Source organism: Natrix helvetica, assembly GCF_964273705.1.
Source record: "Natrix helvetica genome assembly, chromosome: 1".
NCBI classification, from domain to species: domain Eukaryota; kingdom Metazoa; phylum Chordata; class Lepidosauria; order Squamata; family Natricidae; genus Natrix; species Natrix helvetica.
In genome coordinates this window covers 366888509-366945023 of record NC_138548.1, presented here as the reverse complement: position 1 = coordinate 366945023, position 56515 = coordinate 366888509, and the positions used below count along the sequence as shown (strand labels likewise).

At 44.3% G+C, this 56515-nt stretch overlaps 3 protein-coding genes across 12 annotated transcripts; all 3 read right to left on the bottom strand.

Annotated features, from left to right (window-relative positions):
- Nucleotides 1-795: 795 nt before the first annotated feature.
- LOC309391935 (uncharacterized protein) lies at nt 796-52635 on the bottom strand. Of its 8 annotated transcripts, XM_081952797.1 has the most exons (8): nt 13609-13736; nt 13211-13322; nt 13033-13100; nt 8008-8580; nt 7414-7513; nt 7249-7292; nt 4138-4267; nt 796-2546 (listed from the first exon to the last, which is right to left on the bottom strand). In XM_081952797.1, the coding sequence occupies exons 4-8, from the start codon at nt 8416-8418 to the stop codon at nt 1348-1350; spliced, it is 1884 nt and encodes a 627-aa protein (XP_081808923.1). In that variant the 5' UTR covers nt 8419-8580; nt 13033-13100; nt 13211-13322; nt 13609-13736; the 3' UTR covers nt 796-1347. The 8 variants fall into 8 exon arrangements, with proteins under 8 accessions (XP_081808923.1, XP_081808921.1, XP_081808925.1 ...); XM_081952795.1 differs by lacking the exons at nt 13033-13100; nt 13211-13322; nt 13609-13736 and adding an exon at nt 52555-52578; XM_081952799.1 differs by lacking the exons at nt 13033-13100; nt 13211-13322; nt 13609-13736 and adding an exon at nt 30062-30104.
- Nucleotides 15385-29797, bottom strand: LOC309391231 (uncharacterized protein). Its single transcript, XM_081951454.1, has 6 exons — nt 29636-29797; nt 26710-27315; nt 24065-24179; nt 23842-23915; nt 22554-22683; nt 15385-19175 (listed from the first exon to the last, which is right to left on the bottom strand). The coding sequence occupies exons 2-6, from the start codon at nt 27121-27123 to the stop codon at nt 17077-17079; spliced, it is 2832 nt and encodes a 943-aa protein (XP_081807580.1). The 5' UTR covers nt 27124-27315; nt 29636-29797; the 3' UTR covers nt 15385-17076.
- On the bottom strand, nt 36148-54243 carry LOC309391783 (uncharacterized protein). Of its 3 annotated transcripts, XM_081952517.1 has the most exons (7): nt 53744-54243; nt 44151-44310; nt 43122-43707; nt 39305-39413; nt 39118-39185; nt 38629-38758; nt 36148-38182 (listed from the first exon to the last, which is right to left on the bottom strand). In XM_081952517.1, the coding sequence occupies exons 3-7, from the start codon at nt 43539-43541 to the stop codon at nt 36498-36500; spliced, it is 2412 nt and encodes an 803-aa protein (XP_081808643.1). In that variant the 5' UTR covers nt 43542-43707; nt 44151-44310; nt 53744-54243; the 3' UTR covers nt 36148-36497. The 3 variants fall into 3 exon arrangements, with proteins under 3 accessions (XP_081808643.1, XP_081808642.1, XP_081808644.1); XM_081952516.1 differs by lacking the exon at nt 53744-54243 and having other exon boundaries at nt 44151-44344; XM_081952518.1 differs by lacking the exon at nt 53744-54243 and having other exon boundaries at nt 44192-44343.
- Nucleotides 54244-56515: the final 2272 nt, after the last annotated feature.

The following is a 56515-nucleotide window of genomic DNA, read 5'->3' as shown; positions in this document are numbered from 1 at the left end:
CAGATGCCTTGGAGAATAGCTTGACTCCCTCTTCTTTGTGGCAACCCCTGAGATATTGGAACACTGCTATCATGTCTCCCCTAGTCCTTCTTTCTATTAAACTAGACATACCCAGTTCCTGCAACCGTTCTTCATATGCTTTAGTCTCCAGTCCCCTAATCATCTTTGTTGCTCTTCTCTGCACTCTTTCTAGAGTCTCCACATCTTTTTTACATCGTGGCGACCAGAACTGAATGCAGTATTCCAAGTGTGGCCTTACCAAGGCATTATAAAGTGGTATTAACACTTCACGTGATCTTGATTCTCTCCCTGTGTTTATGCAGCCTAGAACTGTGTTGGCTTTTTTGGCAGCTGCTGCACACGGCTGGCTCATATTTAAATGGTTGTCCACTAGGACTCCAAGATCCCTTTCACAGTTACTACTATTGAGCACAGTACCACCTACACTGTACCTGTGCATTTTACCTCAAGACTTTGTGATGATTGAGTACTGAGAGGCCTTTGACTGAAAAAGGTTGTATACTTCTACAAGTCTGATTTTATACACACATATACACACTGCATTCAGAAAGTATAATCTACACTGAATGTAGATTAATTTAAAATTGAATAACAAATATAAAATTAGGTTGCAGCACAACAAAATTGGCAAAAGGAGATCTGAATACTTTCTGAATGAACTGTACGTATATATGTATGTGTGTGCATTTACCCACATACACACCTTCCAGAGTCAGCTGTTCTGTGTGTTTGGTCAAAGTCAGCTGTGGTAATTTTCTGAAGTATAGATTCAGCTCAATTTACAACCATTTATTTAACATCTGTTCAAACTAACGGCACTCTCCCCCCCCACCCCCAAATTGGAATTTCAACTGCATCTCAAAATTATGACTTGCGGTGATGTCATCAACATTCCGCTACTTTGGAATTTCTGGATCTTCTTGCGTAAAGCAAGATCGTCATTTGCAGTAAAGCCTTTTCAACATGTCGTGCATTTGTATGGTTTCTCCCCTATGTGGATTCCGTTATGGCAATTAAGTTGATGATTCTAAAGCAAAACTCTTTTCAGACTCTATGCATTTAAATTGTTTCTCGCGTGTGGATCCTGCTATGGAACGTAAGAGTGCTTCTCGGAGCAAAGTTCTTTCCACATTTCATGCATTTAAATAGTTTCTCCCCTGTGTGGATTCAGGTTGATGGTTCCAAGCAAAGCTCTTTTCACACTCCATGCATTTATATGGCTTTCCCCCGTGTGGGTCTTTTTATGTTTTATAAGCAATGCATTTTTCACAGAAATCCATTCTATAGTCTGTGAATTTATATGGTTTCCCTCCTGTGTGGTTCATCTTATGGGAAGTAAGTTGACTGTTCTGAGCAAAAGTCTTCCCACACTCCGTGCATGTATATGGCTTCTCCCGTGTGGATCCTTTTATGTAAAGTAAGAGAGCTGTTCCGAGCAAAGTCCTTTCCACATTCCATGCACGTATACGGCTTCTGCCCTGTATGGATCCAGTTATGTAAAGTACGTTGATGGTTTGATCTAAAGCTCTTTCCGCACTCCATGCACTGATAGGGTTTTTCTCCCGTGTGGATTGTTTTATGGGAAGTAAGATAACTGATTGCCTTGAAGCTCTTACCACACTCTCTGCATTTATATGGCTTCTCCTTTTTGTGAACTATTTCATGTGTAGTAAGTTTACTGGGATAAGCAAAGGTTTTTCCACATTCTCTGCATTTATATGGCTTCTGCCCTGTGTGGATCCAGTTATGTAAAGTAAGTTGTTGCCTCAACCGAAAGTTCTTTCCACACTCCGTGCATTGATAGGGTTTTTCCCCCGTATGGATTCTCTTATGGGAAGCGAAACACCTGCTTGTCTTGAAGCTCTTACCACAGTCTCTACATTTATATGGCTTCTCGTTTTTGTGAACTATTTCATGCGTGATAAGTTTACTGGGATAAGGAAAGGTCTTCCCACACACCATGCACTTATGTGGACTCTGCGCTGTGTGGACCCTTTTGTGAGAACATAGATGACTGTATCTTCTGAAGCACTTGCCACATTCTCTGCATTTATATGGCTTCTCACCTGTGTGGATCCAGCTATGGGAAGCAAGTTGACTGCCTTTTCTAAACGTCTGTCTGTATTCCCAATTTTTAGATTGCTTCTCTTCTGTGTGGGCCCTTTTTTGAGATGTAAGGGACCTATTTCCATGAGAAAGAGTGGATGTCCAGTTGTAATCTTTTCCATCGTCTGTGAATATATTACCTTCTCCATTAGTTTGGTCTGGATAGTGTCCATTTGCATCTAATTGGTCTTGGATCTGCTTCACACTTCCCCCAATATATTCCTTTATTTTCCCTTGTTGGACCACAAAGTCTTGCACTGGAGCATCAACGGAAGATGTGCTTTCCCAATTCCAATTGTCAGACTGGTTTTTCTCATATCTTTCCACTTCTATTCCAACTGCAGATGTCTCCATTCTCTCTTCACCAGTTATCCCTTGTAATGGTTCATAGGAATCTTTATTCTCCTGCCCATCATCGCCTTTAAAAAAAAATGGAAAAATGAAAATGACATCAAAGTTATGGTAAGGATCAAACTATAGGATGTACTATGAATTTCCCTCTGAATTCTGGTCAAATTCCAATATGTTAAATGTTTGCACGCTTACAGTGGCATGGCACAGAAATGATAATTTCTAAATAATATTTAACACAGCAGAGTACTTAAGCAAAATGGTTCAATTGAGATCTGCATATGTGGAAGTGATTGGAGTAAATTGCAGGGGTGACACCAACATATAATTTTATCATATTTTATCTATATCTTAATTATTGTACTCTATTCCAATTTCATTTTAGACTGTATTTTATTCCAATTTCATTTTAAATCATATTTTATTCCAATTTCATTTTAAATTTCATTTTATCCAATTCCATGTTAAATTGCTTTTATCAAATTTTAGTCATATTTTGTTTCTGGAACTTTGCCCTTTGATATGGCCCAAGGGCTAATCAATAAAGACTCACATAAAGCGCATGAGTTATAAAAGCTATTAAAAGTTCTAAAACATCCTATTTTGCCACTAATCACCAATATTGCAAACATCCTTTTTTTATTTAGAATTATTCTGAGTTAGGGAAGAATCAGGGGAAATGAAATGTCCAAGAAGGAATTGGGAGAAAACTGAACATTTATTCGAGGTGCCAATTCCAGGAAAGACCTGTAACAACTACCGTATTTTTCAGAGCATAAGACACACCTTTTTACCTCAAAAGAGGCTGAAAATCTGGGTACGTCTTATTCACTGAATACAGCATTTTTTGCCTACCAAAACTCCGCCCCTTCACCAAAATGGCTGTGCATAGCTTGTAGGAAGCTTTTAGAGAGCTCCTGGGGGCTGGGGAGGGCAGAAATGAGCAAAAAATGGCCCAGGTTTGGCTCAGTTTTACCCCCCAGTCCCCAGGAGCACTCTGCAAGCTCCCTAAAGGCTATTCGTGCCTTTGGGGGGGGGGGGGAAACGGGCTCGTTTTCACGAAAAACAGGCTGTTTTTTGGAAGGATTGCAGAGTGCAAAAACTTTTTTTTTCCTCTTCAAAACCTTGCTGCGTCTTATACTCCGAAAAATACAGTAAGTAAATTTTGAAACGTCTTTTTCTTCCCATACAAATTATCTTCTCTTCATTAATCATTTTCTTCCGCCAAAATTATATATTTGCAGGGGAGGAAACCCTGTTAAGTCTCAAAAGCATGTTTGCAATTGGAAAATGGCACTATTTAGCCCAGAGATAGCAAAAAATTTGGACTCGGCACGTCAAACATTTAAAAGACGCTTAACTTAGCTGGCATCACACACATGCATGAAACAGAAGATAAACAATTCTCTATCTTCCCCCCATCCAGACCACCCTGAACAGTGGCCCTCAGCAGTAGAGCCAAGGCTGGGCTTGTGGTAGGTGCCTGGGAATCAACGAGAGCGCTAAGACCCCCCGCTTCCACTCAAAAAGTCTGCCTTGCACTTTTCTACAAGGTGCACAACCTTAGGGGACAACATGTTTGCCCCGCAGCGCAACTGATGGCATCTGACTACAGAATGACGTCCTAAGCAATCTGACTGCAGGATAGCAAATCCTTACCCAGAGAGGTCACGTTCCTATGATTTTCCAGCATGACTTCCCAATACAGCGCTTTTTGGTCAGGATCCAGCTGAGACCACTCCTCCTCCGAGAAATACACAGCCACCTCCTCATAGGACACAGAACCTTCCTGAATATGAGAAAAAAGGAACAGAACAAAACCAGGACGATTTGCAAGATCTGCTCCATCATTCACAAATTCCCAAGCCAAAGATGTGCGCTAACTTACATGCCTGTGTTTGGGTAGGATTCTGAGGTTTAGCTGAGAAAATGTATGAAGCCAGAAACCTTTGCCTGAAGAAATATTTTAGCCATGTTTATCAACTTTATTTATTCTTCAGGACTTTCATCCAGTGATATTAACCCACTGCATATTGATTGATTCATCGTCTACCTTTTAGCTGTTCCCCTATCATCTCTTCATTTAGAGTTCGCTCATTCGCTCACAGTTGGATTGCAAACATGGTGCAAGTCCTATGGTGCAGACTCACCTAGTTATCTGGGAACAGTTTGATTCTGTTGGACCTGAGGAAGTGGACAGGGTCATGTAGAATGCAAATGCCATTACCTGTGTGTTAGATCCATGCCCTATTACAATACAATACAATAGCAGAGTTGGAAGGGACATTGGACGTCTTTTAGTCCAACCCCCTGCCTAGGCAGGAAACCCTATACCGTTTCAGACAGATGGCTATCCAACATCTTCTTAAAGACTTCCAGTGTTGGGGCATTCACAACTTCTGGAGGCAATTTCTGTTCCACTGATTGTTCTGTCAGGAAGTTTCTCCTCAGTTCTAAGTTGCTTCTCTCCTTGATTAGTTTCCACCCATTGCTTCTTGTTCTACCCTCAGGTGCCTTGGAGAATAGTTTGATTCCCTCTTCTTTGTGGCAACCCCTGAGATATTGGAAGACTGCTATCATGTCTCCCCTAGTCCTTCTTTCTCTTAAGCTAAACATACCCAGTTCCTGCAACCGTTCTTCATGTTTTAGTCTTCAGTCCCCTAATCCTCTTTGTTGCTCTTCTCTGCACTCTTTCTAGAGTCTCCACATCTTTTCTACATTGTGGCGACCAAAACTGAATGCAGTATTCCAAGTGTGGCCTTATCAAGGCCTTATAATATTGGCTGGTAAAGGCCCCACGGGAGGTGATATGTGGGTGGGTCCAAACAATCATAGTGTCATCCTTCTCAGGTGTTCCTGCTCCTTTTAAAGAGGCCCTGCTAGGCCCCTCTCCTCAAGAAGTAATTGCTGGATCCCACCATGAGCACCTTGAAGGATGGATCCTCTATACCTTTTCAGTATTGTTTCAGGCCCAGTTATGAGACTGAAACCGTATTGATTGCACTCATGGATGATCTCCGGCGAGAGCAGGATGAAGGTGGTGAATCCATCCCTGTTTTTCTCACCCTCTCAGCACCTTTCAATACCATTGGGCATGCTTTTGGGACCAACATATGGAACTGAGGGTGGGTAGCACAGTTTTGTGCCGATTCACCTCCTTCCGCCAAGGCCATTCCTAATCGGTGTCATTAGGAAGATTATGGCTCCTACGGTATGGGGTGCCTCAGGGCCTGACACTCTCTCCACTTGTTTTTACATGAAACTGCTGGGAAAATCATCCATCAACACAGGACAAGGTATCACCAATAGACTGACGATACCCAGCTATATATCTCCATCCTGCTGAAGCGAGTGAGGCAGTGGACATCCTCTTGTTATGCCTAGAGGCTGTTGGGGGTTTGGATGGGGAACAACAGACTTCAACAAAACCCGGATAAGATAGAGTGGGCCCCTCTGTATCATCTGTAGTCCTAGATGGGGTTGTACTACCCCAGACAGATCCGGTGTATAACTTTGGTTTGGTCACACGGCTCCTACTTAAAGGGAAAGTGGCAGCTGTGGCCAAGAGGGCTTTTGACCACTACACATTTTATGCCAGTTATGTCCCTTACTGGACAGAAAATGGAGAAAATTCTCTAGGCAATTCTCGGCATTTGCAAATCTACCTAGTTTGGTTTCCAACTCCAAGTACGAATCTCAGGATTATAAATTACTTTGTGGGCCAAAGGTCCCTTGATTGTATACTATTTCAGAACCATTTTAACTTCAAGTCTATTCTATATTGCTCCCTTCATTGGATTTTAGTTATCTGCCTTTTCATGTAATGGGTTGATTTTTCTTATCACTAGTTGTATTTAAAGCTTTATAAAAGTGGTAAAATCCCAATGTGATTATTTCATTTTTTTTTATCAACCTTGTACAATTGAGTCAAAAATTGCAAAAAGAACCGGTCTCTTTTTAGCACTTGCTGCTACTGTTGTTTATTCATATTTATTGAAGGAGTTTTTCAATACCATGTTTCCCCGAAAATACGACAGGGTCTTATTTTCTTTTTACCTACAAAATATGGCTTGGGCTTTATTATGGGAGGAAGGTTTATTGTTTTGGGGTTGCCGGGCGGCTGCTCTCACAGCACAACACAGCCATTTGCCCATGAGGCTGTGCCCGGCTCTTTGGGAGCCCGCTCGCAAGAGAGCAGCCGCCTGGCAACCCCCCTCTTCAGCTGGGCACAGCGCTGCTCACCAACCTAGCAGTATCCCGAAGGTGCCAAGCAACACGATCACCTTTGCCTGCCCCCAGGTTCCTGCAGCTTGGCACCTTTGGGATACTGCTAGTTGGTGAGCAGCGCTCTGGCCGGAGGTGGGGGGTTGTCCAGGGGGCTTATATGCGGGGGGGGGGTGTTATATTTTTGCCCACCAGAAAAATGTGACATGGCTGTATTATGAGGACATGTCGTATTTTCGGGGAAACACAGTAGTTAATTATTATAAACTCATTGTAGCAACAATATTCAGAATGAATGATCATCTTTAAAAAAAACATTTCTTAAACAGAATCTGACAATGGAAATAACAGTCCACTGTGCCCCAACAACAGTTTTCACAGAAAGCTAAGCTAGCTGAGAGCAACTTGATCATGCTATTCCCATTTCCACATTGCTCAAGAACGCAAAAATAACCCACCCCAAACAGAAGGAAAATGGAAGTAGAGAATAGGCTTCCTGAAGGAAAGGGAGAATACGAATCTAATAAACTAATTTCCCCCACTTACTTGATTTGGGTGTCCAACCACTTCTTCATCTCCACTACGAAGACCTGTTGGGAATACAGAAGTTTAAAATGTATAATTAGCAAATTAAGAGGATGTATTCTACAGAAGAGGTGGAGAAGATGAGATAGCTGAGGTTTCTCTGGGGAATGTGAGGACTTTGATTACCTCCTGAGGTGTCCTGACTTGGATCTTCCTGAGAGAACCGCCGGAAAAACAGCTCTGGAGAGAGATTTCTTAGATTCTTCCTTTCCTCAAGATCCATGATCTCCACAATGGATTAAAAATATGAGGCAAGATTAAAAAAAAGAACAATTAATGGGTATCATATAATATCAACTAAATTCTTGTACTCTGAACACATTGTCCGAACCCCAAACATCCATCAGTGACAGAAGGTAAGAAAGGAAACATTGTTTCAAATCTACAATAAATAATGGCACAATGTCCTACAAGAACTGGTGTGACATCTCCACATATTATGAATGTTAGAGAAATCTGGAAAGGAGGGATGAAGAATTCAAAAACATTATTCCTTTCAAATTCCTTCTGGACTTCCAAGAAAAAGTTCCCTCTCCTGAAACTCAACCTGCTCCTTCTCCTCTGCCTGGCTCAGGAGGAAGTCTCAAATCTACAATGCATAATGAATTTAATCTGACATTTCCATATATTATGAGTTCCAAAGAAGTCTGGGAAAGAGGGGTGAAGAATTCAAACACATTTCTTATTCCTTACTGAACTTCCTAGATGAAAATGTCTCACCTGCAACTCGACCTCCTCCTTCTGCTCCTCCACCTGGCTCAGGAGGCCTTCCACCAGGGCCACCGCCTGCGAGCTGGTCTCTGCTCCACACTCCCGCACCCAGCTCTCCATCTCTGGGGGAAGAAGGGCTAAGAACTGCTCCAGAACCACCAGGTCCATCATCTGAGCTTTGGTGTGATTTTCCCTTTTCAGCCATTGCCTAGAAAATTCATGGAGTTGACTAAAAAGTCCCCGGGGACCTTCAGCCTCTTGGATGCTCCTGGAGTTGCAGGGCTGAATTTCTGAATGGATGGTGGTTTCCTCCTCCAGGATCTCCTGCCCAGTTCTTGCCCAGATCTCCCCAAAGCTTCCATCCTGAACAACAGAAGGGTCTTTTTCAGTTGTCTCACTTGCTAAAAGTTGCGTCTCCATCCTGTCTCTGTCTCCAGAGTAACTCCAAGGAATGTTTTAGATCTCGAAACGCCTTTTCATCCAGAGGATGGTTTCTTTTCCCACCGGAGTGACTTCAGTTCACTTTAGCGGACGTACTTTGGCTGTATGTGAAGACGTACAAATGGCTTCCACTTCGTGTATCTGTGATGGAAAAGAACATACATTTCAGGAATTAGAAAATATGGATTTAACCACTGAACAACACCACTCATCCGAGGGAAGGAAGTATTTTTCAGAGCTGGTTGAAGTTGCTTTGCGATGAATCATGTGTGTGTGTGTGTGTGTGTGTGTGTGTTAAACTTTGGAATATTTTATATTTTTACTTACAAGAAAGGCCTTCCTTTTTAAAAACCTAGATCTACATTTACCTCCACGTAGGGTTCACTGCCATAACCAAAACAGGCAAACGCTTCAGTTCGCGTTAAATGAAATGCCAGGAAATCACCACAACTCTGTTAATCTGCTATCTGACCCTGGTTGAGGAAGCCCCCTTTCCCTTCTTCAGGGTGGCCTTTGGAGAGCTGAGTCTCCCTCTGACAGCTGGCAGGTTCACACAATCTTGCCTCGCTGGACTTCCCTCCTGCTGGGCCTCCGCAAGGCCGACCCTCCACCCCCCACTCGGGCTCTTGCCCGGACACGGGGCGGGAAGGGACCCCCCGATCCCCGCGGCCTTCCTGGGGATCCCCGGTTTTTCTCCTGCTCCTCCGGAGCTCCGCTTCCCCCTGCATGGAGCATGGGACCGAGGGTTGAAGCCGAAGGGGGGTCGGGCGCGGGTCTCTCTCTCCCTCCTCCGCCTCCCTTTGCACGGGAACAGCACCCCCCTCACCCGGGGGCACGTCTTGATCTCCCCCCGCCAGAGTCCCCCGCAGCCTCGCCACAAAGGTTAAGGCGAGGGAGTGCGCCGTCCTAGAGCGGCGAGAGTTCGTGATGCCACGCCTCCTCTGGAGAACCAGCTGTGACGTTCGCCCTCCAGTCGACCAATCGGGAAGCGCCTGACGTTTACCTTCCTTTGGCAGAGAGCGCCCCCTGGAGGATTCTGCGCAATGTGACAGGGACCCTGAAAGGGCGGGAAGGAGGAGCGCACCTTGAGGGGAGGCTGAGGGTGGGGATGATGGGCCTCAGAGTAGCAGTAAAGCGACTTCTAATTGGTTGTCTGTCAGAGAAAAGCAGCGGCGCCTCCTGAGGGATGGAAATTTTTTCCTGTCAGGAAAATTCAGATTTCTGTAGGTTTGTATTTCTTTCGTTCAATACAAAGAGCTGCCCTTTTCAAATTCTCAGCTCTGGGTGCCTAAGAAGAGTTAAAAAGACCGGATGGCAGCTTCTGACAAAGGAAATAATGCTGAAGAAAAAGAAATATCGAAGGAAAACCTGTTCCAAATTAAAGAAAAAACTCAAGCTGGTGGATGTTGCAGAAATTTTACCTCACAAAAGACTCCTTGACAGAGAAAAATGAAGAGGGAAAAATAGCTTCTCATCTGTGAAAACTGGAGAAAAAGTGCAATTGCAAAATGAAGAAAGTCAAATAGTAAAAAAGGAATATAAATGTCAAATCCATGAGGAGGGGAAATGAACAAAAATCTTATTAAGGGTTGAGTAGGGAATTTACCTCAAAGGGAAACATGAGTAGGAAACTAAAGGCCTCTATAGAATTTAAGGCAACCGGAACTATCTGATATAGTTATCTATATCTGGGGCATGCATGAGCGGACCAAAGTGTTTATCGATCCTGTCCCTAATGTCCCCATTTATTTGTATCCATTTCATGTATTCATAATCATGTTTATACTTACAGTATATTTGTTAACTTATACATGACAAATAAATAAAATAAATTCCCTTGTCTTGGCCAGGAGCACTGGCCTGGTGGATGCTTGTGAACAATGCAGCTGCCCATGCAGAGATAGGGAGCCTTTTTCAGGAGATCCAGGAAAATGGAGGCTGTTGTGTCCACTAAAAAATGTCTTGTTACCCTCCTATTTTATGGAGTCTTTTTATTGTCTGCCTTTTGCTGTTCGTTGCTTGATGTGTGTTTGTGTAGATGGGTGGTTTTTCTGCTCTTCCCTGCCACCTACCAAAACCTGTGTGATGAGAAACTCTCCTCTCTGCTGCACAGGACTGTTTATCTAATCTCCCAGCTGCATAGGATGAATGGCATATGCCCAGTGGAGTTTGCTTTCTTGATAACCTAGTATTCTATCTTCTTTCTTTCTTCTTTTTTATTGAATATTGTAAATGAAGAAAATCACAGGTAAAGCATGTTGCTGTTTAAATTGAAGGGAATGAATGAATGCAATAGACATTTGTGCAGGGCTTAGAAGTGTGTTAAGGAAAGCATGTGAACTTATCGGTTGCAAATTTGAAAGGTGCAGGAAATTTTGTGTTGTATTAAGATGTGTGATTAAAATAAATAAATAGGAAGACTTGTGAGTAAGCAGCTAGGTGCTTGCTGTCTCTCCTGAAGAGCTTCAGTGCTCAGAAGAAATGCCATAAAGAAGAGAGACTGTTCTCCAAATCACCTGAAGGCAGAACAAGAAACAATGGAAACTAATCAAGGAGTGGACCAACCTAGAACTAAGGGTAAATTTCCTGACAGAACAATTAATCGGTGGAACAAGTTGCCTCCAGAAATTGAGGGTACTCCAACACAGGAGGTTTTAAGAAATAATTGGAAAACCATTTGTCTGAAATGGTATAGGCCAGGCTTTCCTGCTTCAACAGGGAGTTGGACTAAAAGACCTCCAAGGTCCCTTCCAACTCCGTTATTCAGAAGAGATTTGCTGGTGGCATCTGGCTTAGTGCTCCATATTTTTTTTGCCCAAACTCCAAGCTGAGGGTCTTTGTCCTGAGGTCTCCCTTCAGCTTTCTCCGGGTTTTTTTTCCCTCCCCTTTGTGTCAGCTCTGCAAAATGGCCTCCCCCCCCCCCCCCCCCGCCTCTTGCCTGCAAGTAAACTGATTGGAGAACAGGACCAATGGAGGAGAAGATAAAGGTCAGAGAGAATTCAAGGCCTTGACAAACAACCCATGAGTTGCCCCCTCCCCATCACCCTTCAGGATATCTGAATTGCGCTTACAAATTACATTATAAATAATTACCTTTAGTGAAGCATGCAAACCAGCATTTGCATTTCCTGTATCAGATGAGGAAAGCACATCTGTCTCTTTCTGTCCTGGCCACTTTTAACAGAGGCACAGCTGAGAATGTTTTAACAAACTGGATCAGTTTGGTTTGGTGGAAGCAGTGCCTCAGATAGAAGGTTCCAGTGGTGGGTTCCGGATCCCGGTACGGTGCAACGGGGCCAGGCGTCCACCACATGCACGTGTGCAGTGCGCACAAGTGTACTTACCGCCCACGACTCTCCAGCTGCTCGGTGGAGCGTTGCGCAGGCGCCGTATGCTCCACATGCGAAAGCCCTGATTGACTCAAATACCGATAAGGAGGGCGGGCAGGTGGGCCCTACCGTACTGGAACGGTACCTGGTGCTCCCAGCAGGCACTAGTACGCCCGTACCCCACCACTGGAAGGTTCATACATAGAGTTGTAAGAACAGTTGAGAAGATTACAGGAAGCTCACTTTCCATTATTCAGGATGCTGTTTATAAGCGCTTTGTGCTTAGAGCTCGAAGCATTGTTAGAGAGCTATGTGCTTAGAGCTCGATGAATTGTTAGAGACCCCACACCCCCACTTGATGGTCTGTTTCTGTTTCTCCCCTCTGGAAGGAACTTTCAAAGTATCTACATATAGCAGGACCACTAGATTCTGTAACAGCTTTGTTCTTTATGACCTCCATCTTATAAATTCGCAGGATCTTTTTCCCGCCATGTAGATGTGATGTATTCAAATTAGACTGTGATGTTTATGTATGTGTGTGTATGTTGGTATATGCATAATGGTTACCCTTTGAGAGCTGGATGCAACAGAATTTCATTTTAATGTATGCTGATTAGTTTACATTTAAAGGGACAATAAAGTTATTCTGTTTCTCTTCTTTCTTCTATTTCTATTCTATTTCTCTTTTTTTCTGTTTCTATATTTCTAATTCTATCCTATCCCTAAGATTTGTTTCTTGTTTTGGAAGTCTTCCACTCATTGCATCCAATCTCCTGAATTTGTATCAAGATTTCCTGAGTATCTCTACTTGTGCAGATGGCAAAATGATGACATTGAGTCTCTTTGGATGAATGAATTATCTTATGGAAAGTAAGAGTACTTCTCCGAGCAAAGGCCTTTTCACACTCCATACATTTATATGGCTTCGCCCCTAGGTGGATTCTTTCATGGATCCTAAGAGACTTTTGTGACATGAAGCCCCTTCCACAATTCAAGATTGAAGAAAAAAAGGGGAAGGGGATGGCAGAGGATGACATGGTTAGATAATGTCATCAATGCAATAGGCGTGAGTTTGAATGGACTTGAAGACAGTAGAGGATGGGGGATCATCACATCCTGTGGTCCATGGGGTTGTGGGGGAAGACACAAGTTATTGACTGAACAACAAACAAAGAGAGAACATGGAAGAATACTCTACACCAGTGTTACTCCCTAAAGAAAAAGGAAAGTACAAATCTAATGAATTAATCCCCCTCCCACTTACTTAATCTGGAGATTCAACCACTGTTTCAGTTCCACCATAAAGACCAGAAAGCTTCATTTTATGTTCCCCTGTGAGGAGACAGAATTTTAAAATATATAATTAACAAATAAGAAGAAGATATTGTACAGAAGGCACAGGGAAGGGAAAGCAGCTGGGGCATGAGAGGACCTTCGATTACCTCCTGAGATGATCTGGTTGGGATATTCCTGAGAGAGACTCCTGAAAAACATCTGAGAGGAATTTGATGGATTCCTCCTTCTGTCAGTCTCTGCGATATCCGCCACAAAGAACTTGAAACAGAAAGGAGAAAAGAAGCGCAATTAACAGGTATCGCAAAACCTGAAGTGGATTCTTGTTCTCCAAACGTAACTTCAGAACCCCCAATGTCCATCAGTGACGCTGAGTGAGAAAGGAATAGTTGCCACAAATCTAAAATGAATAATGGGACAAGGATTGGTGGGATATCTCCACATATTATGAATGACAGAGAAATCAGGAAGGGAGAGGTGAGGAAATCAAACATATTCTTTATTCTTTTCAAATTCCTTCTGTACTCCACAAATCAAATCCGCTCACCTCCAACTCGACCTGTTCCTTCTGCTCCTCTGCCTGGCTCAGGAGGAAGCCTTCAGCCAGGGCGACCGTCTGGGAGCTGGTCGCTGCTCCACACTCCCACACCCAGCTCTCCATCTCTGGGGGAAGGATAGCCAGGAGCTGCTCCAGAACCACCAGGTCCAGCATCTGGGCTTTGGTGTGCTTTTCTGGTCTCAGCCATCGCCGCCAAAAGTTGTGGAGCTTGCTGCAAAGTCCTTGGGGACCTTCAGACTCCTGGTATTGGAGGCTCCTGAAGTTGCAGGGCTGAACTTGGGGACATATGATAGTTTCCTTCTCCAGGATCTTCTGCCCAGCTCTGCCCACAACTCTGGAGCTCCGCTTCCCCCCTGCATGGAAAGGGCAGCTGCATAGGATCCAGTGCTAAACCGGAGGAATGTTAGCCACGGTTCTCTCCTTCCTCTGCCTCTCATTGCAAATGAAGTGCTGCAAAACTTTCTGCCAGCCTCTTACACTTCCTGCGGAGTTCCAAGATTTAAGGCGAGCTAGTGCGGCGCGCTAGAGAGTCAAGATTCAGTGATGTCATTTCCATAGCAGCTTCCTCTGGAAAGGCAGCAGTGACTTTCACTCTCCAGTGGACCATTGGGGAAGCGCCCAGTTGTTCCCTTTTCTTGACAGAGGGTGTCCCCTGGTGGATTCTGTGCAGAATGCCAGGAGACCTGCAAGAGCGGGAAAGAGGAGCATGTCTTGGGGATGGGAAACAGAATAATATTTAGAATATTTAAAATATTTAGAATAACAGAGTTGGAAGGGACCTTGGAGGTCTTCTAGTTCAACCCACTGCTTAGGCAGGAAAGCCTATACCATTTCAGAGAAATGGTTATCTAATTTCTTAGGGCCTTGCAGTGTTGGAACATTTACAACTTCTGGAGGCAAGTTGTTCCACCGTTAGGAAATTTCTCCTTAGTTCTAAGTTGCTTCTCTCTTTCATTAGTCTCCCCACCACCACCACCAATTGCTTCTTGTTCTGCCGTCAGGTGCTTTGGATCCTTTGGATCCAGATCCTTTAGGCAGTCAATCTGGAAGAGAGTACTTCAGAGTGGCTGGTAGTCCCAGCATGATGAAGATGCCCCAGAGCTGGTTGACCTTGACACATTCATGCAAGCCCTGCAGGAGCAGTTCAAGGATCCCATGGCAGCGCAATAGCTGAAGCTTGCATCTGTACCCTGAAGCAAGGGAAGTGACCGGTGACAGTACATTCAAGATTTCTGCTGGGTAGCCTGTCTCTTGGGAAAGTGGCCTGAACACTTGCTGGTCTACCACTCCCATGAAGGACTGAATAAGGAGCTATATCAGAACTGCCTGCAACCTGCAGGTATGGTACTTCATAGCTACTGAAGTAGAGATCGACCTAGTGGAATTCCACAAGCACAGGGTACCAGAGGGTTGGTCCCGGCACTCAGCTGAGAAGTAAACATTTAGGAGGAGGAAAGGAAATGCACTCCCAACTAAAGGGGGAGACCCCACCAGAGCATGGGAGGTTGCTTTCACTGCAGGAAAGAGGGGCATAAAGCAGTCAAGCAGTCAGTACCACGACCAATAATCATCTTCCCCCAGATCCAGTCAAATAAAGAGTACTCCACCAAAAACAAGGGAGAGAACTCACATGGGAACTCACAAGTCATAGAGTTCACCCCTCCATTCAGTAAGAAGGAAACTCTTGACTCCTGCCAAGATGGGACGAATCCTGTATGAGACTGAGAAAAAGACAACTTGATGCTAAGTGGCACCTGACAAGGTTCTGACTAATGAACCCAACCAATTCAGCACTCCGAGACTTTCAACTTTCTCAAATAACTTTTATTGAGTACATCATTTCGACACGGATGAAAACAAAACCAGGTCTAACTATTTCCTGTGCTTTCAGTATAACTAAAGAATAGACAACTCACTCCCTCATTGTCTCAGGTCACAGTGTCCAATTAGGTGTTGTGGTGCCTCACTGGCAACTCCCCTCAGTCTTTGGCCACCACCTGTTCAGATTACCCTGCTTCCCATGATCTATTGTTGTTGTCTTGTCTGAAATTCCAGATCTCCCCCCTCCCACGCTGTGTGGCAAGCTGAGAAACGGAAAGATGGCTGCAGCAAGCCTAATCAGTTTCAAAGTTGACAGTCGGATTCCCCTAGAAAGTGAGAATCATCTGGAAAACATCAAAAACACACACAGAGAGAGAAATCAGGCTCCCCTTATCCCTAGGAAGGTCATTTGGGTTTCTGGGGATAGTTCTTGTGAAACTTCCTGATCAACCAATCTGCCTTCATATTCTGTGCTTTCACCATCTAGCTTCTGATATTGGATATCTCTCCCATTGTATTCATTATTAGAATTTGCCTTTATATAACCTGGAATCCAGGTTCCTTTTTACCGCATAATGTGTCTCCCCTTCCACTACAATTGGATCTGGAGCTATCCTGGCTACTGGCCTCAGTTCTGACCCTACCACCGGTTTAAGCAAGCTGCAATGGAACACCCGGTTTATTTTTCCCTATAGCTGTGGCAGTTTTAACTCTACTGTCACTGGGTATGTTATTTTCACTATGGGAAAAGGTTCTATACATTTTGGACCCAGCTTTTGACACAGCAGCTTCAATTTTGTTGAAGGTATTTTGTGGAGACACTTTCTCTCCAATGTGAAACAGTCTCTGGGGCGACCGCCTCTTATCTGCCTGCACTTTTTGAGTGTCCGTTGCTCTAGCTAGTGCTCGTTTTAGATTTCCCCACATGCTCTGCAAAGAACCCACCCATTCTGTTAAGCTCACTGAGAAGGATTCCCAAGGGTATTCTGGCATGGGGACAAACTCCATCCCATGGGTATTTTGAATGGGGTATGCCCCATACTGCTGTGTATCACATTATTGTATGCAATCTCAGCAAACAGCAGGAGATCCGCCCAGGTAGACTGCTGACTAGTTGACATAGCATCTCAAGTACTGCTATATCATTGTTTTTGCTCATTCACTGGTTCCATTTGTACTTGGATGAAATGCAGAGCTAAGCTCTTGGGAGTATCCTATCAGCTTTACTATCCCCCTCCAAAACTTAACAGTGAATTGGTCCCTCAATTTGAGATAATTCTCTTTGGCTTCCTGTGCAATCAATAGATGTGCTGCAGGAATAGCATGGTCAGCCTCTGGACAGATGGAACGCTTTGGCAGGCTACGAAGTGGGTTTGTTTAGAAAAGAGGTCTATTACTGTCCAAATGACAGTGTTCCTCCCACTTTCAAGTAGCTCAACTATGAAATCCATTGCTATTTACTCCCAGGACCAGATCGCCTCTGAGACATACTGCAACAGCCCTGGGCCTTAAGATAACTTTTCTGAGAAAAAGTCTTTCCACACTCCATGAATTTATGTGGTTTCTCTCCTGTGTGGATCATGTTACAGGGAGTAAGGTCACTGCTTTGGGCAAATGTCTCCACATTCCATGCATTTAAATATTTTTTTCTGTGTAAACTCTTCTATGAACCTTAAGATGACTCTTTTGAGAAAATGCCTTTCCACATTCCGTGCATTTATATGGCTTCTCCCCTGTATGGATCCTTTTATGGGAAACAAGACCGCCACATTGAGCAAAGGCCTTTCCACACTCCATGCATTTGTATGGCTTCTCCCCCGTGTGGATCCTTTTATGGATCACAAGTTTACTCCTGTGAGCAAAGGCCTTCCCACACTCTATGCATTTATGTGATTTTTCTCCTGTGTGGATCATGTTATGGGAAGTAAGGTCACTGATTTGAGCAAAGGTCTTTTCACACTCCATGCATTTATATAGTCTTTCCCTTGTGTGAACTATTTTATGGACTGTAAGATGACTCTTCTGAGAAAAGGTCTTTCCACATTCCGTGCACTTGTATGGCTTCTCCCCAGAATGGATTCTTTTATGGGAAACAAGACTGCCACTTTGAGCAAAGGCCTTTCCACACTCCAGACATTTATATGGCCTCTCCCCTGTATGAATCCTCTTATGTTTAGTAAGTTGACTTCTATGAGCAAAGGTCTTTCCACACTCCATGCATTTATATGGCTTTTCCCTTGTGTGGATCCTTTTATGGATTGCAAGTTTACTTCTATGAGCAAAAGCCTTCCCACACTCCATGCATTTATGTGGTTTCTCTCCTCTGTGGATCATATTATGGGAAGGGAGAGGACTGCTGGAAGTGAAGGCCTTTCCACTTGCCATGCATTCATTTAACTTCTTCCCTATGTGGACTATGCTATGGGAAGTAAGATTACTCCTCTCTGCAAATGTTTTTCCACACTCCATGCATTTGTATGGCTTCTCCTCTGTGTGGATCATATTATGGGAAGTAAGGTCACTGCTTCGAGTAAAGGTATTTCCGCACTTCATGCATTTATATAGTCTTTCCCCTGTGTGAATTCTTTTATGGACTGTAAGATGACTCTTCTGAGCAAAGGCCTTTCCACACTCCGTGCATTTATGTGGTTTCTCTCCTGTATGGATCAAGTTATGAGAAGTAAGGTCATTGCTTCGAGCAAAGGTCTTTCCGCACTCCATGCATTTATATAGTCTTTCCCCTGTGTGAATTCTTTTATGGACTGTAAGATGACTCTTCTGAGAAAAGGTCTTTCCACACTCCGTGCATTTATGTGGTTTCTCTCCTGTATGGATCCTTTTATGGATCACAAGTTTACTCCTGTGAGTAAAGGTCTTTCCACACTCTGTGCATTTATGTGGTTTCTCTCCTGTGTGGATCATCCTATGGGAAGTAAGGGCATTGCTCCGAGTAAAGGTCTTTCCGCACTCCATGCATTTATATAGTCTTTCCCCTGTGTGAATTCTTTTATGGACTGTAAGATGACTATTCTGAGAAAAGGTCTTTCCACACTCCATGCATTTATGTGGTTTCTCTCCTGTATGGATCCTTTTATGGGTCACAAGTTTACTCCTGTGAGTAAAGGCCTTTCCACACTCTGTGCATTTATGTGGTTTCTCTCCTGTGTGGATCATCTTATGGGAAGTAAGGTCATTGCTCCGATCAAAGGTCTTTCCACACTCCATGCATTTATATTGTTTTTTCCCCGTGTGGATCCTTTTATGGTAAAAAAGACCACCCCGTGACCGAAAGCCTCTTCCACAATACACACATTTATATGGCATCTGTCCTGTGTGGATCATTTTATGGAAAGTAAATTGACTTCTTGTTTTGAAGGTTTTTCCACATTCCACACATTCATAACGCTTCTCTTGTAAGTGAATTTCTTTTGGAGATATAAGGGATCTATTTCCAGGAGAAAAAGTCCCAGTGTAATTTTTCCCATTATTTCTGCTTATAGTATCTTGTTTGTTTTGGATTCGATAGTGTTCATATTTCTTTTCCCGCCCTTCTTGAGCAAGAAAGTCTGGCATCAAATCATCAATGGAAGACGAACTTTCTTCATTCCAGTTGTTTAATGGGTTTCTTTCGTGTCTTTCTACTGCCTTTTGAATTCCAGACTTCTCCATTCCACCTTCAGCACTGATCACTTGGAACATTTCAAAGGAATCTTGATTCTCCTGCCCGTTATTACCTTCAAAGGAAAAGAAAAATGGCTAGTGAAGAACATCAAACTGTAGGAAGTCATATGAATCTTTATCTTAATTTTTGCAAAATTCCAATATATTGCACGTTTGCATGCTTACCATGACATGCTATAGAAATTATAATTTCTACATTGATAAGCCATAAAAGCTTTGGAAATATCTAGAAAACACCTCTTTCTCTACAATTATCCATAGGTACTCAAATCTCATCCAGACTCAGCTGTCATTTAAGGAATAATCAGGGGAAACATCCAGGCAGGTAAGCAGATAGCCTAACATTTATTGGAGTGGGTTAATTTCAACACTGAGAAGTAAAGCTATTTTGAAACAAGACCTTTTTTTCCTATCCAAACTACATTCTCTTTACTATTCATTTTCTCTTGCCAAAATTACATAGCTGCAGAGAGAGAAAAAAATCAGGAATTCTATTAACTCTCAACACTATGCTTTCAATGGAAAAACAGCATGATTTAACACAATGGTGATGCAACGTATGTGCTTGGAATGTCCAAAAGTTTAGAAAATACTTTTCTCTGCTAGTGTAACATACATGACCTCTGCCCCTCCATCAAGAGAAAATTATCTCCCCCATCTAGGCCAGTGGTGGGATTCATTTTTTTTACTACCAGTTCTGTAGGTGTGACTTGGTGGGCATGCTGGGCGTGGCAGGGGAAGAGTAATGCAAAATCCCCATTCCCTCCCGATCAGCTGGGACTCGGGAGGCAGTGAATAGTTGGGGGCGGGGCCAGTCAGAGGTAGTATTTACTGGTTCTCCGAACTACTTAAAATTTCTGCTACCAGTTCTCCAGAACTGGCCAGAACCTGCTGAATATCACATCCGATCTAGGCCACTCTAAACAGTGGTACTCAGCAGCGGCCCCAAACCTGGGCTTGAAAAAAAGGCCCGTGCTTCAACTTCACCCCTACAATCAGTGATTCACCTCAAAAAAAGCTGTGATTGTCCTACTACCCAATGCTCTCCAAGGTCTGCTACATCTTGCTTTACTTTCAGATAGTGTTCTCTTTTTGTTGACAAGGCTATACAGACTGTCCAAGGCTGCTCTGAGTCCCATTGCAGAAGGCCTTTGTTCGCTTTGGAGAATGGTCTTCTATGGCCTCTGCAGCCTCCAAAGCAGAATTAAAGGCAGGGGTGGGTTTTGGCTGCTGCTACTCCCGGTTCGCTCAGGGACGCGGCCCGCAAGCACACTTGGTGTGCGCTATATGCGCCTACACAGTACTGGGGAAAATGCTTCTGTGCATGCTCAGAAGCAACAAACAAGATGGCGCTGCCGATAGAACCAGTTCAGGAGCATGGCGGGCTGAGTTACTATCTATTCAACCGAACCGGTCCGAACCAGGAGGAACCCACCTCTGATTAAAGGCACTCCCTTTAATCCCATGATTTTTGGAGGCTTCAAAGGCAATGTGTGTGATGTCTCCCCCCGGGACGCTTCCCCAGATACCTCTCTAGATGTCAGCTTGGAGGAAGATGAACCAGTTCATGGCGCATGAAGAGGGGAGTGGGTTAATGGCTCCAAGCAGCTGCCTGAGAGTGATTTGGCTGAAGCACAGCTGCAGCAGGACAGCTCTGGGGCTTCAGGTGAGGAAAGCATGCCGCTGCAGCTGGTCAGTGATGAGGAAGAGGAACTGCCTTCTACACCTGATCCAAGAACAGGTAGGGCAGAGAAAAGCAGAAGCAGAGAAGGACAGCCAGATAACTCATGAGGAGAAAGCCTCACCATCTTGATGAGAAGCTGGTTACTGAGCTCGGCAGAGAGATGGAGATGATGCTGGGAACATGTTCATTTCCTAACTGTGCATTTTCTTGCCTTGCTTTGGATTGACATCATACGGTATCTTTGTTTTGGATCGTGCCTTGTGAACTCTGGACTTTTCTTTCCTTGTGAACCTTCTTATTGTGAAACCCTAATTTCACATAGCTCAAAGGTGCTTTTTCAAGAGGCAACTGGAAATGACTGTGCAGGCAAAAAGTCCGCTCTTTTTAGAACAAGACACTGCAAGGACAACTCTTGGGGGGGGGTGTCTGATTAACCCTCTTAGTAACCTGCCAGACTTACAACAAGCTGATATTATCCGAACACTGGACAACTTGAGAGGAACTAGTGGCTACACATAAATCCAGATCCCTATACCATCAATATAGGATCTCCTGGAGCAGATTAAAATCCCTCTGTCCTGCCCTGTCAAAGTACTACAACATGCAGAAACTTCCAAGAAGAATAAACCAAATTCTGCTTATATACAAGACAGTTTTGACTGCTTAGAGTCCCAGGAATTACAATCTGAGCCAAGCAGTGACCTGCTCCAGACACATAACATAGACTTTTGTCACTTAATACATCCCTTATGGACTAGAAAAGAGTTGATGTAATTCCCATCTTCAAAAAAAAGATGGGGGGGAATAGATCCAGGATACTACAGACCTATCAGCCTGACCTCAATACCTGTGAAGAGTCTAGAAAAGATAATCAAGCAATGAATTATTGAACACCTAGAGGCAAGGTCCTAACCAAAAACCAGCATTGCTTAATCAAAAGTTTATCATGCCAGACAAATCTTATTGTATTCTTTGACAAAGTGACAAAATTAGTGACTAGAGGAATGTTGTGAATATAATTTACTTGGACTTCAGTAAGGCATTTGATAAAATAGACCAGAATTATTACTTGATCAGATAGAAAAATGTGGGTTAGACAGCATCACCAAATGGATTCGTAACTGGCTGACCAACTACATTCGAAGTGTAATCCTCAATGGAACGAGATCTACATGGAGGGAAGTATGCACTCCTCAGTTCTACCCAGAAACACCATCTTGTGCCACTCCGCACACCCTCTCCAATTAGCGAGATATCTCAGTCACATAACAATCCCAAAATTCAGATGGGCCCTTTCTTTATCCAGATTCATTGCCCTTTCAACAGCTGTTACTCAAGAAAGGTTGCAATAAATTCCCTTCAAACAAAGATTGTATCCAGCCGGTGGTGGAATAACTGAATCATTGGAACATGTTAAGCTCCATCTATGCAGGAGCGTAGGAGGAGTTATTATTTCCATTTAAAATAAATGGAGACAAAATCATTTATTTTATTAAATACCCTGCAAATCAGCCTGATTTGTTTTCTCTTAACGTGCTATTATCAGATCAATCTGACTCCATCTCTTTGCCCATAGCGAAGTACCATCACCTCTTTCCATCTTGGAGCAGCAGAAGGCCAGATGTTTTCCTTCGCTATTTGCAGAAATGACATCTTGACTGGAGATTTTTTACTTAAGAAATAACTGATAGCATGTAATTATAGAGTATCTTCCTGAACACTCTATTGGAGTGTAGCAAATTCTTACCCAGAGAGGCGATGTTCCTATGATTTTCAAGCATGACTTCCGAATGCAGTGCTTTCTGATCAGGATCCAGATGAGACCACTCCTCCTTAGAGAAATACACAGTCACCTCCTCAAAGGACACAAGGCCCTCCTGAACAAGGAAAAACAGAAAAGGGCAAAGAGCATTTGTTTGGTTTGTTTGTTCCATTGTTTACAAATTCCCAAAGCAAAGATATTTGCTAACTTAAAAGGCTGTGCTTGATATGAATCCAAGGTTTAATGGGGAGAAGACAAAACAGAGGAAATTCCCCAGGAAGGACATTCCTCGGCCTTTCAAGAGCTGGATTGTTTTGTTTCCAAATCCTGGCACAAATCAGAGGATTGAAAACTATTTTGCAGGCCAAAACTGCCTTGATGATATGCTCCTTCTTAACTTAGAGCAGGGGTGTCCAAACTTGGGAACTTTAAGACTTGTGGACTTCAACTCCCAGAATTCCCCAGCCGGATGGGGAATTCTGGGAGTTGAAGTCCACAAGTCTTAAAGTTCCCAAGTTTGGACACCCCTGACTTAGAGACTTTCCCATCTGGCCATTGTCATTGGATTTTAACAATCTGCATTATCTTTTAATCTGATGCACTCATTTTTTAATCACAAGTTACAAACAAGGCTTTTTAAAAATTGTAATGCTACAGTGTGACCATTTAGTTATTTTTTTAATAAGCCTTGTACAATTCCAGGTCAAAGAATAATAAAAAAGCATGGATCTGTTTACCAGTTGCTGCCACTGTGATGCGTTTATTCCTACATTCCTATTTCTTGAAGGATTTTTTTTTAAATTACTTCTTGTAAATTAATAGTAGGATGAGTACCCAGCAGTGGAAGTTAACTAGTGGTCTTTTTAAAAAAGATTTCCTAAGCAATTTCCTAAGGTGGCTCAGTGGTTAAGACGCCGAGCTTGTCGATCAGAAAGGTCGGCAGGTCGGCGGTTCAAATCCCTAGCTCCGCGTCACAGAGCGCCCTAGAGTCAGGAACGACTAGCACTTATGTGTGAGGGGAACCTTTCCCTTTCCCTTTAAGCAAAATCTGAGGGTAGAAATGACAAAACATTGTGTCCCAACCACAGTCTTCAGAGAAGCTAACCTGCTGAGACCAACCTGAACCTGCTATTGTCCTTTCCACATTGCTCAGAAATATGAAAAATAACACAGCCCAAACGGGGTGTGGGTGGGTGGAGGGGATGGAATGATGGAGTGTTTTGCACATCAGCTTGACTTCCTGATGAAAAGGCAGAATACAAATCTATCTCACCTTTACTTGATTTGGAGGTTCAACCACTGTTTCAGCTCCGTCACAAGGACCAGAAAACGTCACTCTATGATTCTCTGTGAAGGAGACAGAATTTTAAAATGAATAAATAACAAAATAAGACAAGGTATATTCTACCAAAGGGAAGACAAAGAGAAGGTGAGAGAGCCAGGATCACTCTGTATAATTGGCGGGTGGGAGGGGAGGGGAGAGGACCTTCAATTACCTTCCAAGGTGTGCTGACTTGGATCTTCCTGAGGGATCCTCCAGAAAAACATCTCCTGAGGGGGATTTGATGGAATCCTCTTTCCCTCAGGATTGCTGATCCCCACAGGGAAGGACTACAAATAGACAGAAGGAGAAAAGAAGAATGAACAGACATCACTCAATAAGAAATGGTTTCTTGTTCTCGGAACACAAGCTCAAAACTGCCAATATCCATCAGTGACATGCAGTGAGAAAGCAGTGGAACAATGTCCTACAACCGTGATGGCGAACCTATGGCAAGGGAGCCACAGGTAGCACGCGAAGCCATATTTGCTGGCCCACCACCTTTCAGCTCTGGTGCACATACGCGCACTGGCCAGCTGATTTTCGCCCTTCCGGAGGGCCAGGGGAGGTCATTTTCGCCCTCCCCAGGCTCAGGAAAGCCTCCGGAGCCTGGGCAAGGGTCATGCGCACATGCGCAGGTGGGCAGGGTGAATCAAATTGGTGTGAGCACATACGCATGTGCGATAGCGTGCATGTGAGCAATTTTGGCACGCCGTTAAAGAAAGGTTCACCACCACAAGCATTAGTTAAACATCTCAGAATCCAAAAAGATCTTTTTTAATTTTTAAAATTGTTTTAATAAAACAAAAACACAAAAAAAGAATCATCCTTCATTACATCTTGTAGAAAGCGTGTCGATTGGTTACAAATAGATTTCGTACATTACTACCACAATCATTATTTATACTTCCTTCACATTGAATTGTACATTTTAAATCAAAAATCTTTATGTATTTTACTATTAATGTACCACCATTCTCATTTAACTAGAATTATTTAAACGTGCTTTTATCTGGAGTCATTTGTATTTAAAGACACAACCACCTACTGGCATTCATTAACTATTCCAATAAACCTCCAATAGTTACCCTCTTATAACATATTCTGAAAAAAAATCAATTAATAAACATTATCCATTAACATTTCCTTCTTATTATTATTATTATAATTAGCTAAAAATTATTTACTATTTATATCACATCTCCTCTCATCAGACCCAGGAAAGATTACATCTTTATAACAAAATCTAAACAAAAATTTGTTAATAATATTTATAGGTACCCAAGAATGAATCCAAAAAGATCTTGACAAACTTGAACAATGGACTCCATCCAACAGAATGATTTTCAATGTGGATAAAAGCAAAATTTTTACATTTAGGCAGGATAAATCAAAGGTGCAGATTAGGCAATGTCAGGGTGGAATTTCAGCCCTGTTCCCCTCCTGGGGTAATTGTATTTAATGAGGGATGAACCGTGGTTTTTCCTTGAAGCATACTTCATAATTAAGAAAAATAAACCCGAGATATATTCTAAGAAACACATTTTATTGTAAAGAAAATGAAAACAAAATGTACTAGCCAATGATTACATTTTGGCAGTGTTCCTGCCTACCTTCTTGGCAGGCGAACGAAGAAAAAAAATGTGGAAAAGAATGTGGACATGCGTAGTGAGCTTAGTGATAAGAGTCAGATCAGTCTACCGTATGTCTTAGAGTTTAAGCACAGCTGGCAAACAAAAAAAATGCAGTGAGAGGCGAGACCTGCCTCAAAAATAGTGAGTGACTCGAATATGAGCCAGCAGCGTGCAGCCGCCGCCAAAAAAGCTAATGCAGTCCTGGGTTGCATAAACAGAGGCATAGAATCAAGATCTCGTGAAGTACTAGTACCACTTTATTAGGCACCTGAGGGTAGAACAAGAAGCAATGGGTGGAAACTAATCAAGGAGAGAAGCAACTTAGAACTGAGGAGAAATTTCCTGACAGTTAGAACAATTAATCAGTGGAACAGAAGTTGCCTCCAGAAGTTGTGAATGCCCCAACACTGGAAGTCTTTAAGAAGATGTTGGATAGCCATTTGTCTGAAACAGTATAGGGTTTCCTGCCTAGGCAGGGGGTTGGACTAGAAGACCTCCAAGGTCCCTTCCAACTCTACTATTGTATTGTATTATTGTATTGTATAAAACCCTAGTAAGACCACACCTGGAACACTGCAACCAATTTCAGTCACCCTACTACAAAAAAGATGCTGAGACTTTGGAAAAAGTTCAAAGAAGAACAACTAAGATGATCAAAGGCCCGGAGACTAAAGCATATGAAGAATGACTGCAGGATTTGGGTTTGGCTAATCTAAAGAAAAGAAGAATTAGGGGTGACATGATAGCAGTCTTCCAGTATTTGAGGGGCTGCCACAAAGAAGGGGGGGTGGGTCAAATTATTCTCCAAAGCACCATAAGGCAGGACAAGAAACAATGGTTGGAAACTAATCAAAGAGAGAAGCAACCTGGAATTAAGGAGAAACTTATTAACACTGAGGACAATTAACCAGTGGAACAGAAGTTGCCTCCAGAAATCATGGGCAATCCAACACTGGATGTTTTTAAGAAGAGTCTAGACAGTCACTTATCTAAAAAGGTGCAAGTTCTCCTGCTTGAGCAGGAGGCTGGACTAGAAGACCTCCAAGGTCCCTTCCAGCTCATTCTGTTCTATTCTATCTTCACATACTATGAATATACTAGAGAGCTGGTAGGGAAAGGTGAAGAGTTCAAACCCAATCTTTATTCCCTAAAACTATCCTGGAGTTCCAAAATAAAGGCGTCTTACCTGCAACTCGACCTGCTCTTTCTTCTCCTCCGCCTGGCTCAGGAGGAAGCCTTCTGCAAGGGCCACCGCCTGGCAGCTTGTCTCTGCTCCACACTCCCGTATCCAGGCCTCCATCTCTGGGGGCAGGAGAGCCAGGAGCTGCTCCAGAACAACCAGGTCCAGGATCTGGGCTTTGGTGTGCTTATCTGGTCTCAGCCATTGCCTAGAAAAGTCATGGAGTTGATTGCAAAGCCTTAGGGCACCCTCAGCCTCCTGGTAGCTTGTGAAGTCCCAAGGCTGATCTTCTGAATGGATGATAGTTTCCTCCTCCAGGAGCTTCTGCCCAGCACTTGCCCAGATTTCCCCACAGTTCCCAGGCTGAACAGCAGAAGGACATTTTTCATTCCCCACGCTTGCTAAGTGTTGGGTCTCCATTCTTTCTCTATCCGGTGAGGCAACTCCCAAAGGGGCCGATCCTGTCGCTCTCCAAATGCCTTTTCATTCATAAGATCATTTCTGTTTCCATAGGAGTGGCAACAGCAGCCATTCATTCATTCGGTCCCTTTTAGCTGAAATATAATTTTTGGCTGTATCTGAAGACATGCAAACACTTTCCAGTTCATGTATCTGAAATGGAAAATTAGAGTATAGCATACGATATAGTATATAGTACGTATATTAGGATTAGTAATAGTATTGGTGGAGATGATGGGACAGAGACTGGAATTTAAACCAGAACTATTTCTACTAGGAATTATAACCGAAGGCACACGTACCCACAGAAAGGATTCTGCGTGCCACCTCTGGCACAGCTGCCATAGGCTCGCCGTCACAGTTAGAGCGCATAGAATAGCAATGAATAGTAAAGTATATCATGTATTTAATATATTCGTATGTGGCTGTGATGGTGAACGTGTGGGACACATTCCACAGGCCAGCTGATTTTCAGGTCTTTGCTGTGCATGCAGGAGATGTGCGCGCATGTCTGGGGCAGCCGGGTCACATGCACAGGGGGGCGGGAAGGAGCACAGGGTGGGTGGATGCAGCGTTGTGTCCGTCCCCCCCGGTGCCCCATTTTGGGTGCAAAGAGGCTTCAGAGAGGCCTGCTAGGCCCAAAGCGGGATGCGAGGTGCGCACATGTGCGGGGTGCATGGGGAGCATGGTGGTGGGGAGTGGCATGCATGTGCAGGTGGCAGGGGAAGCACATGGGGGGTTACGTGGGCATGCACAGGGGCCGAGGCACATTGCATTATGGCTGCGGGCAGAAAGCACGTGACGACCAAAAGGTTAGCCATGGCTGGTACATGTATATATAGTTAGCATAAAGTCTTAGTATAGTACAGCGATGGCGAACCTTTTTTGGCTCGCGTGCCACAAGTGGGGGGAGTGCAAGGGGGTTGTGTGCGGGCATGCCGCACCCATAATGCAACGTGTGACCCTCCAGTGCGCATGTGCGCACAACACTCGACCCCCCCATTTTTACATGCTTTTTTCACCCTCCCCAGACTCCAGAGGCTTTATAGGAGCCTGGGGAGGGCGAAAAGAGCCTCCCCCGCCCCCCCAGAGGCCCTCCGGAGGCTTCAGGGACTTTCCGGAGGCTTCCCTGAAGCCTTTGGAACGCTTAAAATGACCCTTCGAGCAAACCGGAAGTCACTTCCGGTTTGCTCGGAGGGTTGTTTTAAGCACTCCGAAGGCATCAGGGAAGCCTCCGGACGGTCCCTGAATCCTTTGGAACGCTTAAAACCACCCTCTGAGCAAACCAGAAGTGACTTCCGGTTTGCTCGGAGGGTTGTTTTAAGTGTTCCAAAGGCTTCAGGGAAGCCTCGGGACAGTCCCTGAAGCCTCCGGAGGGCCTCCGGAGGGGTGGGGGAGGCTCTTTTCGCCCTCCCCAGGCTCCTATAAAGCCTCTGGGAGGGCGAAAAATGGCTTTTAAAAAGGTGAACTCAGCTGGCCAGCGCACGCATGCACGCTGGCCAGCTGACAGGGCAGAGCCTCACGTGCTCTGACAAATGGCTCTGCATGTCACCTGTGGCACACGTGCCATAGGTTCGCCATCACTGGTATAGTATGAAGGATCAGATGGTGGAATGTACGTCCAGATGAGGCCCTGGGGATCAGAGGAAGGGTCATATGTGATGATAAGACCCAGGTGTGGATGGAATGGACAGGAGAATGAGGAATGTGAATTCTGATAAAACATTTTCTCTCATCTTCATTTCTTTGCCTTGACAATTAAGAACTTTGCTCCTTTCCTGTCTCTCTCACTGAAGAGGGAGGGCGGGTCTGCCTCAGATACAACTGTTTGTTCTTTTATTCTGCTCTGCAAGAAGAAGGAAGTGGGGGGGGGGTGCACATTAACAGCGAGAAAAAACGTTAGTGCCTTAAAACCACTAGCCAGGATATTAGGAACAAGAACAGCTCGCTTACAAGAAAAAAACCCAAAACCCACAAAGAGGTGGCATACTTTGCAAGATACCTGGGGTGAAAAACACGTGACGTGAAATCCAAATAACCAACTAAGATGATCCGTTATGCATGCATTAGTAGGGGAAGGGCGAAGGGTTGATGGCGACCATCCGTTGACGATAAAAACGGCTGTAAGATCCTACTCTTGGCCCTTGGCTAGCTTTTCAAACCAGGGTCCTTATATCTTGGTACCAAAATAAAAGTGTCATTCTGTATCACACCTTTTGTCCGGTGACTTATCGGCTTCGACGCCAAGCAAGAGCCCAGTTTTGGGGTCAACAGGGGCACACTGCATTATGGGTGCGGGCACACCTGCGCCCGCTTTCAGCACGCGACGACCAAAAAGTTAGCCATGCCTGATACATGGTATATAGTTAGCATAAAGTCTTGGTATATAGTATGTTGCATAGCATAGATAGACTAAATACAATAAAATGCAAGAATTAAAACCCTGCCAAACTCTGAAAGTAGATGAACAAACCGTGAAATGAACCAATGAAAAGCCAGGAAATGATCCTCTTTCCCTTCTTCGAGGTGTCCTTTGGAGATCCGAGTCTCCCTCTGACACGCAGGCAGGTTCACACAACCCCGTGCACGGAACCCTAACCGAGCAGCCAAAGGGCTATAAGGTGATGCGGTCTCTGGTGCGAATCCTGACTCGTCTCCTGCTTGGGCCCCCGCAGGCCGACCCTCATCATCCCCCCAGACTCGGGCTCTTCCCCAGACACGGGACTGGAAGACAGCCCCGGATCCTCGCCGCCTTCCTGGAATCTCCGCTTCTTCCGCTTAACCCTGCATGGAGAGGCCGGCTGGGGAGCATGGGACCCGGGGTTGAAGCCGGAGGAGGGCCGGGCGCGGGTCTCTCTGTCCTCCGCCTCCCTTTGCCCGGGAAGAGCCCCCAACTCACCCGGGCCACGTCTGTATCTCCCCCCGCCAGACTCTCCCGCAGCCCCTCCGCCTCCTGCGGAGCTCCAGGGGTTAAGGAGAGTGAGTGCAAGGTCCTAGAGAGGCAAGCGTTTGTGACGTCACGCCTCCTCTGGAAAGCCAGCTGTGACGCTCGCCCTCTAGCGGCCCAATGGAGAAGCGCGTAACTTTACCTTGTCTCGGCGGAGGGTCGCCCCCTGGTGGATTCTGCGCGCCACATAGGATTCCCCAAAAGGGCGGGAAAGAGGAGCGCGTCTGAGGGGAAGACTGAGGGAAGGGTTGCTGAGGGTATGGGAGTAGGAGAGAAAACCCCTCCCTGTCTAAGAATTCCCGTCAAAACAGGCCAGTTGGGCCTCTGGGTCAGCCTGCACTCCGGCCAGCCTCTTGGCTGCCTTTTCTGAAGGGACTCGACTCATCTCCTCCTTCACTGACTGAGGCGAAGGACCAGACAAAGTCCTTCTGCTCATCCCAGGTTCAAGGAGGGAACCAGGGTGCGGCTTCCCAGCCTTTCCCCAGGACCGCAAAAGGGGGGTCTTCCCACAGAAAAGATGGGAGACCTTGCAGGGACAGAGGTGCAAGAGGGGCTAAGACGCAGCATTTGCACTGTGTGCTGGATTAGAGCAGTGTTTGTCAAAGTTGGCTATTTTGAAGCCCAGGAGGTGACGTCTTAAACTGGCCAAGTTTGACAAAGCCTACATTAGGCTAAGAATTGGGAAAGGTGTTGCATGAATCAGGAGATCGTGTTCAGCTATCCACGTTCGTTCATTCGAGTATTAGCGCAATACGTACCGGATGGCGGTTTGTTACTTTTGGAGCTTCTGAAGTTACCATGGGGAATTTGGCAGGTGACTAGAAGTTCAAATGTTGATTTATTTACTTAGGCATTCGATTTATACAGCCCTCCTCTCAATTGCCATTTGTAACCGAATGCATTTAAAGGATGGTTCTTAACTCTCCGTATGGCCATAGAAATTATTAGAATACCTAACTTGGAAATAGGCATTCACATTTTTATTTCTGTGGTATTTTGAGTCAGGGTAGTAGAGACAGAATAGTAGAATAACGGAAGGGGCCTTGGAGGTCTTCTAGTCTAACCTCCTGCTATGAGTGCGTGTAGATAGGTAGGTAGGTGGAGAGAGAGAGAGAGAGAAATACAGTAGATAGATGGGGGGGAGAGAGAGAGGGAGAATAGGTAGGTGGAGGGATAGAGAGAAAAATAGAGAGAGAAATACAGTAGATAGGTAGGTAGTGCCTAAAACTCATCAACCACTCTGGTTGCAGGGCTGAATGGAGGATTGTTTCCTCCAGGATCTTCTGCCCAGCTCTTGCACAGATCTCCCCACAGCTCCCAGGCAGAACACAAACAGCAGAAGAGCCTTTTGGAGTGGCTTCACTTGCTAAAAGTTGTGTCTCCATTCTGTCTCTGGCCTGCAAGACAACTCCAAACAAGCCCAAGGAATCTTGTGGATCTCCAACTGTGTTTCATTCATAGGATGCTTTTTGTTTTGCAGGAATGACCTCACAGGTTATTCTGCTCTCTTCGCCCAAGAGATACAATACAATAGCAGAGTTGGAAGGGACCTTGGAGGTCTTCTAGTCCAACCCCCTGCCTAGGTAGGAAACCCTATACCATTTCAGACAGATGGCTATCCAACATCTTCTTAAAGACTTCCAGTGTTGGGGCATTCACAACTTCTGGAGGCAACTTCTGTTCCACTGATTAATTGTTCTATCTGTCAGGAAGTTTATCCACAGTTCTAAGTTGCTTCTCTCCTTGATTAGTTTCCACCCATTGCTTCTTGTTCTACCTTCAGGTGCCTTGGAAAATAGTTTGACTCATTCTTCTTTGTGGCAACCCCTGAGATATTGGAACACTGCTATCATGTCTCCCCTAGTCCTTCTTTCTTTTAAGCTAGACATACCTAGTTCCTGCAACCGTTCTTCATGTTTTAGTCTCCAGTCCCCTAATCATCTTTGTTGCTCTTCTCTGCACTCTTTCTAGAGTCTCCACATCTTTTTTACATCGTGGTGACCAGAACTGAATGCAGTATTCCAAGTGTGGCCTTACCAAGGCATTATAAAGTGGTATTAACATTTCACGTGATCTTGATTCTATCCCTCTGTTGATGCAGCCTAGAACTGTGTTGGCTTTTTTGGCAGCTGCTGCACACTGCTGGCTCCTATTTAAATGGTTGTCCATTAGGACTCCAAGATCCCTTTCACAGTTACTACTGTTGAGCAAGGTACCACCTATACTGTACCTGTGCATTTCGGTCTTGTTGCCTAAATGTAGAACCTTACTCTTTTCACCATTGAATTTCATTTTATTAGATAGTGCCCAATGTTCAAGTTGGTCAAGATCCTTCTGTATCTTTAGCCTATCTTCTAGAGTGTTGGCTATTCCTGCCAGCTTGGTGTCATCTGCAAATTTGATGAGTTCCCCATTTATTCCCTCATCCAAATCATTGCTGAAGATGTTGAAGAGTACTGGGCCGAAAACAGAGCCTTGGGGTACCCCACTACAAACGTCCCTCCATGTACTGTAGATGCAGTTCCATTGAGGACTACACGTTGAGTGCCGTTGGTCAGCCAGTTACGAATCCATCTGGTGGTGATGCTTTTGCCTTGAAAACACTAGAAATGGCTTTGAGTTTGTGTATCTGAGATGGAAAGAAAAATAAATTCCAACAATTACAAAGTGGAATTCAGCAACTGAACAACCTTCATCCAACCTGCCCGGTCATCCCAGCGCAGGGCCGAGGTCCACCCACCCACCCCAAAGCAGGGCTGGGAAGCAGGCAGCTGGAGAGGCAGCCCCGCTTCTCTCATCCTCAGGATACAGGATTGGGCCCTCAGGGAGCCGGGTGCGAATCCTGCCTCCTCTTCGCCCGGCTTCCCTCCTCTCCTGCTGGACCTCCGCTTCCCCATGCATGGAGAGGGCGGATGGGAAACATGGGACCTGGGGCTGAAACCGGAGGAGCGCACGAGGGTAGCTCCCTCCTCTGCCTCCCTTTGCACGGGAGGAGCCCCCAACTCACTTGGGGCACACCTGGATCCCCCCCGCCCGCCAGACTCTACCGCAGTCTGCGGAGCCCGTGGGGTTAAGGCGAGAGAGTGTGCATCCTAGAGCGGCACCACTTTGTAATGTTACTGTTCACAGCTGCTTGTACAAAAGCAGCTGTGCCTTTCGACCTCCAGTGGTCCAATGGGGGAGCGCCTGAGGTTCCCTTTTCTTGGCAGAAGGCGCCCCTAGTGGATTTTGCTTAAATTTACAGGCTTCCCTGCAAATCACGGGAAAGAGGAGCGCATCTGAGGGAAGGGCAGGAATGATGACCATGGGAGTAGGAGGAAAGGCCCTTCTCAATGCCTCCCTGCCCAAGAAAAGCTTTGCGGTCTCCATCTGCCTCTCCTTCCTATCCAAGAAACCTGTTTGTGGAGATGGAGAAAAAAAAATATCTTTGGAGGATTTGAACTCGCTTCCCTCAAGAACAGCCGCCCTGAAGGCTGAGCAGAGATTGGAAGAGGCTTCAAAAGGGGACCAATCTAAACTATGACGGGGAAAAAAACATTTTTACATAGGGATTGAGTGGAAAATTCACCTCAACAAATGTGACTAGGAAGCTTAAGCCCTTCGGAGAATTTAACACAGAGATTAGACTATAAATAAAAAGGGAGCCGGGTGCAAATTCTGCCTCCTCATCGCCCAGCTTCTCTCCACTCCTGCTGGGCCTCCACAAGGCCAACCCTCTCCCTCCACTTGGGCTTTTCCTCGGAGAAGAGGCAGGAAGGGATCCCCGGCACCTTCCAGGCACCCCTGCTTCCCCTTCATGCAGAGGGTGGGTGGAGAAGGTGGATTATGAAAAAGGAATATAAATCTACACACACACACACACACACACACCTGCCTAACATGTAAAAACAGCCCAGGTTCAAATCCCATTAAGGGTATGGCTAGCTAATGAGAGCCAAATAGCTTGAGATAGATCTATACTAGTCTCCCTTTATTTATTTATCAGCACAAATGCACACATATTCCTCCGGTCTGACACGCAATCTTTAATGAGAAATATTTGAAAAAAACAGCTTTAACCAAGCAGGAGGCTCTGAAACCCTGAAATATGCCCACTCCCAAGGTTGTCCAAACACTTTCATGTGTTAGTAAGTTTTAATGCAATGAAGAGAAAGTTAATTTTATGAAAGTTTAGCTAGTAACCACACCATTGACATTTAATTTCAAGTTACCATTATACTATTTCCTAGCCCTTGGCACATCATAAAAAGACAAAAACGTGGCCCTAATGCCAGAGGACTGGAAAAGAGCTGATGTAGTTCCCATCTTTAAAAAGATGGGGAGAAACAGATCCAGGAAACTACAGACTATCAGCTTGACCTCAACACCAAGGAAGATTCTGGGGGGAAAATAATGACGCAATGAATCAGCAAACACCAAGAAACATCGGGGCAGAAATTCCAACTTGGGATCTGTTTCAGCCTCCTGGTGCAGGGCTTTGGGAAAAAGCTGGAGGGAAGGACTGCTGGTGGCCAAGAGTCAGAGAGGTTTGTTCCTTGCACTCCCACTGGTCTTCCCTCTGCTTGGGAAGCCTAGTGTGCTGGGTGCAGTCAGGGTAATCTTAAAACGAGGCAACCAATGAGGATTTAAAATTATGAATTTGGTGGTCCGCAGGATTTAAAATTATGAACTTGGTGGTCCCTGAAGTCCAAAAGGTTGGGTATCTAGGTATCTGAGGGTAGAACAAGAAGCAATGGGTGGAAACTAATCAAGGAAAGAAGCAACTTAGAACTGAGGAGAAACTTCCTGACAGTTAGAACAATTAATCAGTGGAACAGAAGTTTCCTCCAGAAGTTGTGAATGCCCCAACACTGGAAGTCTTTAAGAAGATGTTGGATAGCCATTTGTCTGAAACGGTATAGGGTTTCCTGCCTAGGCAGGGGGTTGGACTAGAAGACCTCCAAGGTCCCTTCCAACTCTGCTATTGTATTGTATTGTCTGTCTTGTCTCTATTGATCTATCTACCGATCATCTTTATCAATCTATCATCTATCTACCTATCGTCTATCTATCATCTAATATCTCTATCCATATTTGTCTATCATTATTATCTATATGTAATTATCCATCCTATGTAATTTATCTCATCAATCTGTATGTATCTATATGTATGCATGTATGTATGTATGTATGTATGTATGTACGTACGTACGTATCTATCTATCTATCATCTATCTATCTATCATCTATCTATCTATCTATCTATCAACTATCTATCTATATCATACACATACACACACTTTAGAAACTGCCCATCTCCCCAATGGACTCTGGGTGGTGTTCAGACAAAATTGTTAAAAACATAAAAATTAAATATATTTAACATAGAAGTGTAGGAAGTTAGCACCCACTCACCCCTAGAAAAATGAAATATTTTTGGAAATATTAAAGGGGCAGAATATTTCCCCCTAAAAAGGAGGCAGAAACTCATTCCCCTCACCTTTGTCAATGGACCATTAAGGCCTGAGTCGGTCTATTCATGTTTTTAGGCAGGAAACAGACTCACTCTTAATAGCCCCCACCTTTGTCAATGGGCCATTAAGGCCTGGGCTACTCTACTCTACATAACAAAGAGCTACCCCCTTCAGGTAGAGCCATTTCATTGCACCAGCCACCACTCCAACAAACTTAAAATAAAGAGAACCTACCAAGTTAGCTAAGAAACCCAACTCACACAACCCGCTCCCTAGGAGTCTGATAACCAATCAGGATACATTTCTTACACAGGAACAGGAAACTAAGGTGGGGCCCAACAGAGGGCAAAAAACCCCAGGGACTGAACCCAGAAGGATATTTCTTCCAACAAAGGCAAGGATCATGAAAATTTGACAATAAAAAAATAAAAGTTAGGTGAGGGCCATTGGAACATAACTCCTCTAAAAGTCCCAAGCGAAATAGCAGAATATCACTTGTCAGGGTTTGGCCCTTTTTTAAAAAACCTTCCCTAGATCATTACACACATACAGGAAATGCAAGAGAGTTAACCAAGAAAGCCTATATGGATTCTCACACAAATATACGTTTATTGAAAAATTAGGTCATTACTTTTTCTGAAGCTCTTTCCAAGTTACTCATATAATTTCTGTTTTGTATAGATCCCTTTATGATATGTGAGGGAACTATTATGACTGGAGCCCTTTCCACACTCCATACATTTTTATACCTTCTCCCATGTGGATCCTTGTATGGGAAGTAAGATGAATGGTCTGAGTAAAGGTCTTTCCAAACTTTTGGAAGTTTTTCCAAACTTCCAAACTCCATTCTTTTATAAGGCTTTTCTACTGTACGGATCCTTTTATGTAACATCAGTGATCGATTTTTGTAGAAACCCTTTCCACATTCCACAAAATTATATGGCATGTCCTGTGTGAATCCTTTTATGAGAAGTAAGACAATACCTCCGACTGAATCTCTTTCCACACTCCAAACATTCATATGGCTTCTCCCCGGTGTGGATCCTTTTATGGGAAATAAGCCCACTGGTCTGAGCAAAGGTCTTTCCACACTCCGTGCATTTATATGGCTTCTCCCCTGTGTGGACCCTTTTATGGGTGTTAAGATCACAATTCCTCCGAAAGCCCTTTCCGCATTGCACACATATAAATCCCTTCTGCCTTGTGTGGATCATTTCATGGTGTGTAAGGGAACGTTTTGTTTTCAGCCACTTTCCACATTCCTTGCAACTAAATGGCTTTTCCCCTGTGTGGATCTTTTTATGGGAAATAAGACTACTGCTGTGAGCAAAGTCCTTTCCACACTCTGCACATTTATATGGCTTCTCCCCGCTGTGGATCCTTTTATGGGAAATAAGACCACCGGTCTGAGCAAAGGTCTTTCCACACTCTGCGCATTTATATGGCTTCTCCCCTGTGTGGATCCTTTTATGGATGGTAAGTTTACTCTTCTCAATAAAGGCCTTCCCACACTCCATGCATTCATATGGCTTCTCCCCTGTATGGATCTTGTGATGGTAAGTGAGATAATTCCTCGCAGCAAAACTCTCTCCACACTCCATGCATTTATATGGTCTCTCCCCTGTGTGGGTCCTTTTATGGTTCACAAGCTTACTCCTGTAGGCAAAGGCCTTCCCACACTCCATGCATTCGTATGGCTTCTCCCCTGTATGGACCTTGTGATGGTAAGTGAGATAATTCCTCGCAGCAAAAGTCTGTCCGCACTCCATGCATTTATACGGCTTCTCCCCCGTGTGGATCCTTTTATGGATGGTAAGACCATAGTTCCTGGGAAAGCCCTTTCCACATTGCACACAGTTAAATGCCGTCTGCCTTGTGTCGATCATTTCATGGAGAATAAGGGAACGTTTTGTATTCGGCCACTTTTGAACCTCCTTGCAATGTGGCTTATCTGTGCGACTCCTAATATGTTTAGTAAGTTGACTTCTATGAGCAAAGATCTTTCCACACTCTGTGCTTTTACATGGCTTCTCCCCTATGTGGATATTTTTATGGTAAAAAAGACCACCATTAGAACTAAAGCTCTTTCCACATTCCATGCATTTATATGTTTTCTTCATTGTATGAGTCATTTTATGTAGACTAAAATCACAACTGGTACGAAAGCTTTTTCCACATTTCATATATTTACATGGCTTCTGTCGTGAATGGGACATTTTATGAAAAGTAAGATGATTGCTTGTTCTGAAGCCTTTTCCACATTCCTCACATTCATAAGGCTTCTCTTCTATGTGGATTTCTTTTGGAGATATAAGGGATCTATTTCCAGGCAAAAGATTTAAAGTCCCATTGTATTGGATTGGAAAGTGTTCATTTACATGTAAGTTACCTTTGATTAGTTTCACACTTTCCCAAACATATTTCTTTATATCCCCTTGTTGGGCGAAAAACTCTTGCACTGAAGCATCAATAGAAGATGAGCTTTCCTGGTTCCAGTTATTTAACTGGTTTCTTTCGTGTCTTTCTAATTCCATTTGAATTCCAAATTTCTCCGTTCCATCTTGAGCATTGATCACTTGGAGCAGTTCAAAGGAATCTTGATTCTCCTGCCCGTTATTACCTTCAAAGGAAAAGAATAATCGCTGGTGAAAAACGTCAAACTGTAGGAAGTCATATGAATTTTTGTGGCATTCCAACATATTTCACGTTTGCACGCTTACAATGACATAAGCTAGAGAAACTTTGGAAATATCTGGAAAATCTCTCTGTCTCTACAATTAATCATACATATTCAAATCTCATCCAGACTTAGCTCTCACTTAAGCAATAATCAGAGGAAACATCCAAGGAGATAGTAGGAGATAGCCTAACATTTCTTAGAGTCAGTTCGTTTCAGCAGAGATCTGTAAGAGCTAAAGCAATTTTGAAACAAATCCTTTTTTTTCTACTCAAACTGCCTTCTCTTTGCTATTCATTTTCTCTTGCCGAAATCATATAACTGCAGAGAAAAAAACTCAGGAATACTTCTATTCACTCTCAACACTAGAGTTAATAGAAAACTCTTACCCAAAGAGGCCACGTTCCTATGATTTTCCACCATGACTTCCCAATGCAACTCTTTTTGGGCGGGATCCAGCTGACACCATTCCTCCTCGGAGAAATACACAGCCACCTCCTCGAAGGACACAACATTCTCCTTAATAAGGAAAAACAAAAAAGGCCAGGGAGGGTTTGGGGAGGTGGGGAGTTGTTCCATTATTCACAATTTCCCAAACCACAACTATCTGCTAAATTAAATAGTTATGCTTAAGAAGATTCCAAGGTTTAAGGGAGACGGGAGAAGACAAAAGAGAAAGTTATGTTTATTTCTTGATTGCTATTTCTTTAAGAGAATTTTTTTTTAAAATTGCTTCTTATAAACTAATAGTGGGAAGAATACCCAGCAGAGCAAGTTAACTAGTGGCCTTTAAGAGAAGAATGGAGTGCACTGTACACCTGCTTGACTTCCTGAAGGCAAGAGACAATACAAATCTAGCTTATTATATCCCCACTTACTTGATTTGGAGGTTCAGCCACTGATTCAGCTCCGCCATGAGGACCAGAAAACTTCATTCTATGCTTCCCTGTGAGGAAGACATTCATGATTAATAACAAAATAGAAGGACATATTCTAACGAAGAGAAGGCATAGACAAGGTAAGATAGCTGGGATCTCTCTGAGGAAGCGAAGGACCTTCGGTTACCTCCCAAGGTTTCCTGACTTGACTCAGATACCGTCCTGAAAAACAGATCCTCAGGGGAATTTGATGGATTTCTCCTTCCTTCAGGATCTCTGATTTCCACAGTGAAGGACTTGAAATAGGAGGAAAGAGAAAAGAATAATAATTTATGGACATCACACAACACGGAGAGGATTCTTGTTATCCAAACACAACCTCAAAGCACCCGATATTCAACCAGGAGCTGAGAGAGGAATGAATGGAACTACTGTATTTTTCGGAGTATAAGATGCATCTTTTTTTCTCTCAAAAAAAAGGCTGGAAATCTGGGTGCGTCTTATACACCAAATACAGCATTATTTGCCTCCCGAAGCCCTGCCCCTTCACCAAAATGGCTGTGCATACCCTTATGGAGGTTTTCAAAGAATTCCTCGGGACTGTGGAGGGCAGAAATGAGCAAAAAATGTGGTGTTTTTTGCCCCCCCCCCAGCCCCCAGCAGCACTCTATAATCCTCCATAAGGCTATGCATGCAATTTCTTTGATGGAAAATGGGCCGTTTTTTGTTCGTTTTTGCCCCCCCAGGAGTGCTCTGCAAGCCCCCCCCCCCCAGGCTATTCATGCCTTTTTTTAAAAAAATGAATCCGTTTTTGTGAAAAATGGGCCGTTTGGGGGAGGTTTGCAGAGTGTAAAAAGTTTTTTTCCCCCCTTTTGGAAAGCTCTTTAAATGATTGATGAGAATTACATTGATCAAGTGCTGTGCCAGCAGAAACACCTACCTACCTACTGTATTTCTCTCTCTCTCTATCCCTCTACCTACCTACCTACTCTCTCTCTCTCTCTCCCTATTTACCTACTGTATTTCTCTCTCTATCCCTTTATCTACCTACCTACACTCTCTCTCCCTACCTACCTACTGTATTCCTCTATTTCTCTCTATCCCTTTATCTACCTACCTACCTACCTACCTAACTACTCTCTCTCTCTCCCTACCTATCTACTGTATTTCTCTCTCTCTTTCTATTTCTCTCTCTCTATCCCTCTACCTACCTACCTATCTACCTAACTACTCTCTCTCTCTCCCTAGCTATCTACTGTATTTCTCTCTCTCTTTCTATTTCTCTCTCTATCCCTCTACCTACCTACCTACCTACCTATCTACACTCTCTCTCCCTACCTACCTACTGTATTTCTCTATCTATTTCTCTCTCTATCCCTTTATCTACCTACCTACACTCTCTCTCTCCCTACCTATCTACTGTATTCCTCTATTTCTCTCTATCCCTTTATCAACCTACCTACCTACTCTCTCTTTCTCCCTACCTATCTACTGTATTTCTCTCTATATATCCCTTTATCTACCTACCTACACTCTCTCCCTACCTATTTACTGTATTCCTCTATTTCTCTCTTTCCCTTTATCTACCTACCTACCTACCTACCTACCTAACTACTCTCTCTCTCCCTACCTATCTACTGTATTTCTCTCTCTCTTTCTATTTCTCTCTCTCTATCCCTCTACCTACCTACCTACCTACCCTCTCTCTCCCTACCTATCTACTGTATTTCTCTCTCTCTTTCTATTTCTCTCTCTCTATCCCTCTACCTACCTACCTACCTACCCTCTCTCTCCCTACCTACCTACTGTATTTCTCTCTATTTCTCTCTCTCTCTATCCCTTTATCTACCTACCTACACTCTCTCTCTTCCTACCTATCTATTGTATTCCTCTATTTCTCTCTATCCCTTTATCTACCTACGTACCTAACTACTCTCTCTCTCTCCCTACCTATCAACAGTATTTCTCTCTATCCCTTTATCTACCTACCTACACTCTCCCTCCCTCCCTCCTGTATTCCTCTATTTCTCTCTATCCCTCTACCTACCTACCTACCTACCTACTCTCTCTCTCTCTCTCTCTCTCTCTCTCTCTCTCTCTACCTACCTACCTACCTACCTACCTACCTAACTACTCTCTTTCTCCCTACCTACCTACTGTATTTCTCCCTTTCTCTCCCTGTCTATCCCTCTACCTGCCTACTTTTAGTGAATTAGTGAAACACCTCCATGCCAGAGGAGTCTGGAAGGGAATGAGTGAAGAATTCAAACTCTTTATTCACTTTGTTGGAGGAAATGTCCTTCTGGCGTCCATTCCAAGTAGGGAAAGACACTGGAAACATGGAGGCCGCTTGGAAAGATGGTGTTAACGGTGGAAAGGACCACGTGGTTGAGGTCCTGGGGAAAAGGGGGGTCACATGCCTCAAAGATGTTGAAGAAAAAAAAGGGGTGTTTCTTGCTGAGAGCCCCCGGGTTTTATGCCCTCTGTTGCCCCCCTCCCCTGATGCAATCCTCCCAGGTGCCATGTGGTGAGTTGGATAGAAGGCTAACCCTACCTTTGTTATATAGAATAGAATGGCCCAGGCCCCAATGGCCCATTGACAAAGGTGGGGAGAGCAGAAAGCTGCAAGGAGCTACTTTGTCTTTAAAAACACATTTCTCCCTTTTCATATCCAGAGAAATATAATATTCTGCATTTTTAATATTTCCTAGGATATTTCATTCTTCTAGGACAGGGGTGGCGAACAAGTTCGACAAAAAGAGCCAAAATTTTAAACTGTGAGAGTCAGAGAGCCACACCATGCAGTGACCTGCCAAAACAGACCCGGAAGCAATGTTCCCTCTAATTTTTTTTCGATGTGAGCAGAAAAGTATAGTGTTTGAGCGGCACATTTTCATGCCTGAGCACCCGAATTTTTTTCACAGATGTCACCTAAGACAACAACGAAATCAGTATTATTTGAAACTCAAAGTTATGTTTCTTCAAGGTACCCGCTTAATTCAAAGTGTTATATAATATCAGTATCACTTAACAACGCTCCTGCTTAGCAACCAAAATGTTGGCTCAGAAACTCTGGCATTTGAAGCACGCAACTCTTAAAGCTGTCAAGTTACAAGACCCTTGCACCCCTAACCCTTTAGGGAAAAAAAACCCCAGGGGTCTTCAAACCTGACAGCTTTAACACTTGTGGACTTCAACTCCCAGAATTCCTCCTCCAGTCATGTTGCAGCGACGTCATCTGCGTGGATCTGCTCCATCTTTGCTTTCTTCATTGTGGGCAGGGCTTCTGCTGAAGATGCCGACGAGTACGAGTTGCCACCAGAATAACTGCTGCTACCTCCTCCTCCTCCTCCTCCAACAGAATCACCAGATTTGCTCCTGAGCTCAGCGCTGGGTTACATCTGCCCCCTCCCCCTCCTCCGTGCTTTTGACGAGCCATGAGGCTTTTTTTCCCCTGCTCCCCCCCCCCGCCTTCCTACTGGCTCCTCAAAAGCACGGCGGAGGAGGAGGAGGGGGCAGGGGTAACCCAGCGCTGACTGAGCTCAGCTGCTCCGAGCGGAGAGGAGGCGCCGTTGCCACGCGCGGAGATGCCGGCTGGAGCTTTGGCGGCTTCATCTCAGCCGCAGCGCCGGGCGGCAAATCCGGCAGTGCTGCCTGTTAGAGGAGGATGAGGAGGAGGTGGCAGCAGTTCTTCCGGTGGCGGTGGGGGCTTTGGGGCTTCACAACTAGCCTCAGTCGCCCCGTGCTCCTCAAAGCAAGTCTGGGGAAGTCCTTTGCAGGCGTGGCCCGTTCTAGCTGCCTGCAAAGGACCTCCCCAGCTTCCGAAAGGGAGCGCGCGATCCGAGCCACAGTATACTAAATAATGACAAGAGGCAAAGAGCCTCATTTATTTTGGCCGGGAACCGCATGCGGCTCGCGAGCCGCGTGTTCGCCACCCCTGTTCTAGGAGAAGGGTGGGTACAATTTTAAAGCCCATCTAGACTCCAGAGTCAAAGGTCTCTCACCTCCAATTCGACCTGCTCCTTCTGCTCCTCCGCCTGGCTCAGGAGGAAGCCTTCTGCAAGGGCCACCGCCTGGGAGCTGCTCTCTGCTCCACACTCCCGCACCCAGCTCTCCAGCTCTGGGGGCAGGATAGCCAGGAGCTGCTCCAGAACCACCAGGTCCAGCATCTGGGCTTTGGTGTGCTTTTCTGGTCTCAGCCATCGCCTGCAAATGTCATGGAGTCGGCTGCAAAGTCCTCGGGGACCTTCAGCCTCCCGGTATTGGATGAACTTCCAGGGCTGAACTTCGGAAGGGCGGATGGTTTCCTCCTCCAGGATCTTCTGCCCAGCTCTTGCACAGATCTCCCCACAGCTCCTAGGCTGAACACGAACAGCACAAGAGCCTTTTGGAGCATCTTCACTTGTTAAACGTTGTGTCACCATTCTGTCTCTAGCCTGCAAGGCAACTCCAAGCAGGTCCCAGGAATCTTGTGGATCTCCAAACGCTTTTCATTCATGGGATGGTTTCCGTTGCTGCAGGACTGCTTTCTTTGCTCAAGAGATAATTTTGGCTCCCCAAAAAATGACAAATGGCTTCGAGTTTGTGTGTCTGAGAGGGAAAAGAAAATAAATTCCAAGAATTACAAAGTGGAGAATTCAGCCACTGAACAACCTTCACCCAACCTGCCGGGTGTCTCAAAGCAGGTCATCCCAGTGCAGGGCCCAAGTCCCAACCCCGAGCAGGGCGGGGAAGGAGGCAGCTGGAGAGGCCGCCCTCCTTCTCTCCCCTTCCGGAGAAAGGATCCAGCGCTCAGGGAGCCGGGTGCGAATCCTGCCTCCTCCTGCACGGCTTCTCTTCTCTCCTCTCCTCCTGGGTCTCCGCAAGGTCGACCCTTCTCTCCCCCCCACCTTGGGCTCTTCCCCAGATCGCCTCCGCCGGGGGCGGGGAGGGAGCCTTCCTGGCATCCTCGCCTCCCCCTGCCTGCAGAGGGCGGCAGGGTAACATGGGACCCGTGGTTGAAGCCGGAGAAAGGCCGGCGGCGAGTCTCTTACCTCCTCCGCCTCCCTTTGCACGGGAAGAGCCCCCAACTCACCCGGGGCACGTCTGCATCTCCCCCCGCCAGACCCTCCGGCAGCCTCCTGGCTTAAAGCGAGCGAGCGCGGTGCCCTACAGCGACTAGAGTTTTTGGTGTGATTTCCTTCCCAGCCTCCTCTGGCAAGGTAGGCGTGGCTTTCGACCTCCAGTGGGCCAATGGGGAAGCGCCTGATTTTCCCTTCTCTTGGCAGAAAGCGCCCCCTAGTGGATTTTGCTTTAATTTGCAGGCTTCCCTGCAAAGCGCGGGAAAGAGCGCACCTGAGGGAAGGGAAGGGCAGGGTCCAGGGATGATGGGCGTGGGAGCAGGAGGAAAGGCCCCTATCGATGCCTCCCTGCCCAAGAAAAGCTTTGAAGTCTCCAGAGGTGCCACTTTCTCCAACTTCCTTTCCTTCCTGCCCAGGGAACTGTTGTGGATATGGAGAAACATTTCCCTGGAAGATTTGAACTCGCTTCCCTCAAGAACAGCCGCCCCAAGGCTGGGCAGAGATTGGAGGAGGCCTCAAAAGGATCCAAATCCTGTCAGAAACAGCCGGGCGGTCAGAAGAGGAGGACTAGGAGGTTTCTCTGGGAAACACAGCTCGTGTCTTGCGGTTTTTGCGACAACCTCCGGTCTTAAGTAGAGGAAGGTACAGGCAGGGAAGCCACAATCAGGGAAATGATTTTTATTCATTTTTTAAAAATTTTCTTTAATTCAATACATACAGGTGCTCCTTTTCAAATCATTCCCTGAGCCTCAAAGCGAGCAAAAAGGCCAGATCAGTGACCAGTCAGTGCCCGAGGAAAGACTCTGAAGGGGGGAAAAAACCCAGTTCCAAAATAGAGGAAGCCCATGGACATTCCAGAAATTTTACCTCATAAACAGGCTCTTTAATTGAGAAATGAAGAGGGGAAGGGGCCCTTTTCATCTCTGACTGGAGAAAAGGTGGAATTCCATAACTAAGAAAGGAAGGTCGTGGAAAAGGAATATAAATCTAAACTACGATGATGGGAAAAAAACATTTATGCATAGGGATTGAGTAGAAAATTCACCTCAACAAATGTGACTAGGAAGTGTAGGAGGTTATCACCCAGCCCTCTCCCAGAAAAATGAAATATCCTAGGAAATATTGAAAAGGCAGAATATTTCTCTGGATGTGAAAAGAAACATGTTTCAAAAAGACAAGGTAACTCTCCCTGCAGCTTCCTGTCCCCATCTTTTGTCCATGAGCCATTAAAGCCTGAGCCATCCCTTTACATAATAAAAGAGTTCTCCCCTTCAGCTCCAGGGGGACGGGAATGAAGGCATGATAATATAAGCCTTTACTTAACTGACCACATGGCATCTGAACTCAACCAAACCTGGATTCAGAACACAGCCTAGAGGGTTGCCCTTGCATGGACTCATGTGAGTCTGACAACCAATTAGAATACATTTCTTAGACAGGAACAGGAAACAGATAGGAGGGGCCGAACAGATTATAAAAAGCCCTGCAAGCCCCTCCCTCGGCTCTTCTTCTTCTTCTTCTTCTTCTTCTTCTTCTTCTTCTTCTTCTTCTTCTTCTTCTTCACCCAATACCTGGAAGCATGTGATCACCTTTTTCCCCAGGACCTCCAGCCATGCGGTCCTGTCCACCATTAAAACATTAAACCATCTTTCTAAGCAGCCTCCATGCCTCCAGTGTCTTTTTCCCCACTTGGGGGCGAACCCAGAAGGACATTTCTTCCAACAGAAGCTTAAGCCTTTCAGAGAATTTAGCACAGAGATTAGACTATAAATAAAAGGGGAACCAGGTGCAAATCCTGCCTCCTCCTTGCCCAGCTTCTCTCCACTCCGGCTGGGCCTCCACAAGGCCAACTCTCTCCCTCCACTTGGGCTTTTCCTCGGAGAAGAGGCAGGAAGGGATCCCCGGCACCTTCCAGCCATCCCTGCTTCCCCTTCATGCAGAGGGTGGCTGGGGAAGGGGGATCATGAAAAAGGAATATAAATCTAAACTATGATGAGGAAAAAAAGATGTTTACATAGGGATTGAGTAGGAAATTCACCTCAACAAATGTGACTAGGAACCTTAAGCCCTTTGGAGAAATTAACACACACATATATCATTACACCATAAAGAAAAAGAGAAAAATATAAATAAGAAGAGATGAAGACTCCATTGGTATGAAGAGATTCAAACACATTTGCAGACAACAGTGACACACAAAGAGCTAAAGTGAGCAAAACAAAGAATTTAAAAGGATGGAAAAGTGGTTTAAAAATTCATTTAAAAAGAATGGAGGTAACATCTGCTGTGTGTGTGATGTATGTATGTGTATGCATGCATGCGCATGCATGTATATGTGTGTGTGTGTGTATGTATGCATTGTGTCACATAAGTCATATATAAAGTCTCCCTTTATTTATTGTCATATATAAAGTCTCCCTTTATCAGCACAAATGCAACATATATACATATATGCATATATACATATATACATATATACATATATACATATATGTGTCTGTGTGTGTGTGTGTGTTTGTGTTACAACCCCTGGTATGCCCAAATATGGGAGGGAGATCACTCCTCCCTCTTTCTGTCTTTCGGCTCATCACAGAAAACCATGCAGGCAGAAACCCATATTTTTATTTTTAATGTTGCCTTTTTATATTTGTGTTGTATTTGTGCTGATAAATAAATAAAGGGAGACTAGTATGGATCCATTTCAAGCTATTTAGCTCTCATCAGCTAGCCATACCCTTACTGGGATTTGAACCCAGGCTGTATATATATTAGCCAGGAGTCTTAGCCACTAAGCCACGGGCTCTCTTCCTTATCAGTTGAGCCAGGGAAATAGGTATGTATTTGTGTTATAACCCCTGGTATGACTAAATATGGGAGGAAGGTCACTACTCCCTCTTTCTGTCCTTCGGCTTATCACAGAAGACCATGCAGGCAGAAAACCATATTTTTATTTTTAATGTTGCCTTTTTATATTTATGTTGTATTTGTACTGATAAATAAATAAAGGGAGACTAGTATAGATCTATTTCGAGCTAATTAGCTCTCATCAGCTAGCCATACCCTTACTGGGATTTGAACCCGGGCTGTATATATCTTAGGCAGGAGTCTTAGCCACTAAGCCACGGGCTCTCTTCCTTATCAGTTGAGCCAGGGAAATAGGTATGTATTTGTGTTACAACCCCTGGTGTGACTAAATATGGGAGGAAGGTCACTACTCCCTCTTTCTGTCCTTTGGCTTATCACAGAAGACCATGCAGGCAGAAAACCATATTTTTATTTTTAATGTTGCCTTTTTATATTTGTGTTGTATTTGTACTGATAAATAAATTCTGCCAGCAGCAAACTGGAGAGGCAAGATAAGTACCATGATGACAAGTGCACCATTGGCATTGCTAAAGGAACAGCCGAGGCACAGATCCTCCTGAAGAAAATGTCTATCTGCTTGCAAAACGTTGATTGCAAGCCTCGCAAACCAGATGTCTCCTGCACATCCATGGAGTGATTATCCTCACTATATTGTGAGGGTTTGGTCGTCATCCCTCCCCCCTTTTTTTACTTTCCCTAGATCATTACACACATACAGGAAATGCAGAAGAGTTAACCAAGAAAGCCTATATGGATTCTCACACAAATATACGTTTATTGAAAAATTAGGTCATTACTTTTCCTGAAGCTCTTTCCAAGTTACTCATATAATTTCTGTTTTGTATAGATCCCTTTATGATATGTGAGGAAACTATTATGACTGGAGCCCTTTCCACACTCCATACATTTTTATACCTCCTCCCATGTGGATCCTTGTATGAGAAGTAAGATCTGAGGTCTGAGTAAAGCTTTTTTCCAAACTCCATGCTTTTATAAGGCTTTTCTACTGTACGGATCCTTTTATGTAACATCAGTAATCAATTTCTAAAGAAACGCTGTCAAGCCCCATATATTTCTATTGGGACGCTGGCATTCTGGTGGGAGTAGGGAGGATTGGATAGATCTCTATATGAAGTTTCTGTTTCTTGCATCACTGTACTGAGGTGTGTGTGTGTGTGTTTGCGCTGCTTTAAATGGCTGTTTTTAAGAGTAAAGTTTAATTCCTGCCAAGACCTCTTGCTATCACAAGCCTGTCAATAAAAGCTCCTCTTGGAGTAACTTCAGTTTCAAGAGCCCTGCTTTCTTGGGAAGATTGGAGAGGCAAGACTTTACAAACCCTTTGCACATTCCACAAATTTATATGACATGTCCTGTGTGAATCCTTTCATGAGAAGTAAGACAATACCTCCGACTGAAGCTCTTTCCACACTCCAGGCATTTATAGGGCTTCTCCCCTGTGTGGATCCTTTTATGAGAAGAAAGACAATCACTCCGACTGAAGCTCTTTCCACACTCCATGCATTTATAGGGCTTCTCCCCTGTGTGGATCTTTTTATGGGAAATAAGACCACCGGTCTGAGCAAAGGTCTTTCCACACTCTGCACATTTATATGGCTTCTCTCCTGTGTGGATCCTTTTATGGATTGTAAGATCACAATTCCTCCGAAAGCCCTTTCCACATTGCACACATATGAATCCCTTCTGCCTTGTGTGGATCATTTCATGGTGCATAAGGGAATATTTTGTTTTGAGCCACTTTCCACATTCCTTGCAACTATACGGCTTTTCCCCTGTGTGGGTCCTTTCATGGATTGCAAGTTTATCCCTCTGAGCAAAGGATTTCCCACACTCCATGCATTTATATGGCTTCTCCCCGGTGTGGATCCTTTTATGGGAAATAAGCCCACCGGTCTGAGAAAAGGTCTTTCCACACTCCATGCATTTATAGGGCTTCTCCCCTGTGTGGATCCTTTTATGGATTGTAAGATCACAGTTCCTCTGAAAGCCCTTTCCGCATTGCACACATTTGAATACATTCTGCCTTGTGTGGATCATTTCCTGGAGAACAAGGGAACATATTGTTCTGAACCAGTTTCCATGGTCCTTGCAATTATGTGGCTTCTCCTCCGCATGGCTCCTATTATGTTTAGTAAGTTGACACCTGTGAGCAAAGGTCTTTCCGCACTCCATGCGTTTTTGTTTTCCTTTGTGGATCTTTTTATGATAAAGAAGACCACCATTTGACATAAAATTAGCTTTGATTAGTTTCACACTTTTCCTAATATATTTCTTTATTTTCCCTTGCTGGGCAAGAAAGTCTTGCATCGAAGCATCAATAGAAGATGAGCTTTCCTGATTCCAGTTAATTAACGGGTTTCCTTCATGTTTTTCTACTTCCTTTTGATTTGCAGACTTCTCCATCCCACCTTCAGCATTGATCACTTGGAGCAGTTCAAAGGAATCTTGATTCTCCTGCCCGTTATTACCTTCAAAGGAAAAGAATAATCGCTGATGAAAAACATCAAACTGTAGGAAATCTTAATTCTTAATTTTTCCAATACATTGCACATTTCCATGCTTTCAATGACATGGTATAGAAATTACAATTTCTATACTAATCAACTATAGAAGCGTTGCAAATATCTAGAAAACATCTCTTTCTCTACAATTATACATACGTATTCAAATCTCATCTAGACATAGCTCTCACTTTAGCAATAATCAGAAGAAACATCCAGGAAGGGGATTGGGAGATAGTCTAAGATTTATTAGTCAGTTAATTTCAGCAGAGATCTGTGAGAGCTAAAACAATTTTGAAACGAATCCTTTTTTTTTTCTATCCAAACTGCCTTCTCTTTGCTATTCATTTTCTCTTGCCAAAATCACGGAGCCGCAGAGACAAACACTCAGTAAATAGAAATACTTCTATTTACTCTCAACGGTAGAGTTAGGAATAGCAAACTCTTACCTAGAGAGACCACGTTCCTATGGTTTTCAAGCATGACTTCCCAATGCAACTCTTTTTGGTCAGGACTCAGCTGTGACCACTCCTCCTCAGAGAAATACACAGCCACCTCCTCGAAGGATACAACGCCCTCCTGAACAAGAAACAACAAAAAAGGCCAGGGAGGGTTTGTTCCATTGTTCACAAATTCCGAAACCACAACTATTTGCTAAATTAAATAGTTATTTGCTAAATTGTTATCTTGATAAGATTCCAAGGTTTAAGGAAGATGGGAGAAGACAAAATAGAAAATTGTGTTTATTCCTTCATTCCTATTTCTTGAAGAGATTTTTTTAAAAAAATGCCATGTAAACTAATAGTAGGAAGAGTACCCTGCAGAGCAAGTTTACTAGAGCAAGTTAAAAAAAAACATTTCCTCTTAGGTATAACGACGACTAAATACAAAAAAGAGACCCTATATCTAATCTTACATATAATTACAGCGTCTAGGATTGCATTCGCGCAAAGAATAAGGCTACACCAAATGAAGTTGGAATAATAAAGATTCTAGACTGCGCCGAGATGGACAAGTTAACTAAAGAAATCCAAGGAAAGAAAGAGACAGAATATTATTTAGTATGGGGGAAAATGGTACAGGTGGTTGGAGGAAAGAAACAAAGATTAACGTTAGAACCTAAGAAAGAGAAACATTATAATCCAAGGGGAAATGTTACACAAGCAAAAGAAGGACAAAGTTTGCCTGATGTGTATAGCCAAAAATGGATAGATAAGTAAATGAAAATGAAATAAGAGGGTGGGGAGAGAAGAATGGAGTGTACTGTACACCAGCTTGACTTCCTGAAGGCAAGAGACAATACAAATCTAGTTTATATCCCCACACTTACTTCATTAGGAGGTTCAACCATCGATTCATCTCCGACATAAAGACCAGAAACCTTCATACTATGTTTCCCTGTGAGGAAGACATTCATGATTAATAAGCATAAGTATAATCTTTATTGTCATTGTACTTAAATACAACGAAATTGGTTATATAATAGCAAAATAGAAGGATATATCCTTCTTAAGAGAAGACACAGACAAGGTAAGTTAGCTAGGATCTCTCTGAGGAAGCGAAGGACCTTCGGTTACCTCCCAAGGTGTCCTGACTTGAATCTTCCTCAGATACCGTCCTGAAAAACAGATCCTCAGGTAAATTTGATGGATTCCACCTTCCTTCAGGATCTCTCATCTCCACAGTGAAGGACTTGAAATAGGAGGAAGGAGAAAAGAAGAATAATGTATGGACATCATACAAAATGAAGTAGATTCTTGTTCTCTGAACACAACCTCAAAGTGCCCAATATTCCTCAAGGAGCTGAGAGTGGAATGGAACTATGTCCTACAAGAATTAGTGAAACACCTCCATGTAGTACGAATGCCAAAGGAGTCTGGAAGGGATTGGGTAAAGAATTCAAACTCTTTATTCCCTCAAAGCTCATCTAGACTGCAGAGACAAAGGTCTCTCACCTCCAACTCGACTTGCTCCTCTGCCTGGCTCAGGAGGAAGCCTTCCGCCAAGGCCACCGCCTGGGAGCTGGTCACTGCTCCACAATCCCGCACCCAGCTCTCCATCTCTGGGGGAAGGGTAGCCAGGAGCTGCTCCAAAACCACCAGGTCCAGCATCTGGGCTTTGGTGTGCTTGTCTGGTCTCAGCCATCGCCTGCAAAAGTTGTGGAGTCGGCTGCAAAGTTCTCGGGGACCCTCACCCTTCTGGTATTGGAGGCTCCTGAAGTTGCAGGGCTGAACTTCTGAATGGAGGATGGTTTCCTCCTCCAGGAACTTCTGCCGGCTTTTTTTCCTGATCTCCCCACAGCTCCCAGGCTGAACAGCACAAGAGCCTTTTGGAGCGGCTTCACTTGCTAAAAGTTGTGTCTCCATCCTTTCTCGGGGCTGCAAGGCAACTCCAAACGAATCTTTTCTTGCGGATCTCCAACCGCTTTTCATTCATAGGATGCTTTTTGTTTTGGCAGGACCGACCACCGCAGGTTATTCTGCTCTCTTTGCCCAAGAGATACTTTTGCCTTAAAAACATTAGAAATGGCTTTGAGTTTGTGTATCTGAGATGGAAAAAAAAAAGAAAAGCCAAGAATTAGAAAGTGGAATTCAGCCACTGAACAACCTTCACCCAACCTGCCCGGAACCCCAAAAGGGTCATCCCAGCGCAGGGCCGGGAAGGAGGCAGCTGGAGAGGCAGCCTCGCTCCTCTCTCTCTTCCTGAGACAGGCTCGGGCTCTCGGGGAGCCGGGTGCGAATCCTGCCTCCTCCTCGCCCGGCTTCTCTCCTCTCCTGCTGGGTCTCCGCAAGGCCGACCCCCCCATCCCCCTCCCTCGGGCTCTTCCCAGGACACGGGACGGGAAGGAACCTCCGGCGCCTTCCAGGCATCCCCGCTTCCCCCTTCATGCAAAGGACGGCTGGGGAGCATGGGACCCGGGGTTGAAACCGCAAAAGGGCCGGGAAAGAGTCTCTCCTCCGCCTCCCTTTGCCCGGGAAGAGCCCCCAACTCACCCGGGACACGTCTGGATCTCCCCCACCCCACCCACTAGACTCTCCCGCAGGCTCTCCGCCTCCTGCGGAGCCCCAAGGGTTAAGGAGAGCGAGTGCGGCGTCCTAGAGCGGCAAGGCTCTATGATGTCATTTCCTTCACGTCCTCCTCTACAAAGACTTTTGTCCTCCTGTGGGCCAATAGGGAAGCACCTGATGTTCCCTTCTCTTGGCTGACGGCGCCCCCTAGTGGATGTTGCGTAAATTTACAGGCTTCCCTGCAAAGAGCGGGAAAGAGGAGCGCGCCTGAGGGAAGGGCAGGGATGATGGATGGTCGTGGGAGCAGGAGGAAAGGCCCCTCTCTGTACCTCCCTGCCCATAGAAAAGCTTTGCGGTCTCCAGAGGCGGCACTTTCCCCATCTCCCTCTCCTTCCTGTCCGGGAAATGGTTTGTGGAGATGGAGAAAAATCTCGCCAGAGGATTTGAATTCGCTTCCCTCAAGAACAGCCACCCTGTAGTCTGGGCAGAGATTGGGGGAGGCCTCAAAAAGGTCCAAAAACCCTAGAAAATTCTAGATTTTGAATATTCTATATAAAAGGACACAAAAACAATTATAGTCAGATTAAGGTTGAGATATAATAATTGTGATGTACGTGAGTGTAGGTGAATTTAAAATATGCGGTTTGATATGAAAAGCAGGTGGTGACTGGAAGAGATGCATGGAAATACTATAACCAACTGACACACTTTCTACAATTTGTAATGGAAGATAGGTTTTTTTATTTTTATGTTTGTCTTTGTTTAAAAACAAATAAAAATTGTTTTTTTTTTTTAAAAAAAGGTCCAAATCAAAGGTGTTTTGCTCCCGGTTCGGCTCGGATCAATCAAACCGATAGTAGCAGTGGCGGGAGCCTCCGCCCACCTGTCCGGATGCTTCTGTGCATGCGAAGAAGCTTCTGTGCATAAGCATTGTGCATGAGCACGCACGAACTAGTAGTAAAAAAATGGGAAACCCACTACTGGTCCGAATCCTGTCATAAATGGCAAGGCAGTCAGAAGAGAAGGACCAGGAGCCTCTCTGGGAAACCCATCTTATGTCTTGCGGTTGTTGCAAACTCTGGTCTTAAGTGGAGGAAGGTGGGACACAGGCAGGGAAGCCACAATCACAAAAATGATTTTTATGCATTTGTTTTTTATTTCTTTAATTCAATACAGACAAGTGCCCTTTTCAAATCATTTGCTCAGCCTCACAGCGAGCAAAAAGGGCAGAGACCCCTCCCACAACTTCTGATGAATACCCTGGCTGACCAGTCTTTGATGCCCACAGAAAGACTCTGATGAAAAAGAAAAAACCAGTTCCAAAATGGAGAAAAAGCTGAAACCTATGGATATTCCAGAAAGGTTACCTCATAATGAGGTAAAATTTTACATAGGAATTGAGTGGGATATTCACCTCAACAAATGTGACTAGAAAGCTTAAGCCGTTTGGAGAATTTAAAGCAGATATATCATTAGTACCCAGATTGCTGGTGACAATATGCTAACTTTGTAAACTGCTCAGTGTTATGAAGCATTGTAGAGTGATAGATAAGTCTAAGTGGAATTGTCATTGCTATATAGTTTCTCCCGAGCATGGATCATTTTGTGAGAAGTAAGATGACTATTCAGAGCAAAAGTCCTTCCACACTCCATGCATTTATATGGCCTTTCACCTGTGTGGATCATCTTATGGCGAAGGAGGTCACATTTTCGAACAAAGGTTTTTCCACAATCCATGGATTTATATGGCTTTTCTCCTGCGTGGATCATCTTACGGCAAAGAAGATGACTATTTTGAGCAAAGGTCTTTCCACACTCCATGCATTTAAACGGCCTTTCCCCTATGTGGATCAACTCATGGGAAATAAGACTACGATTTTGAGAAAAGATCTTTCTACGCACCATGCATTTTTTCCGTGAATTGCTTTTTGAGATGTACAGAAGTTATTTCCAAGAGAAAGAATGAATGTCCCATTGTAATTTTCTCCATTGTATTTTCTTATAGCATCTTCTCTTTTGTTTTGGGTTAAATAGTGTTCATTTACATGTAATTTGGGTTTAATTAGCCTCACATTTTTCCCAATATATTTGTTCCTTATTTTCTCTTGTTGGGCAAGAAAATCATGAATGAGAGCATCAGTGGAAAATGAGCTTTCCTGATTCCAATTATTTGGCTGGTGTCAGGCCTGTAATTCTGTTTCTTTTAGGATCTTTGGCCTGCCACATATTTAAAACATATATATATTATGCTGTTTCATTGGTATAGTAGTTTGGAGGGGGGAATAGAAAGGAGTAGGATTGTGGAATGTATTGTTATGGATTTCTTAGAAGCTCAAGGTCGTCTTTTGTCTCCGCACCTCGACACCTGGCCGGAAGAAGAGGGGTGTACATGCCAGCGTGGAAGATGAAGATTGGCCCATGTGATGAATTATGGGGTGTGGGGATAGATGATGAACTTTTAACTGGGTGAATTCACCGGATGTACGTTAGAGTTGAAATTCAACAGCATAATGCCAAAATGCCTGTCTTATTAAATTGGAGTTTTAAGGATCACTTTGCCTTGGACAATGATTTAATTCTGCATGATATTTGGAACGCTGACAGCTGGTTTCTTTCATGGCTTTCTAATTCTATTTGAATTCCAAAGTTCTCCGTTCCATCTCGAGCATTGACCACTTGGAACAGTTCACAGGAATCTTGATTCTCCTGCCTGTGATTACCTTCAAAGGAAAAGAGAAACGAAAATGATAAGAAGGTTAGAGAAAAAGATCAAGTAAGAAAAAAACAAATGCACCGGCATAAAACAGGTGATACCTAGCTCAACAGTAGTAAGTGCAACAGGGATTTTGGAGTCCTAATGGACAATCACTTCTACTTCTTGTAAACTCATAGTTAGCCCGGGGGGGGGGGGGGTTACCTAGCAGAACAAGTTAACCAGTAGCCTTTAAAAAACATTTCCTAAACAGAATCAGAGGATAGAAAAGACAAACTATCATGTCCCAATAATATTCTACAGAGGAAGCTGTATTAAAAGCAACTTGAACCTACTATTACGCTTTCTATGTCGCTCAGGAACACAAAAATAATCCAGTCCAAACAGGAGGGGAAATAGAAGGAGAGAGCACTCTGCACACCCGCTTTACTTACTGAAGGAAAGGGATAATACAAAACTAACGATTTTTCCCTTTCTTACTTGATTTGGAGGTTCAACCACTGTTTGAGCTCCATCATAAAAATCCGAAAACTTCATTCTTTGTTTCTCTGTAAGGGATAAATGCATAACTAACAAAATAGGAGGAGATATTCTATAGAAGACAAGAGATAGTGAAGGTAAGACAGATAGGTAATCTGAAGATCCTTCGATTACTTCCTGAGGTGTCCCGACTTGGATCTTCCCAAGGGATCCTCCTGATAAATGGATCCTGAGGGAGATTTGATGGATTCTTCTTTCCCGCAGGATCTCTGATTTCCACAGTGCAGCACTTCAAATCGGAGGAAGGAAAAAAAGAAGCAGTATTAATGTACATCACATGAAATAAAGTGGATTCCTATATTTGGAAGTCAAACTCAAAGCCATGTGAAAAAATGTCTTAGAGATCGAATGTTGCCGAAACCCTTTTTTCCGTCACAAAAAGTTGGTGGAAATGTCTGTACATCATAGAAAGCGAATGTTGCCAAAACCCCATCCACCCACCAGCTTCCACCATTCGGCCTCTGCCTCCCAGCAATTTACCTCCTTGCAGCAAGCAGCCTGGTCAGCTTCAGCACAGCCTGATTTAGCAGAAGCAGCTGATTGGAGGTTAGTTCTACCTTCCAGAATACCTCCTATTCCAGGCTGGGGGGATCGCCTCCACCCATCACCGCTACCACCTATCACCGCCTTCACGGGTCCCATTTCAGCCTCCAAATGTCCTGTTTTTGCCCTCCACACACCCCATTTCTGACC

Coding starts and splice junctions, on each gene's coding strand:
- LOC309391935 (XM_081952793.1), bottom strand. CDS start 51,993: ATGAAAAGCGGTTGGAGATCCGCAAGAAAAGATTCGTTTGGAGTTGCC. Junction 51,254..51,516: donor AGGAGCAAGTCGAGTTGGAG/GTGAGAGACCTT, acceptor TCCTATTTCAAG/TCCTTCACTGTGGAGATGAG. Junction 49,529..50,010: donor TAGGAACGTGGTCTCTCTAG/GTAAGAGTTTGC, acceptor TTTCCTTTGAAG/GTAATAACGGGCAGGAGAAT.
- LOC309391783 (XM_081952517.1), bottom strand. CDS start 43,541: ATGGTGACACAACGTTTAACAAGTGAAGATGCTCCAAAAGGCTCTTGT. Junction 39,414..43,121: donor AGGAGCAGGTCGAATTGGAG/GTGAGAGACCTT, acceptor TCCTATTTCAAG/TCCTTCACTGTGGAAATCAG. Junction 38,183..38,628: donor TAGGAACGTGGCCTCTTTGG/GTAAGAGTTTTC, acceptor TTTCCTTTGAAG/GTAATAACGGGCAGGAGAAT.
- LOC309391231 (XM_081951454.1), bottom strand. CDS start 27,123: ATGGAGACCCAACACTTAGCAAGCGTGGGGAATGAAAAATGTCCTTCT. Junction 24,180..26,709: donor AAGAGCAGGTCGAGTTGCAG/GTAAGACGCCTT, acceptor GTCTATTTGTAG/TCCTTCCCTGTGGGGATCAG. Junction 23,916..24,064: donor AAGTCAGCACACCTTGGAAG/GTAATTGAAGGT, acceptor TCTCCTTCACAG/AGAATCATAGAGTGACGTTT.